This window comes from Spinacia oleracea, chromosome 5, assembly GCF_020520425.1.
Source record: "Spinacia oleracea cultivar Varoflay chromosome 5, BTI_SOV_V1, whole genome shotgun sequence".
NCBI classification, from domain to species: Eukaryota; Viridiplantae; Streptophyta; class Magnoliopsida; order Caryophyllales; family Amaranthaceae; genus Spinacia; species Spinacia oleracea.
The window spans coordinates 101,241,653-101,313,741 of NC_079491.1; the positions used below are offsets into that span (position 1 = coordinate 101,241,653).

General features: G+C 39.1%; 1 protein-coding gene and 1 long non-coding RNA gene across 3 annotated transcripts; one reads left to right on the plus strand and one right to left on the minus strand.

The window, feature by feature from the left end:
• The first annotated feature begins 31,893 nt into the window (after positions 1-31,893).
• LOC130460875 (uncharacterized) lies at positions 31,894-38,020 on the plus strand. The gene is made up of 3 exons (XR_008921060.1): positions 31,894-32,276; positions 33,554-33,643; positions 37,940-38,020. It is a non-coding gene; the product is annotated as an uncharacterized lncRNA (long non-coding RNA).
• On the minus strand, positions 34,230-37,435 carry LOC110784420 (uncharacterized). Of its 2 annotated transcripts, none has more exons than XR_002532308.2 (3): positions 37,068-37,427; positions 35,963-36,527; positions 34,230-34,771 (listed from the first exon to the last, which is right to left on the minus strand). XR_002532308.2 is itself a non-coding variant. In XM_021988880.2 (3 exons), the coding sequence occupies exons 1-3, from the start codon at positions 37,118-37,120 to the stop codon at positions 34,628-34,630; spliced, it is 369 nt and encodes a 122-aa protein (XP_021844572.2). In that variant the 5' UTR covers positions 37,121-37,435; the 3' UTR covers positions 34,230-34,627. The 2 variants fall into 2 exon arrangements, 1 of the variants encoding a protein (XP_021844572.2); XM_021988880.2 differs by having other exon boundaries at positions 36,356-36,527; positions 37,068-37,435.
• Positions 38,021-72,089: the final 34,069 nt, after the last annotated feature.

The window sequence follows — 72,089 nt, forward strand, 5'->3', positions numbered from 1 at the left end:
GTTGCGGAAAATAGATATGAGGATGGGAAGTATTCTGCGGGTCTAGGTTTGGGCTATGGAGGAATATAAAGTGATGGTGAGGATGGCATGATCTATGATGAGCAAGCTAGTGAGGTTGAGGAGGATAGTGATGATGATGTGGTAGAGATTGAAAATCCTAATCCTATAGCTCCTGAATCAACCATTGAGATATCCAGTGGATCTGAAGATGAGCTTGAAGAGAACAATGTGGTTGATAGTGAGCCACAGCAAAATGATGAGGCTATGGATGAAGACTCGGATCCGGAAGAAGACTTGGATGATCCTAATGATCAAGAATTTACTCCAGAGTAATACAAGGAAAGAAATGATCGTCGTGACGACGTTAGTCTCTAGAGAAATGTAATCCTTAGTTTTATTTTTCGTTGAATAAAGTGGCAAAGCTACTATTTATGGTTTTTAGTTTTATTATAATTGGAGAATAAATGTTATGGCATTAGTGGATGTAAGACTTATTCATTGGAGTTTTAATAAAAGAATAGAATTTCCTTTTCGTTATCTCTTAAGTTCAATTCTCAAATTCTAAGTCTTGTGGGTATCGCAAAGGGATTAATTGTTATTTTTTCAATGAAATTTTATGTGCAAGGTGGTCTAGTAGCAACCATCTAAATTTACTTGCATCGAATAGTGGGGTGAGAAGGCCCAAAAATGGCGCCAACTCTTCCCCTAGGGTGCGCCTAAACGTGTTCTTGTTGTGAGTAGGTTCGTTGTCGAACTAGTGCCTTAGTAATGTCATGTCCAACCAATATTTAAGTTAGGATTTTTATTTTATTCAGGAGAAAGGATATGGCTAACCAAGAGATTTCTGAAGTGGTTAGACAACTAGCTGAGGTAGTTCGAGACCTAGCTCAAACTAGAGCCAACCCAGTGCATGATCCGGCTGGGGAAATGTTTAAGAAAATAGCTCAAAGCAAGCCTCCACTCTATAGTGGAGAGATTGAACCCAGTGTGCTTGAGAACTGGTTGAGAGAGTTCGATAAGCTCATTGTAGCTGTGAATTGCCCCGAAAAACTTAGGGTGAACAGTGTTGTGTACTACCTGAGAGGTGAAGCTGATTTATGGTGGCAACGATGTGAGAATACCCTTAGAGATACACCTAACTTTGGATGGGAAGCATTCAAAACTGCATTAAGGAACAAGTTTTACCCACCTTATCTGAAGAAGCAAAAGGCGCAGGAGTTCATTGAACTCAAAATGGGGGGTCTGTCTGTGACGGAATACTATTCTAAGTTTATAGATTTGTCTAGGTTGCACCTGAAGTGGTGGAAACGGAAGAGCTCAGGGCTCAAATATTTGAGAATGGTTTAACCATGGACTTACAGCTGTTGTTGTCGGGAGAGACCTTTACCTCATTAGACACCCTGTACGGAAAAGCTGCTCACCTGTATGGGTTACAGCAAAGGAAGAATGGTAGTGCTGAAAAGAGAAAGGATGATGGAAGCTCGAATCAAGGGAATAACCATCAGAACATGGGAATTTTAAGAAGCACAAAGGAAATGGGAATTTCCAGTTTAGGGCTAACAATGGTGGTAATCGCAACAACCAAGGTGGTGGAAATCAGTCAGGAAGGAATGGAGTACGGACCAACGAATGTAGGCGCTGTAACATGAATCACCCTGGAAAGGATTGTGATGGAAATTTGGTGACTTGTAGATTCTGTCAAAAGTTAGGCCATAGGGAGTATGCATGCTATTCTAAGAATGGAAAGCCTAACCAAGGTAACCACCAAGGCAATAACCGGTACAATCAGAACCGGAATGGGGGAAATAGAGGTGGAAACCAAAGGAACTACCAAGGTGGTAACAATGGCAATAAAAATGGCAATCACCAGAACCATGGAAAGCCTGGAGGGAACCAACAGTAGAATGGGAACCGAAACAACAATGGGACCACCAATGGTGGCTATAACAAAGGAGTTGCCCAAGGAAAGTTGAATGTGATATCTAGGCAAGAAGCGGAGACTTCCTCTGACGTCATAGCGGGTACTTTTTCTATTAATTCCGTTTTAGTTAAAGTTCTATTTGATTCTGGTGCGACTTATTCTTTTATATCAGTAGATGCTTTGGGGAAACTAGGGTTGAAAGAGCCTGAACCAATTGAGGTACCTATAGTCATACATACTGGTAGTATAGTGAAGTGTACCAAAATTCATAGAGATGTGCCTTTGATCATAGCCAAGACCGTGTTCTTATCTAACCTAATCGAGTTTGAGTTAGGAGAGCTAGATGTAATTCTAGGAATGGATTGGTTGGCCAAGTTCAAAGCCAAAATAGATTGTGAGAAGCCGAAGGTTCACTTGAGGTCTAGCCTAGGCAAGGTAGTGTCATATCGTCATTTTGGTAAGCCTGAGAACATAGGAATCATCACGGCAATGGAACTCGTGAAGCTAGTCAGTAAAGGGAACCCAGCCTTCTTATGTAATGTGAGAAACCTAGAGCATATGATCAAGGATCAGCCTGAGGATATTGCAGTAGTTAATGAATTCCTTGATGTATTTCCAGAAGAGATCCCAGGGATGCCTACCAATCGACCTATTGACTTTACCATAGATTTAGTGCCTGGAACCGCCCCTATTTCAAAAGCACCTTATCGAATGGCTCCAGCAGAAATGAATGAGTTAAAAGGCCAACTAGAGGATCTATTGGAGAAAGGTTACATTAGGCCAAGTGTGTCGCTTGGGGAGCACCAGTTTTGTTTGTGAAGAAAAAGGATGGAAGTATGAGGCTCTGTATAGACTACAGGGAGCTCAATAAGGTCACGATCAAGAACAAGTATCCTTTACCTAGGATAGAAGACCTATTTGACCAACTGAAAGGAGCTGGAATCTTTTCAAAGATCGATTTGCGTTCGGGTTATCATCAATTGAGAATCGCTGATCACGACATACCAAAGACCGCATTCAGGACTAGATACGGACATTATGAGTTCACTGTTATGCCTTTTGGGTTAACCAATGCCCCTGCAATATTTATGGACTTAATGAACCGTGTATTCCATGCCTATTTGGACAAGTTTGTAGTGGTTTTCATAGATGACATCCTAGTGTATTCAAAGATTGAAGACGATCACGCGGAACACTTGAGATCTGTGTTGAGTACCTTGAGAGATAACCAGTTGTATGCCAAGTTCTCAAAGTGTGAGTTTTGGTTGGAAAGAGTTGCATTTTTGGGACATTTTGTATCTAAAGAAGGAGTGGCAGTTGACCCTGCTAAGATCAAAGCTGTTAGTGAATGGCCTACACCCAAGAGTGTGACTGACATTCGTAGTTGTCTGGGATTAGCTGGCTACTATAGACGATTTGTGCAAGACTTCTCTAGGATAGCCAAGCCCATGACTACCTTGATGAAGAAGGAAGCAAAGTTTGAATGGAGTGACCAGTGTGAGGAAGCATTCCAAGCCTTAAAGACGCGATTGACAACCGCGCAAGTGTTAACCTTACCAGATGAGAGTGGTGCATATGATGTGTATAGTGATGCCTCTAAGAATGGTTTAGGGTGTGTATTGATGCAGAACGGGAAGGTTATTGCGTATGCGTCAAGGTAGTTGAAGCCATATGAATCCAATTACCCTACCCATGATTTAGAGCTAGCTGCTATAGTGTTTGCATTGAAGATATGAAAACTTGAGATCGGTGTTGAGTACCTTGAGAGATAACCAGTTGTATGCCAAGTTCTCAAAGTGTGATTTTTGGTTGGAAAGAGTTGCATTTTTGGGACATGTTGTGTCAAAAGAAGGAGTGGCAGTTGACCCTGCTAAGATCAAAGCTGTTAGTGAATGGCCTACACCCAAGAGTGTGACTGACATTCGTAGTTTTCTGGGATTAGCTGGCTACTATAGGCTCTTTGTGCAAGACTTCTCTAGGATAGCCAAGCCCATGACTACCTTGATGAAGAAGGAAACCAAGTTTGAATGGAGTGACCAGTGTGAGGAAGCATTCCAAGCCTTAAAGATGCGATTGACAACCGCGCCAGTATTAACCTTACCAGATGAGAGTGGTGCATATGATGTGTATAGTGATGCCTCTAAGAATGGTTTAGGGTGTGTATTGATGCAGAACGGGAAGGTTATTGCGTATGCGTCAAGGCAATTGAAGCCATATGAATCCAATTACCCTACCCATGATTTAGAGCTGGCTACTATAGTGTTTGCATTGAAGATATGGAGACACTATCTCTACGGTGTGAAGTGTAGGATATTTACGGACCACAAAAGTTTGAAGTACATCTTCACACAGAAGGATTTGAATATGCGCCAACGAAGGTGGTTGGAGTTAATTAAGGACTATGATTTGGATATCCAATACCATGAGGGAAAAGCCAATGTAGTTGCGGATGCCTTGAGTAGGAAATCAAGTCATAGTGTTAGTGCGTTAGTCGTTGCTAACGAGCTATGTAAGGACATGCAACGTTTGAACCTTGAAATAATAGGTGGTGAAAGCCTTGTGGGAATGATGAATGCCTTAACCATCCAGCCGTCAATATTTGATGAGATTAGGGAGAATTAGGCTGGCAATGTAAAGTTGGAGCGAATCAAGGAAAAGATTTCGCAAGGTAAGGAGTTAGAATTCCGAATCCATGATGATGGAAGTTTGAGGAACAAAGGCAGGTGGTGCGTGCCTCAAAAGTGTGTAGAATTGAAGGAGAAATTGATGAAAGAAGGGCATAATACGCCATATTCTGTGCACCCAGGTGGTGACAAGTTGTATAAGGACTTGAAAAAGGTCTATTGGTGGCCAAGGATGAAGAACGAAGTGGCTGAATTTGTGGCTAGATGTCTGACTTGTCAGAAAGTTAAGATTGAGCATAGGAGACCTCAAGGGAAGGTCCAACCTTTAGAGATTCCAAGCTGGAAATGGGACTGTATTTCTATGGACTTCGTCACTTGTTTACCTAAGTCAAAGACTGGAAACGATACAATTTGGGTTGTGGTAGATAGGTTGACTAAGTCAGCAGTGTTTATACCAATGAAGGAAACCTGGAAAATGGAACAACTTGCTAAAGCCTACATTAAGAATGTTGTGAGGTTACATGGAGTTCCTAAGGATATCGTATCAGATAGGGATTCAAGGTTTCTTTCGAATTTCTGGAAAAGTGTGCAGAAGAGTTTTGGTACGACATTGAAAATGAGTACGGCCTTCCACCCAGCCACGGATGGGCAAACTGAAAGGACTATCCAAACCCTGGAGGACATGCTTCGGGCATGCGTTATTGATTTCCAAGGAAGTTGGGAAGATAGCCTAGATTTGATTGAGTTTTCCTATAACAATAGCTATCATGCTAGCATTGGAATGGCACCATTTGAGGCTTTGTATGGACGAAAGTGTAGAAGTCCACTTTGCTGGAACGATATTAGTGAAACCGTAGTGTTGGGACCTCAAATGATAGAGGACACCATGAACCAAATCCGAACCATCCAATCAAAGATTCAAGCGGCGCAGGATCGCCAAAAGAGTTATGCAGACTTGAAACGTAGGGATGAAGAGTTCAACATAGGTGATAAAGTGTTTCTCAAAGTGTCACCAATGAAAGGTGTCATGAGATTCGGAAAGAAAGGGAAGTTAAACCCTAAGTACATAGGCCCATATGAGATCTTAGAAAGAATCGGAAAGGTAGCCTATAGACTAGCCTTGCCTATAGACTTGCATAGAGTGCATAATGTGTTCCACATATCTCAGTTAAGGAAATATATCCCGGTTAAATCGCATGTGTTGCAACCGGAGACCATAGAATTAGACCAAAGTCTAACCTTTGAGGAAAGACCTGTCAAAATCCTTGATAGCAAAGTGCGTAGTGAAGGAAATAATTCCCTTGGTCCAAGTATGCATATAATGTTAAGTCTAATAAATGCGGTTCAGTATTAATTAACAAGGTAATAATTCAGTGAGATCCAGTGAGCTGAATGCCTAGCTAGAGGCCGCTTCAGTTCAAGTGGAATTAATTATATTAATCCACAGCTTACTCTTGACTGAACCCGTAGGGTCACACAAATAGTACGTAAACGGATCAAGTATTTAATGGCATTAAATACTCCATCTATGGATATTCGGAATCGACGGATCTTGGTTTCAGTGGGAGCTAAGATCGTCAAAGGCAAGCAAATGAATACTCCGGAAACGATGATATTGCCGGAAACGGAAATATGGATCGTATCGGAAATATAAATATTATCCAAGTCGTAGATGTTGCCGGAAACGGAAACATGGTACGTATCGGAAAATATTAATGGAAATGGAAATATTGCCGGAATCGGGAATATTGCCGGAAACGGAAATATTGTCAGAATCGGAAATATTATCGGAATCGGAAAATAATTCCGGAAACGGAAATATTAAATATTTGTTCGAAACGGAAATTATTTCCGGAATCGGAAATATTAAATATTGTTCGTATCGGAAATGAATTCCGGAATCAGGAATTTAATCGGAAGCGCATCGTACGAATTAGCATCGGGCGAGGCTTGCTAGACGAAGGCCCAGCACGAAGCCAGGCCCGCGCCCAGCAAACCTAGCGCCCAACACGAAGCTGCCAGAGCCTCGCCAGGCCCAGCGGCTAATTTTTGTAAGGGAAGAGGACATCTTATGTTCTTGGAGATTCTGGGGTTTTTTTTTTTAGAGAAATTTGATATTTTAATTTATGTGAATTTCATGAATTTGTGCTCTAACATATATATTCTTTCAGAGCTATTTATTTTAAATATTCACCTGAAAATTGTATTATTGTGTGAACTTATACCCTTTCTTTGGATAGATAAGTGAACCACTAAACACATGAGTAAATGTCTTTTCCTATGATATATTCTTGAGTTTATAAGTAATTGTTTATAATCATCAAATTAGCATGTTTGTTTATAAACCTCAACTTAAGTGTTGGTTGTGGTTATGTGTGGCGCTTTAATGCTTTAAGTATCAGACGTTGGACCGGGTGAATATATTTCTTTTAGTATAATGCTAACATTGTATCATTTTTGGTATACAATGGCTTAAGTTTTTCAATCATTTTAGCCTTTTATTTGGAGATTTGTTATAGGTGGTTATGACTGCTTTGTTGTGGTATTTCTGTGAACTACGGAGTACTACGTAAGAGCATTGTGTGAATTTCTCCAGTTATGACTCAACCTTGCCCAAGTTGTTATAATGGGAACACTTTTATCACACAAGGGCAAGGACAGGCGCAGCAAGGCCATGAGGCGCGCGCGGGCTGATGCTCGTGGGCTGCGAGCAGCGCCTGCTCGTGTGGGCCGTAAGGCCTGCGCGGGTTTGTGCGATGCTCGTAGTCGTGCACGCTCGTGTTCGTAACGAATCCTAATCCTATCGGAATTCGTGCATTGATTAAATCCTAATCCTAAAAGATTAAATTTATTATTTAGAGTTCTATTAGGATTCTAATTAATAAATCCATATCCTAGTAGGATTATAATTCCTTTCCATAAACTCTATAAATAAGGGCCTAGGGTCACATATTTAAGAGATGATTTTGAAGTTTTCAAAGGTAAGATTTTTAAGCAAAAATCAGCTAAACACTGGCAACCAAATAGCCGAAAATCCTAGTAACCTTAAGGGCGATTCTAGTTGGTCAAGCTTAAGGCGGATCCGGACGTGCTGTGGACTATCTACGGAGGGACGAAACTTGGAGTCCTAAAGACTTGTTTTTGTTAGGTTCGGGCGCAGCTAGGCAGGGCACGCTACAAAGTGTATGCATCTGAATTATGCTAAATGATTATGTGTAAATAATATGTTTCTTGGCTTTATGGTTTTTCCGCATGATTTATGTTTATTCATATGTATCATAACCTAACAGTGGTATCACGAGCCTCTTATTATTTTCATAATCTAAATTGCATGAACATGGTTAAATTTTAAAAATTTGCAAAGAATTAAAGGGGTGATTAATTTTCGTAATTAATTGCAAATTACGTTTATTTATTTATATGTACGCAGTTTTTCGGCAGTTTCTTCGTTACTCATCCAAATCGAGTGATTTTTGTGTCAATTCCGCATGTAAAAGGCATTCTAAAATTTTGACAAAATTAGTATTTTTCGGCCGAACATAGAATTCCCAAATTCGAAGCCTAACTATGACTTTTCGGAGGTTTTAGTTTTTCGAACGCAAAAGTTTGTAAATTTAAGATGTTAAATTAAGTATTTGCGATTCTTGTTGATAAATCTTGAGTTTTTGATTGACCTACAGTATATTTTTAACAATTATGAATGCCTAGACTTGTTAATTATACAACCTAATTTGTAATTATGATTAATTTGTTGAAATTCGAATAATTTAGAATTGATTTGTTTTTCATAATTAATTAATAATTTAATTAGGTATCCATGATTAAAATCCACCTTAAAAATTGTTAATTTATGTTAAATTTTAAATTTTTATGACCTAGATTTGAATCCATGTTAATCGGAAATTAATTAATTTCCGATTTTTAGCCCTAAAATAATGAAATTAATATGATTTATTAATTTGTCATTAATTTTAAATTAAAAATTTTAAATTTTTATGAAAACGCTCATGAATGTTGCACGCACAAAGCAATGGAAGCTATGTGTTACCCTTAAGGGGTGTTGTATATAGCGGGCACGCGACGACGAGCAAGGGAGCTCGTCGCCCGTGCGGTACGAATGCAGCGAGCAACAAATCGTAGCGCGCGCGCGAAGCAAAGGAGTTGGCTGTGTGTGCTATGCGATGGGCGTGGGCGAGGGCAAGGCAAGCAAGCAGTCGCGTGTGGGCAGCAAGCGAGCTGCGCCACAACGCGCACTGCCTCGCACATGCGAGCGAAGGCTCAAGCAGCGACCGCTGGCTCGCGTGCTGCGAGCGGTGCCTTGCGAGGGCGAGCATCAGCACACGCGACACAGCACAGAGGTTGCGCGCATCGTGGCCAGCGATGGCTGCGTGTGCGTGTGGCCTATGGCTGTGCGTTGCGTGGTGATGTGCGTGCCTTTTGTTACGATTAAATCGTTTTAAATTTTAATTTGAGATTTTCAGTTCGAATGATTTTAATTAATTTTTAAAATTAATAATTTAAATTATTTTCTTGAATTTTAATTTTGAATATTATAATTATTATAAATTTTAATTTATTTTAATTATTTTACTAAAATTAAAAATCTTGAATTAATTTAAATTCGACTGAAAATAAATTAAATAAGTGGATTCAATTATAAATTTATATGAGTTTTAAATTTTAATTAAATTTGTATGTTTTCGGTTAGACTAGAAATACATTTATTGGTTTAAGTGGGAGCAATTTTAATAAAGCATATGAATTTATTGGTTTAAGTGGGAGAAATTTTAGTCATAAACTCTTGATTAGGTCTACAAATCCTTAAAGGTTAAACAACTGGATTAGAATTAATAAGGACTGAATAATTGGTAGATTATTGGTGCCCTTGATTAATTGCTGCAAATATTTATATGATGCATAACGTGTTTTACTAACCAGCTATGTGGGCCATTCATGAGAATGAATGGGTGAATGGTTTATATTGTATATGTACTTTTTTGCAGGTTATGAAGTGACTAGTATGGCCCAAATAGGATAGAAAATATGGTCTGCGTACCATTAATTTGAATGTAATTGGTCTAAAGCACCAAATTTGTTTTTCAATTCAAATATGGTCTGCGTACCATCAAATAGTTGTAATGAGTTTAATTATAGCTTATCCTATTTGAATAAAATGGCGCCTCCCACGGAGATTTTCAAGACGGACTTTGAAGTTGAAGCCTCAAGATGAAGTCGGGCCATACTAGATCACATCTATCTTATGCATGCTTTAAGTTATTTATTGCTTTTAAATATGCATGTCTTAAATATGCATGAGATCGAAGCTTGATTATGTTGCACGATTAAGGATTTTAGTTCACTTAAAATCTAACCAACATAGTAAGAGCCTTAAGTTCCAAACTTAAAAATTGAGTTAAAAGGTGCCATGCCAAAATAACACTTACTTGGATATCCTTTTTTCATCGATCTTAGTAATAGTTTTCCGCCATAGCGAGGTGTTACTTATCGATACTAAAGGGGTAAGGTACACAAATAATTGTGAGTACATGTTATTTTTTGTGAAACTCAACGATATAAGTAAGGAGCCCTTTTATGTCGTGGAAAAATCGATAGGTTTACCTAATAAGTTCTTAGAGGTACCTATCAACCAAGAGTAGTTTCTAGACTATTAGCAAAAGGCTTTTGCTTACCTAAAAGATTTTAGAATTGAGTCTAAATACATAATGTGCTTAATTCTTCAATGGTTTTTAGGATCTTGGAATCATTTTATTCACACCTGCCGGAACAATAAAATCGAATAAAATGCTAATAACTTGTTTGAATTGCATGATTGCTTTAATTTCAAGTTATTATTCATGATAAATGTTTAGACTTTGCATGTTTCAATGTATGTTTTAATTATTGTTTATAATTAAATATCTTGCACTGCAATAAATCCTTCTAGAAAGGGAACAGTAAATTTCCTCGATTGGTAGTGATTCTAAGAACGATTCAGGAAAATGAGAGAAAGTGAGCAATTTAAAATGTACGTTTCTTTTAGCGACTTTTATGGTTGTTTTCGATTATCAACGTCTAATGCCAAACCGATTCGTGGTTGTGAATTCAAAATACAATGTAGTTTTGAGATCATAAATCATTGAGTTTAAACTCTCAGCTTTACTAATGGTTAACAACCTAATATCTTTGTCCATTTAATTCTCGAATGAGTCTAGTCCCTAGACATTCGAATAGATCGATGCTTAGAGAACTTTAGAAGCTTCTGGTAAGATCATCTAAGTTGAAACAGAATATTCAACATAAATTAAATGGTAAGAACCTTGTTGGAGTGACATTGGACATGTCTAACAAAGTATAAAAGTCAACACTAGAGAATTCAATTCTTAAGGCTATTAGAAAGGGTACAAGAAATAGGAAAAACAAGGAACAAAGGAAAGGAATTTTCAATTCCGTTTCTACCTATAAGTTTATATTTAAAGAGAAGTGACCTAGCAATCAAACTTCCTTGGTATCATATACCACTTGAGGTTCTTACTTCGGTAATAACTCAACAATGGAAGCTAGGCTACAGTAATGACCTACAAGTGGGAAATGAAGCATGGCAATGCTACATTAGTTGTAGGGTCATCTAGTTTGTTTTAAGTCCTTTCAAGGCTGGAACTTAATGGCTATTTTGTTCCATAATCAGCATACCTAAATTTCTGTTTTCAAACACAGAAAGACTCACATTCAAGAAAAACAAAAACAATGTTTGTTTGTTTATTTGAATGAAATGGTCAATTACGGGTTGAGTCAATATCCTTGATTAAAACAAACAACTCTTTAACAATAAGAACTTTACTAGGTTCAGATCAACCCCTTGATTTGAGTTCCACTAATCTTTGGCATTGTTGCTTAGACCATTTCAACAAGTTAACATTCAAAAGCTCTATTTTGATGGACTTTTGAAAGTTCATTGATTTCTAGATCAATTTAAGACAACTAGTCTTACTTGGTGAAAGTAACAAAAGATACAAACTATTGTTAGAACGCCTAGACGATAGAGTTCAAAGCTAAAGAAAGGTTTTATGACTTTATTATTTCACAAAGATTTGAGTGAATATAGGTTTATTCACTCAATGTGATATAAGTTTGAATCTGTTTGGCTAGTTCAAAGATTCAGAAGTATAAATCCCACTTGGCAAGAAATCACAAAGATCTAGGTTAGATCATGTTGATGATTACTTGAACACCAAAAATGATCATCAATGATTGTGTGTAGTAAATTCACAATCTAGCTCCATAAGATATGGCATATCTCAGTTGAATGATCGAAGTCAATTAGTACTTGATTCGATCAATGATGAATCATAAAGACTTTTCCTATAATTTCTAAAACAAAATGCTCAACTACCACCAAACTAAACCAAATTCGTCAAAGCTATTGAAAAGTAATTTCAGAATATCTTTTTATAATATATATCTAGAGAGTTGTTAAACTCAGTGGGAGATTAGTGTTTGTTGTTCAACAAACTAAGGCCCAAGTATAGATATATGTTTCATTATGATTTATTCAAATGCGACACAAGGGTATTGTTTCAACCACGAATTTTTGAGAACATAATGTTTGTTTGCTCGAAATAATGTCCTTTTGGAGATTCGTTTCCAAAATGACAAGTGGGAGAAAATAGACCTCGAAAGTCTTCGAGGCGAACAACAAACATAAACGGATATTCAGGAGGCTTTTAGAAGTTCTTTAGAAAATCCGAACATGTATTCTTTAAGGACGTTCGAAGTGGATTTAAAGAATAGACATCTCTTAGAAGACTTTACAAGTGCTTCAAGGAGAACAGAATATTCAAAGGACTTTCAAGTGGCTATTGATATTCTATTGTTTGATGTTCTATACCCAAGTAGAGTTCAGGTCACTGAAACTATGAGATTCTTCTATTAGATAGTAAAGAAACATGGAGTTCAGGCCAATGAAGCTATGCGATTCTTCTAATTAGATAGTGAAGAAACCTACAACTTGCAGTCAAACTATTATCATGTAGATTAATGAGTTTGTGACCTGTAAGAAAGCTATGATGAAACCTAGATTCCCTAAAATGGTTAGAGGCCATATATAGACTCAATGTTTTAGACGGTTAAAGGCCATAAAACATACTTAATTTTTTGATGACAAAATTGAAATTTTGTTGATGTGCAAGAATAGATTAAACACCTATTGATTGCAAATTGGTTTTAAGGATAAAAACCATCAAACATTGAATTGTGTTAACACACAAAGCTAGATTAGTTACTAAAGGTTACAAGCAAATTCATGACATGGATTGTGTTGAAACCTCATGCATAATCGTAATGCTCAAGTCTATAAATCAAGCAATGATTGCATATTGGTACATCTGGCAATTGGATGACAAAACGTATTCCTCAATCAAATGTTGGAAGAAACTATGTACATGGTATGTCATAGGATTTGTGGATCCAAATAAATACTTGAAAAGGAAAGCTAGCTTATGAAATCTAAGTACAGATTTAAGCAAGCAATTGGGAATTAGAATTGTATTTTAGTGAAGCTAACTGGGTATTAAGATTTATTTACAAAGATCTTATAATATTGATTTGGATTAAGTAATGGCATTCACTAAATCAAACACGAAAGTCTCCATTGGAGACATTTGACCCATATGAATAAATCTAAGTATAAGCATTTACTAAGTTAAACATCAAAGAATCCAAGTAAGATTCTTAACCTATATTACATGTCAAAGAATTTAGCTGGATTCAGTATCTACTGAAATTGAATGAGCTAAAGTTACATGAATAGAATTCAATTAGGAATTATTCGATCTGCAAAAGAATTTATCATGTATGATATAATATGAGGATCGCCAAAAACGTATCGTATGACTTTAGGCATGACGAACATATACCAATCTCTATTGATCTAAGTGAAGATCAACTAGATTGAGATCAAGAATACTTATGGTACTTGAAAAGGTACATAGGAATAATTCTTGATTCAAGGAAATAAAGATATGCTTAATATTGATGCTACACGCATAAACACTGGCAAAGGATCAAGCAAGATCCTTTGGAGTTAACCATTGATAAGGACGAGCTATAGAGCATCGTGTTTTGAAATGGCAACATGGATTGGAGACCATGAGTTGTTGCGTGGGAAATTAAAATATTAATTTCTATGTCCTAAGATACAGCTGGAAAGTATTCCACATATCTATGAACTGCTTGGATAAGTAAATCCAAACAAAGCGTCACTAGAAACCTAAACAGTTGAAGTAAAAGTACTTATTGCCTAAGAAGCAATAAAACATAGTTGTTTATATTAATGAGTTCTTCATTGAACTTGGGAAGATCACATGTTTGTTGACTTAATGGTTCTTCATTGCAAAATGCGTAGAACCACTATTGTTGCAAGAAAGACTAGATCACAAAATAAACATACTCAAAAGATCTTATCATCTATCTCGAAGAACATTCGATGAAAAGAATATTAATATTGGCAAAGCATGATAACTAAACCTATGCAACAAGTGAGAAACAACACTCACATTGTGGCACTGGAAATCAAGCATAGCTTTGAATTCCATGAACTGTTTTAAAGATGGGTTTGAGGCCCATGGTTGTAAAACATTGGGGTTGAACATTTATCATATATGAAATGCATTTTCATATTCCATTTAATCTTGGTTTAGTATTAAATGATGAGTCCCTTCAATTTGACGAAATATTCAAGATAGACTGTCAGGACCAGTCCTGTGACTAAGAAATGTCTATCAAGTGAACTTGAATGTCAAATGTTGAAAATGGTCCCTGGTCGGAGTTTTCTATAAAAATGGATGCATAGAAAACGTTAGACGACTAGAATGCAAGATGAGTAGTAGTTCTGTTTCTTGAACTATGTGGACATGGCAATGTCGTAATCATTTGCATAGATACTTACTTTGGGAAGACTAGTATCGGACAGACCTATGAAACTTTACTGTAAGAGATGAAAATCTGTCATAAGTAAATTTCATTAAAGTTATTAGACACTAAATCCTCAATACCTGAGTGATTTGAGATTACTTGTTTGAGAACTGGTTACTTTGACGTTGACCAACCGTCGCACCGTAAAAAGAGGCTATAAAGGCAACGCTCAGGTAATCCCCTATCAAACGAAGTCTAATCTCAAGATCGCAAGATTGGGATTGTCCTCCCATAAATCGGGATGAGAGTCTTAAAAGTTGTACAAGGCCACTCGGAGAGCTAGAAACTGTAAAATGCATGGCCGTGCTCGGATGGATCATAGTCTAATAAATGCGGTTCAGTATTAATTAACAGGTTAATAATTCAGTGAGATCAAGTCAGCTGAATGCCTAGCTAGAGGCCGCTTCAGTTCAAGTGGAATTAATTATATTAATCCACAGCTTACTCTTGACTGAACCCGTAGGGTCACACAAATAGTACATAAACGGATCAAGTATTTAATGGCATTAAATACTCCATCAATGGATATTCGGAATCGACGGATCTTGGTTTCAGTGGGAGCTAAGATCGTCAAAGGCAAGCAAATGAATACTCCGGAAACGATGATATTGCCGGAAACAGAAATATGGATCGTATCGAAAATATAAATATTATCCAAGTCGTAGATGTTGCCGGAAACGGAAACATGGTACGTATCGGAAAATATTAACGGAAATGGAAATATTGCCGGAATCGGAAATATTGCCGGAAACGGAAATATTGTCAGAATCGGAAATATTATCGGAAACGGAAATATTAAATATTTGTTCGAAACGGAAATTAATTCTGGAATCGGAAATATTAAATTTTGTTCGTATCGAAATTGAAATCCGGAATCAGGAATTTAATCGGAAGCGCATCGTACGAATTAGCATCGGACGAGGCTTGCTAGACGAAGGCCCAGCACGAAGCCAGGCCCGCGCCCAGCAAGCCAAGCGCCCAACACGAAGCTGCCAGAGCCTCGCTAGGCCCAGCGCAAGGACAGGCCCAACAAGGCCATGAGGCGCGCGCGGGCTGATGCTCGTGGGCTGCGAGCAGCGCCTGCTCGTGTGGGCCGTAAGGCCTGCGCGGGTTTGTGCGATGCTCGTAGTTGTGCACGCTCGTGTTTGTAACGAATCCTAATCCTATCGGAATTCGTGCATTTATTAAATCCTAATCCTAAAAGATTAAATTTATTATTTAGAGTTCTATTAGGATTCTAATTAATAAATCCATATCCTAGTAGGATTATAATTCCTTTTCATAAAGTCTATAAATAAGGGCCTAGGGTCACATATTTAAGAGATGATTTTGAAGTATTCAAAGGTAAGATTTTTAAGCAAAAATCAGCCAAACACTTGCAACCCAAATAGCCGAAAATCCTAGTAACCTTAAGGGCGATTCTAGTTGGTCAAGCTTAAGGCGGATCCGGACGTGCTGTGGACTATCTACGGAGGGACGACACTTGGAGTCCTAAAGACTTGTTCTTGTTCGGTTCAGGCGCAGCTAGGGAGGGCACGCATCTGAATTATGCTAAATGATTATGTGTAAATAATATATTTCCTGGCTGATTTATGTTTATTCATATGTATCATAACCTAACACTTAGTACGCGTATTAAAGATTTGAAAATTGTCAAAGTGTTGTGGTCTAATCAAGAATCTGAGGAAGCCACTTGGGAAGCGGAGGACGAAATGAGAAAGAAATATCCCGAGCTTTCTCCCGAGGTTAGTTGAGTTACGGGGTCGTAACTCGTGTCTTTTAAGGGGGGTAGAGTGCTGTAGAATTTCGCGCTTTTTACCTTGTTTTCCCCTATTTTATGCTCAATTTAGTGCTTTCTATTAAATTTGCACTTATTATTGTCCTGTTTAATCATGTAAAGAGTACAACAACTTAAATTTTTTGTAAATGAACGTATTGAAAGTCTCAGAAAGTCTCAAGTTTGAGTTGAATTTTGAATTCCGAACCCAAGTTTCGGGACGAAACGTCTTTTAAGGAGGGTAGACTGTAATAACTCGTATTTTTATAATATTTATAAGTATATTTTATTATATTTATAAAGCATTTTACGATATATTAACATTTAAATAATATTTAAATGCATTTTATTTAATGTATTTTAATTAATTAGAATATTTATTATTTTAATTAATTACGAAACGAATTTAATTCTTGAGTCGGGAAATTAAATGAGTTGCAAATGATTTTTAAAGCTTCGGGTTTAAAATAAAAAGTCCAATTCGTTTTATTAAACGAGCCCAATCAAAAGAGTTTAATTTAAATCCTAAGCTAGCCCACATCATTTATTTCCTAAGCCTAACTCAAATCTCCTAAGGCTAGCCCATCAAGGGATTAGGGAGCCTATAAATAGGACTTCCCCATCATTAAATGAGCCCCTAAAAATTCATAAACCCTATTTTTGCTTTGCTTGCCCAACACTCCTCTTCCCCTCTCCTGTTTTTGCTCGGCTCGTCCGCACGCACGCAACCCCGTGCTCGCGCTACTGTGCTCTCGTGCTGCTCGGCCTCACGCCCAGCGCTGCACTCCCTCGCTCCCTCGCTCTCTCGCTCGTGCCCTCGCGCACAGCGCCCAACACCTCCGTTCAATGCCGGCGTAATGCCAACTTTTCAACTCAATCTTTCAAACTTCAAGACCAAATTCCTAAGTTCAATCTTTCAAACTTCAAGGCCTATAATCAAAATTTCAAATTCCAAATCCATGCTGGCATACTGCCGACTTTTCAATTCAATATTTCAAACCTCAAGTTCGAAGTACTAAGTTCAATCTTGCAAGTCTCAAGTCCCCTATTCAAAACTTTTCAATTCCAAAATCCATGATGGCGTAATGCCGGATTTTCCTCATTCAATCTCAAATTCAAAATTCCATGATTAAACACTTCAAAATTCCAAGTCCACGGCGGCATGATGCCGGACTTTCAAAATTCCAAATTCAATGTCTCAAATCCATGGCGGCATAATGCCGGGATTTTCAAAACTCAAAACCGCATACTCTATACAAAAAAATGCTTCTCTTTCCAAGTTCAAACTCAGAGTCAAATTCAAATTCATCTTCAAGCTACAAAAAAAAAAATCCTTGTCTTCCATTGCTTCCAAATACAAAATTCGAAAATACTTCCAATGGGTTGAAAATCCCTTGAAATAGTAAAAATTCAAATTCTACATTCTATTTATCACGGGTTGAAATCCCCTTGAAATATACCAAATCCAATTCAAACGGGTTGAAAATCCCCTGAAATAGTACAAATTCAATTTCCGCATTCTATAATGGGTTGAAAATCCCTTGAAACAATACAAATCCAAATTCGAAAACACTTCCAATGTGTTGAAAATCCCCTGAAATAGTACAAGTCCATTTGTCCAACGGGTTGAAAATCCCCTAAATTAATACAAATTCAAATTCCAAATTCTATCTACGGGTTGAAACTCCCCTAAAATATTCCAAGATCCAATGGGTTAAAATTCCCCTAAAATATTGACGGGTTGAAATTCCCTTGAAATAATACAAAATCAATTCCCTTTCAATCGGGTTGAAATTCCCCTGAAAGACTTCGAAATCCAATGGGTTGAAATTCCCCTAAAATATTGACGGGTTGAAACTCCCCTGAAATACTACAATATCCAATCTCCTAAAATATTTCCAATGGGTTGAAAATCCCTTGAAATAATACGAGTCAAATTTCAAATAGGTTGAAATCCCCCTAAAATAGTCCGAGTTCAATATTCCAAGTTCTGGTACAAGGAGGAAGCCTCCACAAAAGGATGAAGCTCCTTTCAAATATTTCCAAAGGGTTGCAAATCTCGAATACAAATACAAAATCCTAAATCCTAAATCTTCGGAGTGGCACTTAGAGTCAAGTCTAGGTCTCATTCATTGCATGCATGTCATATCTTGTGTCGGGAAGTCCAAGTTCTAAAGTTCAAAATCATGTTGTAACTAGGTGCTCGGACTCATTCTCTCAGAATCCTATTCAAGATGACTTCACTAGCAGCGGCCATAGCAGTGCTCTATGAACGTGTTGAGGAAGCTGAGGCTCGCATAAGGGCTCTCGAGGACAATCAAGAAACTCTCTTCCATGATGTGGGTCCTTTCGGGGTAGAGGAAATCTTTCATAACCAAAGGCCTGCGCCTCAGCTTGTACAACCAAGTGAAGGGTCGGAGTCCGGGATTGTTACCAGATTACCTCAAGAAGACATTTGTGGGATATGGGCCAGCGATGACGAAGACACACATCAGGACCCTCCTATTGAGAACATCTCTGACGATGAATGCCGAGAAATTGGGAGCGTCGACTGGTACCTGGACCCTAAGGCAGAAAACAGTGTTCAGGTCATGACCAGATTCGGCCGAATTCAATAGCCAGTCAACAGAACGACACCGACAACTAACATCCCTCTACCCACCGAGGAGAACCCTTCGATCAAGAAATTGAAGCGCACTAAGGCAGAGGTTAATATTTGGCAACTCATGGCTTCCTCCGTGGAACATCGCACTGCTCTAATCAATGATGTTGTCAAGTTGAATGTCACCCCAGAAGTCACTCCTGACGAGTTGGTCGGGTTACTTACAAATCTGGATGAAGGAATCACCTTTACAAATGAAGACCTCCCACCTGAGGGGGAAAGCTGTTAGGTTATGATACATATGAGCAACATAAATCATGCGGAAAAACCTTAATGCCAGGAATCATATTAATTGCACATAATCATATAATTAGTATAGGATGCATACACTTTGTAGCGTGCCCTCCCTAGCTGCGGCCAAACCGAACAAGAACAAATCTTTAGGACTCCAAGTGTCGTCCCTCCGTAGAAAGTCCACAGGACGTCCGGATCCTCCTTAAGATTGACCAACTAGAATCGCCCTTAAGGCACTTAGAATTTTCGGCTAATAGGGCAACAATATGACTGAAATTTTGCTCTCAAAATGTCACACTGAATACTTGAAAAACTCGTCTATAAATTGTGAACCTAGGCACATATTTATAGGGGTATGGAAAGGGAATTAAAATCCTATTAGGATACTAATTAGCTTAATTAGAGTTTTATTAAAACTCTTTTAAACTATCTCTATCTATTAGGATTAGGAATTGAACGAATCCCATTAGATTTAGGATTTGTATCGAACACAAACGCACACGAGTACGAGCATGCCGCACATCCCACGCAAGCCTTGCGGACCACGCGAGCAGCGCAGCTCGCAGCCCACCTGTGCGCGCGCCTTTGCCTGCTGGGCCTGGCCTTGCGGCGGGCCTGGCGTGGCCTTGGCAGCGTTGTGTTGGGCGCTTGGCTTGCTGGACGCGGGCCTGGCTTCGTGCTGGGTGTAGACACGTACTTTTGTCCCCATTCCCGAAAGGGAAGGTTCGATGATGAAAACGTAAATCTCCACTTGACAACGCATCTCCTATAAAATAACGAATCTCAATTCTCCTTTTCACTTCACCCGAAACCTGCTATTCATAGAAACCTGCTATTTATGGAAACCTGCTAAAAATAGTAACCGCCGTAATGGGTAGTTGTTAAAAGTGGCAAGTCATAAAAGGTAGAAACCTGTCATAATTAGGTGTTGCACTCCAACATAAATCCTAAATGAGATAGAAATTGCGAGAGAATCCTATTCCTAATATGATTCGAAATAAGAGTCACGTATTAATTAAAATCCTAACGAACCTAGAGTTCGTAACGGGCCCAGACGCATCCCGTCACAAGGTTAATACGCACTAAAAGAATCAATTAAATCTCAAATACTCCGGATTCTAGGAATCCGAATCTAACTAAGAAAAGCAGCCCAGATCCTATTTTCAACGCCTGGCTCTCTTCGGCGCCCAGGCCTGGGCGTTGAAAATACCTGGTACGTGTTTTTTCCTAATTCCTCGTGGATTAGAGTTCTGCAATTCTATCTTTCCACGAACTCTTTTCTATAAATAGGGCCTTAAGTTCGACGTGAAAAGGACACAACACACAATTATTATTCTGAGTATTGACTCTAAACCCCTAAGCCTAAGCCTCACGCTGCAAAACTGATCACGCGTTCTGTCGCAACCGATCCATAAATCGAACAGAACGTATCCTGTCCCATAATTTGAGATTCGTTAAATAAAAGGAGAAATAGCAAATTCAAAGTGGTTAGTTTTCTGAGAACCGTGACGCACCTCTCAAGGGTGCGTCGTAATGTGTCCCTTTTCCATGGTTTAATTGCTTTCCCCGCCCTTTTATGAACTGTTAAACTAACTAAAATCTGATTGTTCGATCACGCTTAATAAATATGATATTTTTGGGAAATTGGATTATCATGCTAGGTCCCTTAAAGCAATCTAAATCATATAATCGCGTTCGATCTAGTACTATATGTTGCATATTATTAAAATCAACTCAGATTAGTTTAATAGTTAACGCATGTCCCTTCAATTATTTATGCTGAGCTAGTAAGGATATCCTGCCTCTGGAGTTATCGAAGAGCGAGTACTCCTCTTGGTAGTTACAGTCCCCCGAACCCTCAATCTCTACCCTGCGGGTGTACGTTGAGCGATCCCCACCACCAGGGATCACAAGGGAACCTACGGTCGTCGTGGTCAAACATAATTGCACTCCCTTTATGTCACGATAACCGGGTTTTGTCAGTTTTTCTCATTGTTGTTAAAACTGAATGGCGACTCCTATATTACTAGTCAATTTGGTGTAAACTCACAGGAAATCCAATTACACTTGATTTGACAAAAAGAAGCGTCACACCCACGAGGGACGAGGTCACGCATTAGCCTCGTGCTTTTTCGACCCCCTCACACTGGGCCTTCGTCTAGCAAGTCTCGTCCGATGCTAATTCGTACTATGCGCTTCCGATTAATTTTCCCGATTCCGGAATTCATTTCCTATACGAACAATATTTAACATTTCCGATTCCGGAATTAATTTCGTTTCGAACAAATATTTAATATTTCCGTTTCCGGAATTATTTTCCGATTCCAATAATATTTTCGATTCCGACAATATTTCCGTTTCCGGCAATATTTCAAATTCCGGCAATATTTCCATTTCCGATAATATTTTCCGATACGTACCATGTTTCCGTTTCCGGCAACATCTACGACTTGGATAATATTTATATTTCCGATACGATCCATATTTCCGTTTCCGGCAATATCATCGTTTCCGGAGTATTCATTTGTTTGCCTTTGACGATCTTAGCTCTCACTGAAACCAAGATCCGTCGATTCCTAATATCCATAGATGGAGTATTTAATGCCATTAAATACTTGATCCATTTACGTACTATTTGTGTGACTATACGGGTTCAGTCAAGAGTAAGCTGTGGATTAATATCATTAATTCCACTTGAACTGAAGCGGCCTCTAGCTAGGCATTCAGCTCACTTGATCTACACTGAATTATTAACTTGTTAATTAATACTGAACCGCATTTATTTGACTTAACAATAAATGCATACTTGGACCAAGGGCATTATTTCCTTCAGTCTCCCACTTGTCCTTAGGGACAAGTCTGCATTTCCTAATTCCTTTGTCGCTCGATGCTTGCTCTTGAACATAAGGTAAGATTTGTCATCCTTATTATGTCTAGAGGCGTTCCTCGGTTTCAGAGTTCAACTGATCAAATAAACAGATAATCATATCCTATGATTCATCTGAGCACGGCCATGCATTTTACAATTTCTAGCTCTCCGAGTGGCCTTGTACAACTTTTAGCATCTCATCCCGATTTATGGGAGGATAATCCCAATCTTGCGATCTTGAGATTAGACTTCGTTTGATAGGTGATTACCTAAGCGTTGCCTTTATAGCCTCCTTTTACGGTGCGACGGTTGACAACGTCAAAGTAAGCAGTTCTCAAGCAAGTAATCTCAAATCACTCAGGTATTGAGGATTAGTGTCTAATAATTTTAATGAAATTTAGTTATGACAGATTTTCATCTCTTACAGTAAAGTTTCATAGGTCTGTCCGATACTAGTTTTCCCAAAGTAAGTATCTATGCAAATGATTACGACATTGCCATGTCCACATAGTTCAAGAAACAGAACTACTAGTCATCTTGCATTCTAGTCGTTTAACGTTTTCTATGCGTCCATCTTTATAGAAAACTCCGACCAGGGACCATTTTCAACTTTTGACATTCAAGTGCACTTGATAGACATTTCTTAGTCACAGGACTGGTCCTGATAGTCTATCTTGAATATATCGTCAAATTGGAGGGACTCATCATTTAATACTAAACCAAGATTAAATGGAATATGAAAACATATTTCATATATGATAAATGTTCAACCTCAATGTCCTACAACCATGGGCCTCGAACCCATCTTTAAAACAGTTCATGGAATTCAAAGCTATGCTTGATTTCCAGTGCTACAATGTGAGTGTTGCTTCTCACTTGTTGCATAGGTTTAGTTATCATGCTTTGCCAATCTTAATATTCTTTTCTTCGAATGTTCTTCGAGATATGATGATAAGATCTTTTGAGTATGTTTATTTGTGATCTAGTCTTTCTTTGCTACATTAGTGGTTCTACGCATTTTGCAATGAAGAACCATTAAGTCAACAGACATGTGATCTACCCAAGTTCAGCGAAGAACTCTTTAACATAAACAACCCTGTGTTATTGCTTCTTAGGCAATAAGTACTTTTACTTCAACTGTATAGGTTGCTAGTGATGCTTTGGTTTGTATTTACTTATCCAAGCAGTTCACGGATATGTGGAAGACTTTCCAGCTGTATCTTAGAACATAGAAATTATTATTTGAATTTCCCACGCAACAACTCATGGTCTCCAATCCATGTTGCCATTTCGAAACACAATGCTCTTTAGCTCGTCCTTGTCAATGGTTAACTCCAAAGGAATCTTGCTTGATCCTTTGCCAGTGTTTATGTGTGTAGCATCAATATTTAGCATATATTTATTTCCTTGAATCAAAAACTATTCCTATGTCCTTTTTCAAGTACCATAAGTTTTTCTTGATCTCAATCTAGTTTATCTTCACTTAGATCAATAAAGATTGGTATATGTTCGTCATGCCTAAAGCCATACGATACATTTTTGGCAATCCTCATATTATATCATACATGATAAATTCTTTGCAGAATACTTCCCAATTGAATTCTATTCATGTAACTTTAGCTCATTCAATTTCAGTAGATACTAAATCCAGCTAAATTCTTTGACATATAATATAGGTTAAGAATTTATTCAGATCCTTTGATGTTTAACTTAGTAAATGCTTATAAATAGTTCAAACATTCTTTACTTAGATTTATTCACATGGGTCGAATATCTCCAATGGAGTATTTCTTGTTTGATTTAGTAAATGCCATTACTTAATCCAAAACAATATTATAAGATCTTTGTAAATAGATCTTAATACCCAATATGTACTAAGTTTCGCCATGGTCCATCATTGATGAAGAGTTTCAAATCTAAGTCATTAGCATTCGAATGTTATTTTACAATAGAGAGATATGTGTGTGATACACATATGACCAATTATGTTTTACGTACTCCCACTAAACTTCTTATATATCTATAAGAATCATGTACATTTTATGAAACTAAAATACTTATTAGCTTTAGGGATGTCAGTGGGGCGGGTTTTATAGGAGACCCGCCCCGCATCCACCCCAAGTAGGCGGGGATGGAGGAAGGTTTGGCGGGTGATGGGGCGGGGATGGGTATAAAAATCATACCCGCCATGGGTGATGGGGCGGATGTGGATTTTGTGTTGGACCCGCCCCATCCCCGCCCGCCCCGCCCCATCCCCACCCGCCCCGCTTGATACTCGTCAACCCTATCCGAATATCATTCCCTACGTGAATTGAAAATTTTAAAGAACATAAAAAGTTGAACAATTTTTTTTTATGCGTTTGGATTGGCTTGTAGTATGTGATATTATGAATTAAGGTAAGACTTTTAATTTTATGTGTTTGAATTTTTTTGTTATGGAAGTTACTTTTTTCCATAATGTTGGCAAAATAAGAAAAACAAGGTGGGTATTGACGCGGATATGGGGCGGGGATGAGATGGGGATGGATACCCAGATGGGTGGTGGGGCGGGGATGGATTTTAGTTTGTACCCGTTGGGGTGGGGATGGAGATGAATTTTGTACCCGCCATGGGTGATGGGGCGGGGATGGGGATCGAAATTTTAGGTGGGGATGGGGATGGAGGGACATACATCCGCATCCGACCCGCCCCATTGACATCCCTAATTAGCTTCACTAAAATACAATTCTAATTCCCAATTGCTTGCTTAAATCTGTACTTAGATTTCATAAGTTAGCTTTCCTTTTCAAGTATTTATTTGGATCCACAAATCCTATGACATTCCATGTACATAGTTTCTTCCAACATTTGATTGAGGAAGATGTTTTGTCATCCAATTGCCATATGTACCAATATGAAATCATTGCTTGAATTATAGACTTGAGCATTACGATTATGCTTGAGGTTTCAACACAATCCATGCCATGAATTTTCTTGTAACCTTTAGCAACTAACCTAGCTTTGTTTCCATGTTTGATGGTTTTATCCTTAAAACCAATTTGCAACCAATAGATGTAAATCATTCTTGCAAATCAACAAAATTTCAATTTTGTCATCTGAACATTGAGTATGTTTTTATGGGCTTTAACCAATTAAACATTAAGTCTATATATGGCCTCTAACCATTTTAGGGAATCTAGGTTTCGTCATAGCTTTCTTACAAGTCCACAAACTCATTAATCTACATGATAATAGTTTGACTTTAAGTTGTAGGTTTCTTCACTATCTATTAGAAGAATCTCATAGCTTCAGTGAACTGAACACCATGTTTCTTCACTATCTAATAGAAGAATCTCATAGTTTCAGTGACTTGAACTCTATGCCTACTTGGGTATAGAACATCAAACAATATAATATCAATAGATACTTCAAAGTCTTTTGAATATTCTGTTCTCCTTGAAGCACTTGTAAAGTCTTCTAAGAGATGTCTATTCTTTAAAGCCACTTCTAAAGTCCTTAAAGAACACGTGTTCGGATTTTCTAAAGAACTTCAAAAAGCCTCCGGAATGTCCGTTTAAGTTTGTTGTTCGCCTCGAAGACTTTCGAGGTCTATTTTCTCCCACTTGTCATTTTGGAAATGAATCTCCAAAAGGACATTATTTCGAGCAAACAAACGTTATGTTCTCAAAAATTCGTGGTAGAAACAATACCCTTGTGTCTCATTTGAATAAATCACAATGAAACATATATCTACTCTTGGGCCTTAGTTTGTTGAATAACAAACTCTTAGCTCCCACTGAGTTTAGCAATTCTTTAGATATATATTATTGAAAAGATATTCTGAAATTACTTTTCAATAGCTTTGACCTATTTGGTTTAGTTTGGTGGTAGTTGAGCATTTTGTTTTAGAAATTATAGGAAAAGTCTTTATGATTCATGATTGATCGAATCAAATACTAATTGACTTCAATCATTCCAACTTAGATATGCCATATCTTATGGAGCTAGATCGTGAAATTACAACACAATCATTGATGATCATTTTTTGTCTCAATTAATCATCAACATGATCTATCCTAGATCTTTATGATTTCTTGCCATGTGGATTTTATACTTCTGAATCTTTGAACTAGCCAAACAGATTCAAACTTATATCACTTTGAGTAAATAAACCAATATTCACTCAAATTTAGGTGAAATAATAAAGTCATAAAATCTTTCTTTAGCTTTGAACTCTATCGTCTAGGCGTTCTAACAATAGTTCATATCTTTTGTTACTTTCAACAAGTAAGACTAGCTTGTCTGGAATTGATCTAGAAGTCAATCAACTTTCAAAAGTCCATAAAATAGAGCTTTTGAATGTTAACTTGTTGACATGGTCTAAGCAACAATGCCAAAGATTAGTGCAACTCAATTCAAGGGGTTGATTTGAACTTAGTAAAGTTCTTTATTGTTAAAGATTTGTTTGCTTTAATCAAGCATATTGACTCAACCCGTAAATGACCATTTCATTCAAATAAACAAACATTTCTTGATTGCGAGTCTTTCTGTGTTTGAAGCAGAAATTTAGGTATGCTGATTATGGAACAAAATAGCCATTAAGTTCCAGCCTTGAAAGGACTTAAAACAAACTAGATGACCCTACAACTAATGTAGCATTTCCATGCTTCATTTCCCACTTGTAGATCATTAGTGTATCCTAGCTAGCTTCCATTGTTTGAGTTATTACCGAAGTAAGAACCTCAAGCGGTATATGATACCAAGGAAGTTTGATTGCTAGGTCACTTCTCTTTAAACATAAACTTATAGGTAGAAACGGAATTGTAAATTCCTTTCATTTGTTCCTTTATTTTCCTATTTCTTGTACCTTTTCTAATAGCCTTAAGAATTGAATTTTCTAGTGTTGACTTTTATACTTTGTTTAGACATGTCCAATGTCATTCCAACAAAGTTCTTACCATTTATGTTGAATATTTTTGTTTCAACTAGATGATCTTACCAGAAGCTTCTAACGTTCTCTAAGCATCGATCTATTCGAATGTCTAGGGTCTAGACTCATTCGAGAATTAAATGGAAAAAGATTTTAGGTTGTTCACCATTGGTAAAGCTGAGCGTTTAAACTCAATGCTTTATGATCTCAAAACTACATTGTATTTTGAATTCACAAGCACCAATCGGTTTGCCATTCGACTTTGATATGATACTCGAAAACAACCATAAAAGTCGCTAAAAGAAACGTACATTTTATATTGCTCAATTTCTCTCATTTCCGTGAATCGTTCTTGGAGTCACTACCAATCGAGGAAATTTACTGTTACCTTTCTAAAAGGATTTACTGCGGTGCAAGATATATAATTATAAAACAATAATTAAAACATACATTGAAGCATGCAAAGTCTAAACATTTATCATGAGTAATAACTTGAAAATTAAAGCAATCATGCAATTTAAAGAAGTCATTGGCATTTTATTCGAATTTATTGTTCCGGCAGGTGTGAATAAAATGATTCCCCAAGATCCTTAAATCATTGAAGAATTAAGCACATTATGTATTTTGACTCAATTCTAAAATATTTTAGGTAAGCAAAAGCCTTTTGCTAATAGTCTAGAAGCTACTCTTGGTTGATAGGTACGTCTAAGAACTTATTAGGTAAACCTATCGAATTTTCCACGACATAAAAGGACTCCTTACTTATATGGTTGAGTTTCACCAAAACTAACATGTACTCACAATTATTTGTGTACCTTACCCCTTTAGAATCAATAAGTAACACCTAGCTATGGCAGAAAACTATTACTAAGATTGATGTAAAGGTTATCCAAGTAAGTGTTATTTTGGCATGGCACCTTTTAACTCAATTTTTAAGTTTGGAACTTAAGGCTCTTACTTTGTTGGTTAGATTTTAAGTGAACTAAAATCCTTAATCATGCAACATAATCAAGCCATAATCTCATGCATAATGAAGACATATTTAAAAGCAATAAATAACTTAAACATGCATAAGATATAAATGTGATCTAGTATGGCCCGACTTCATCTTGAAGCTTCAACTTCAAAGTCCGTCTTGAAAATGGATTGGAAACTCCGTCTTGAATTTCACCATGGGAGGCGCCATTTTCTTCAAATAGGATAAGCTATAATTAAACTAATTACAACTATTTGATGGTAAGCAAACCATATTTAAAAGCAATAAAATTTGGTACTTTAGACCAATATTTCATTCAAATTAATGGTACGCATACCATATTTTCTATCCTATTTGGGCCATACTAGTCACTTTCAATAACCTGCAAAACAATACATATACAATATATACCATTCACCCATTCATTATCATGAATGACCCACATTGTAATACCTCGTATTTTTATAATATTTATAAGTATATTTTATTATATTTATAAAGCATTTTACGATTAATTAGCATTTAAATAATATTTAAATGTATTTTAATTAATTAGAATATTTATTATTTTAATTAATTACGAAACGAATTTAATTTTTGAGTCGGGAAATTAAATGGGTTGCAAATGATTTTTAAAGGCTTCGGGTTTTAAATAAAAAGTCCAATTCGTTTTATTAAACGAGCCCAATCAAAAGAATTTAATTGAAGTCATAAGCTAGCCCAATCATTTATTTCCCTAAGCCTACCCCATTGAAAATAAGGAGCCTATAAATAGGACTCCTCATCATTAATTGAGCCCCTAAAATCTCATAAACCCTATCTTTTGCTTTGCTTGGCCATCACTCTTCCTCTCTCCTCTTTTGCTCGGCTCGTCCGCACGCCCGCACAGCCCCGTGCTCGTGCCTTCGTGTTGCTGTTGCGTCGTGCTGCTCGGCCTCACGCCCCAGCGCGCGCTGCACTCCCTCCCTCGCTCTCTCTCGGGCGCCAGCGCCCAGCACCCCCTCTCGCTCTCTCGCCCTCTCTCGCGCGCCAGTGCCCAGCACCCCCTCTCGCTCTCTCGTCTCTCTCTCGCGCACAGCGCCCAACACCTCGCGCCCTCGCCCATCCATCCCGCGCGCCCAGCGCGCTGCTGCTGCTGCCTCTCCCCTTCATCGACGCGCGCACCCGTACACAAGTTGTGCGTGTGTGTGTGTGTGGTGTTGTTCGTGTTTTGTTCGTTCTTGTTCACTCTTTTCGCCCAATCACATTAATTCGTGGTTGTTCCGTGCTATAGGCCGGATTGGTATAATTCTCTTCTTCCTTGCCTATTCTATTTCAATTCCGTATTTTAAATTATAATATTAATATTGTTTTGAGTAGTTAAAATGCTGGGAACCGATTATGAATAACGTGGTTTGAGGATTTGCGTGTTGTGATTCATTAGGCTTGTTTTAATTATTAAAGGACGAATTTTCAGATTTGTTTATTGAATAAAGAATTGATTTTTATGATAATAAATTAGTTTTATTGGGATTTTCAAGTTAGGGGTTTAACCTAGCCCTAATGAGTCAATTAATTAGCATAATTATGTGATGATTTTAATTATGATAATCAATTATATTTTCAGATTTGAATAAAGGCTTAAAGTGTTGATTTTTATTGATTTTAAAGGGGAAAAAGTATGTTTTCGTACAAGGGTTTGATTTTGCAAATTGAGACGATTATATTATTGAAAAACGATTGAATTCTAAAGTTTAAAATGAGGTTTTAGATTTTATAAAGTTGCTGGAAATTTAATGAACATGGAAATAATTTAAGTTTCATTATTTTAATTGATGATAGGAGGTGATTTCTAGTTGAGTGCTCGTTATTGCAAAGTGGCCCCTACGCTTAGGTATTCAAGGTACGTACAAGTCTAGGGCGACCACACCATTTTGTCAATGACATTACATGATTGTTGATGATGTGAATTATATTATGTGGATTCATATATGCTTTGGTGAACGATCATGTGGATTAATGTTATTGGAATTATTGAATTGTTGGTTGAACAAGCATGTTGAGTTTATTATGAGTATGGATTTCATTGTCAATCATGTTGTTCAATATTTATGCATGTATGGTTTGTTTCACATGCAAGGGATGGATTATTTATTTGTATGCTATTGTACGGGATGTCTAGCATACTTTGAGCCAATTATTCGTACCTCGTTGTACTATTTATTTTACCACATGTGAAGGGTTAGCTCGTGTAAACCACCGCACATGTAGGGTTCAGTTGGGAATTATATGTATGAAATGAATTAGGATTTGTCGTGCAAGGGCACAACCCTCATGTTAATGTGCATGATGTGGAGTCTCACTTTGGTTAGGAGGAACATGGTAGTAATTTCACAAGAGTCTTGCTTGGTTGATCACAAGTCCTAACACATTAAAATAAGATTGTTTTGGTTGTTGTTTATTAATTGTATGAATGTACATTGTTGAGTCTTGAGTTCACCTTTAATAAAATATTAATAAACGTAAAGTGCAACCAGAACAAGCTTCAAAACTCTTGGAACGTATATACCTTGAGTATGAACAATGGGGAGAGTCTTGCCGGAAAGCTCGTACTCCTACTAATGATACAGGACGTTGTTTCATTTATAATATGCGCAGGAATTCCGTCGGTATGGCCCGACACTCGGTATGGCCCGAATTTATTATTTATTATTTGGTGTATGGTTGGCTTCCATCACCTTTTTCCTTTATGGAACTCTCTTTGGCACGTTCGAAGCTTATTCTATTAAATTGTGAGTAAAGCGTCGAGTCAAGAGTCGAGTCTTGTATTCATGATTGGTTGTTATTTATTATATGGCTTTTGCATGTTGATTAGTACTTAGTGAGTGATGCATGTTTTAGTTTCATTCACTCTATTCTTGTGAGTACTCAGCTTTTGCTGACTACGTGCTTTGTGTGTTTTGGTCATGGCCTTTGTCTTAATGACCCTATGATGATCTATCATTTGCACTTGCATTGATGGGGAGTAGAATAAAATAGCAGGTTGGTAGATGGGAATCATGTGGCTTGGGATGATCGAGAAACTTGCATGTTTTCGTATTTTGAATCATGTGGCTTGCCTTAAGGAATGTTTTCGCATGTTTTCGGAATTATGTTTTCGTATTTAAACTATTTATACTTTGGTTTTTGGGCCATTATGGTTCCAAATTGTAGGAGGCCTCAATATTTCATTAATTATGGTTTTAAAAGTTAGTTAACATTAAATTCCGTTGCGTAATTCTGGTAATTGCATTAACCGTATCACGGTGGCGGTAATGCTTTTGTAATTCTTTTATTTTAAGTTGGAAAATGATTTTATAAAAGCAAAGAATTATTAGGGTGTTACAAAGTGGTATACTAGAGCTTAGTTTCATTCCTTCTTTGTAGTAATCAATACTACAAAGTGGTAATCGGAGACTAATGCGGAACTTTAGGATTTTTAAATATTATTTTCCTAAAGTCAAAACGTATTATTTTGAGTACTCAATATTTTAAGGGTCAAATATTAATTATTATGGGTCGTTTGAAATAAGTTGAAAAGTAGGATTATTATTTAATTTAATCAGTTTTTCCGAATTTTTTTTTTATTTCGAAATTTTCGAATTAAATTCGAATTTATTTTATTAATTTCGGAAATTCTTTTATTTAATTATCCGAATTATTTTAATTATTTATTTATTTATTTATTCGAGTATTTTTCGAATTTATTTTATTTTATTTTAATTTTCGGATTTTTCTTTTATTCTTATCCGAAATTTATTTATTTATTTATTTATTTAATTAACCAATAATTCTTATTAATTTTCGATTTTAATCTCTATTATATAAAGGAACAGCTGCGCGTAATATAGTAACTAAACTTTTGGTGTACCCTTTTGAAATGACTAAACTACCCTCTGCACTTTCACAATTCTATTCAACCCTAAATTTAATTATTCTTTGTTCGGCATTATTCTCCCCGTTCTGTTTGGTATCCCGCTCCTCTCTCGCTCTTACTCCATAATATTCTCCGCCTCTCCGTTTCTTTATTCACCTGTCATTGATTTGCTAATGGGGTGAGTGATTGTCGTTCCAACCATTTCTCCTCACTCTATGAGCCATCTCCGCAATCACCATTGTTTGAACTGACTAGAATCATCTCTCCCTCGATATCTCTTTCAACGTTTACACAAAATAAACAATGCTCAACTTCCCGCCGGCGATAGCTTTGTTCGTGTAGATCCCATCGCCACCGTGGAGGTCGCTCTAGAAGTCTGGATCTGTTTCCTTTGACGCACACTCTTAGCAGTTCGTTTGAATTTAGTGATATGGAGTTTGGTAATTATCCAACTTCAATCTGGGTAGTTTTTTTTTTTTTTTCTGGGTTACCTGTAAATTTTGATTTTCTCCCAATTTTTTTATGGGGTTGCTTTAAAATGTAAGAAACTATTGAGTTTTCTGGGGTTTTTGTTCGGGGACCCATTTCAGAAATGAGGTGAAAATTCCAATCTTTTTAATTTGCTTTGCCTGATTTCTTGAAAGGGGTTTTTTGTCCAATTGAAGAAAAGGTGATATAGTTTAGTGAAATTTGTTGTTAAATTCATATTTTTTGCCGTTAATTGGTGTAGTTTTGAGAAATATTTTTTGGGTTTGGTTACAGTATGCCATTTTATCTTATTCTTAATTTTGTGTTACTGTTTGTTCAATTGAGAAATTTAATTGCATTGTTTATCTGGTGATGTCGATTGAGCATATATTGGCTCCTTTTGTTTTAGTGGTCATTGGTTAATTTGGTTGTGTTTACGGACTCTGAATTCGTTCATTGTTTTGATGGAAAGGGCATGGAATGGGTAGAAAAAAGCTTAACCTCCTTCACATGTCCTTTACTTTAGCGATCTGTTTTGGTATGAGGATTTAGCTTGGGGTGTTGGTTAATTGATTTTGTGTGTGATTTGACATGAATTACGCCACAGGCATCTCCATTTACAAACATTTGTTTTTCTTCATTAGTTTTCATTATATGCGTAACTATCTTATGCCAAATTACTCTTAAAAGTTCATTACAAGCCCCTCAATTAGTATTTTCAACTCAAACCGGACATGGTTCAAGAATAGTTAATGATTGAGGATCTACATATCTAATCTGAAGTCTTGCGGTTAATTCCATTTTCCTCCCCCTCAACATTTGCTTTCCTTATCATATTATAAGTTTGTCAATTATGGAGCTGATATAAAAGCTGATATCATAAGATAGCATTTATCTTTGCGTTCTTCAAGGGGTTATCATTAGGTGCAAGATGTTATTCATCTCCACCCCCGATATTATTCTGATTGGTGTCTTAGATTATTACAAAAAAAAGGTACAAACTACAAATGAAATTCTTAGATTTGATTGTAAGATATTTGAGATCAATGAAATTGTTCCGTTACTCCATGCATTAACTACTTGATTATGTGCAATTGCTCCTGTTTATCATGCAAAAGTTGAGGTTTTGGACGTCAGTGCCCCACTGTTATTAGAATCAATTGATTAGGATATATAATTAGCATTTATTTTAATTATTATGAACATACTTGCCATTTTACAATGGCATTTTATTTTTTTTATTTTGTAGGCGGGTCCTTATGAGTGGCTTAGTTATAAAGAGGTGTATGATTCAACGCTTCAAATCGGCTCAGCTATTAGGAAATGTGGAGTTAATCCCGTGAGTTCAATTTTACTCTACAATTTCACTTCATTATTGTTTCTTCCTTTTTTTAATAGTCCCATTGATAATGTAATTTAGAAGTTACAATCCGAATTTTATTAGTCACTAATCTGAACTGGAAATGTGACAACAGTTTACAATTATATGGATTTGAAGCTGAAATCACTACTACAAAAAGGGTATAGAGTACTGTTGAAATACACTTTATAGGACGCCTTAGAGGCGTTCTTCAACTTAGCGCGCTATAAAGTTTATAAAACGGTTAAACGAAGCGTATTATATACCTAGTCATAAAGTACAGTTATAAGAGATAAACGTCCTCTATTCCCTTCCTAAAATCAGAAAATGAGGAAGGAATATAGAACGGTTACCGTACATAACCGTCTCCTATACTCTATAATAAAGTGCGCCTTCCGTACATAATCATCCTCTATTCTTCCTGTTAAATATTGAGATACAGAACATCTTACGTACATAGGCGTACTATATACTTCCTGTTTAAATTATGATAGAAAGCAATTTTCTTAGACAACCGTTCTATATTCTACCTTTTTTTAGGGATATTACGATTCTAGGTCCTATATGTAAACCAGATTTAAATAGATAAAATAAAAATGATATCCACACGATCTTTCCAAAAATACTTTCATTCAATAACAACATAATAGTGTTCATTCAATAACAAAATCTTATTATTCATTGATAAAATATAAACGATCTACACTAAGGTACGGTAAAAACAAAATCCAATATAAATAAAAAAAATAAAAATTCAGGAGCTGAAGCTTCTGTAGCAGCAGCAACGTACTGGGGATTGCAGCAGCAACTAGGGATGGTGTAGCAAAAACAATGGCAGCTTCTGCAGCAAGAACAAGGACCATATTGGTGGAATTGTCTACTGGTGGTATACTTGGCAGTTCATCTGCAGGACTGAACTGAGGTTCATCTGCAGGACTGAACTGAGGTAACCATCTCCCTGAGCTAGCTTAAGTACACTAGATTATCGTCATCATAATCTTCATCTTCATCGTTATTTGATTGGTGATATTCGATAACGTATGAGATCCACCTCTCCCTTAGCTCGTCAATCGTAGTTTGAAAATACGTGGGAGCTTTGTTAAAATACTACAATACAAGTTTAAATGTAAGAGTAATAAATGAACATGATAGCAAGAAGAAATAGTATTTAACAAAGAACATGCGGCAAGCAATACAAAAACAGCAACAGGATTGCAGGGAGGTGCAGACAGAAGTCCAGACAAACAACAGCACGGGTTATCACTTAAGGATTTAAGTCTCAAATTGCCAGTATTTTTTCGTGTTAAGACTGTTGACTATACGATTAAACCTAGCTATCATGATTGCTGAAATAGTGACATGAATTAGTATCAAGCAGGCTGCTTATGGAACAAGTACAGGGATTTGATGTCTCAAACCTGTCAGATTTATCAGAAAAAACTAAGAGGTGATAGCAAAGCTAGCCCACATCACAACTTTATAATACCCATCAAACTATCAAAGAAAATGTAAATTACATCACATTGCTTTACCTTTCAATTTTCAATCAACTATCTGTTTCAGATCAATTTCCAAACATTGCTTTCATTTTCAAGACTTTTTTTAAGGAGAAGACAAGAAAATATAAGTAGGTTTTAATAAAAATCTCTTAGATCAAAGTATTACATAGTCATCATAATCCAACCTGAAGAACTAACACTAAGTAAAAGTTTAGAGAGATGTGAGTCTAAATCATACTCACTAACAATTAGATGAAATAAGACTTCAAGACGGAAAGAAAGGAGAAACAATCTTCCCTGGTTTAGATGAGACAGAAAATGACAGTGAGTGGGATAGAGTTATTGGTTTGCAGCTTGACCGAATTGCAATATGAACAAAAGATAGATGCATCATGTTTTCAAATCCATGTTTTCAAATCCATGTTTTCTTTTCTCTCTTCAAACTCTACTTAATGTTAGTTATCATCTCTGAAAGGAAGAATGAAACCCACAAAATCAATTTCCAAACAATCATACTCCCTTTACTTCATAATGACCATCCTACTATCTGTTTTGGTTTGTCTAACATTAACATGCACATCCATTTTCGCTCAGTAGTTAAGCATATATAGTTCACTGAACTCTCAACTGTTAGCCTAATTAAATATATCTTTTGCTATCATGCTTGTTTTCCTCGAACAGGAAGTAAAAAACAATGCAGTAAATGTCATTCCCCATAAAATTGCAGAATTTTTTTAAGGGGCTTAAGTTGTACAAGCAAAATTTTCCAATGGAACTATAGAAGTAGCAGAGGACTCACCATCGACATCATCCCTGCCTCGCAATTGTTGAAGAACCCTTTTGGCCTCATTCATTTTTCCTTTACTAACAAGCCAACGAGGAGACTCGGGCAAGAAGAATACAGTTAATATATAATGAATACTGGATGAAACTAAAATAACCCCAAGTATCAATCTCCAACTAGGTTTTCCTATTAGTGACATTCCAAAAACCATACAGTTCGCGGCAAACATTCCACCAGAACCAGTGAACTGAGGAAGTGTGTCCAATGAAACCCTTATTTCAGTTGGAGCTGTCTCTGGTATATAAAGAGGAACAAGAGTGACTACTACCAATTTCCTCAACCATCCAATAGAAGGTGCAAGAGTATAACATAATTATTAGGAGACCACAAAATTATTTAGGAACTAACAAAGTAACAGAGAGATGAGATAATCATCATAGGGCGACGACCAACACGATCTGAAATCGGTCCGCAACATGTTGTGATCAGAGTTGCTCCAACTAGTGCCATAGTCACAATTAAGCCTTCCAAAGTTGGTGCACTCTGCAAGTTGAATTCTTTCTTGATATATAAAACAGCCCTAAAGGAAACAAACCCACAAAAGTCTTCAGTAAACTAATTAATCAAGTTTAAACACAAATTGCAGAGAACAATTGGAAACTAAGAAGTACTCGTCACTTTTTACAAAATCAAATAACCTTGGACGAAATTATGGTTTCATAACATAGAAATCACAAAATGAAAATTAACTTAAATGACTTACCTACCTTAAATTTACAATTTCAGATATACAAGTAGCGAATAACCCATAGAAAAAATCCCAATGGAACCACAAACTTGCGTAATTTATATCAAACCTAGATGATTTCCAACAAAAAAAAAACATAATTAAATAAACAACAATCTGTCAACCAAATTTTTTTTGAGGGAACGAAAACCTAATTCTCACACTGCACCATTGTTGAAATTCAAGTGGCACAAAAATTCAAAGCGTTCGAAATTTTTAATTCTACAATCATCCAATATTCAAATTCAATTCCAAAGAGAAGGTAATTGAACAAAAAATGACCTTTACAAATCGAATATAGTAAGGAAAAACAGAAGAGACCGGTGAACATACAAAGGAGAGAGAAGGAGAGGGGATCCAAAGAACAAAGATCTAGCTCCTGCCATTCGACGCAGTGTGATTCAATTTTTACGCAAAACCCTAAAAGTCGCCGGAAAGCGCTAGACGAATTGGGGATTTTGAGTAGAGGGAGAGGGAGAGGGGGGCCAACGAACAATAATGCGGTACAGTAGTGCGGCGGTGATCTGGTGGTGCAGCGGTGATCTGGTCTAAGTTTTCCAGGAGATTGGATTCTGGGGTTTTGTTAGAAAGGATAGAGTAGAATGTTAAGGTTTTGGTTTTGCACTTTTGCTTGAGATTTTGGTTTGCGGGAGGTTTTTGATTTTACGGTTTGATTTATTTAGTCTGCTGCTGCATTAGTTTTTTTTTTTTTTTTTTTTTTTTAAATGAGAATATAGTACGCCTGTATCAAAGATTTAAAACACAGCTCTATATGTTTTTGATTTTTACTCATACTACACATGTATATATTAAATAAAATTATTTTTTATTATGGTAAAAAATATGAAACGGTTAAGTGTCGTAACCGTTCTCTATTCTTTCTCCCCATAGAACTGTTATTAGAGAAAACCGTACTCTATTATCTTATGAAACGCTTAACACACTTAACCGTACTCTATTTAGCGTTACTTATTCCAACTTTTGTAGTTGTGAATATGTGTCTGGATATGATTACATATTTTCATTTGAGCTGTTTTTCTTAATGAAGATTGTTCTGGCACAAATTTTTGATTGTAGGGGACTTAATGTGGAATATATGGGTCCAACTGCCCCAATTGGATCATTGCTATGCAGCTATATTTTCCTGATATTTGGATACTTAGATTAGTTGGTGCTTCATTTTCTTTTCCTGTTTTTTTTTGCAGGCTTCTCGATCTTTCTCCTCTACTTTCGGCTTCGTAAGTATGAAAGGATTTTTCCAAAGAAGAAGCCACTAATTTCGAAGGCAAGAATTCATTACTCTTTGTCTCATACTAACAATAAATGGTTAGATGATAATTCGTTTCTGCGTTGAATTCTATAGAACATTTTACAACAATTGCATCCTTTTGCAGGACAATGAACATGCATTTTTTTATTGTGCTTATTGGGCATCGGGAAAGGTACATGAATTGAATCCCTTTCAGTCTTGCACACTGCCAATAGTTTTCATCAATTGATTTTAGTGGTCTTTATTTAGGGCTGATCATCTAATCTTTTTCATCCGTCTCTCTATATTCTTATTGTCATACAAATAGAAAGGAGGCCAGAAACCCAAAGGACCACTCGAGGCACTCCGCCCAAAGTTGCAGGTACACCTTGATAAATATGCTTTTGATTTCTTGATGCTTCAACTTCCAGTTTTCTATCTGAAGAAAACAAAAAGAAGTATTTATTACTGGAGTTTCTAATATTTATAAACCAAGGGATATATATGATGTTTTAGTAGGCTGAGGCAGTTTTTGCATAGAAGATTTTTGTAGGAATTCAAAAGGTAATCCGAAGCCAACACCCCCTCACAGGAGTTCTGCAGAAATAGGGCATTAGGGTCGGATTCTTTTTTCATTGTTGAACTATTTATCTGGGCTTTAATCTTTCAAAATATATATATATTTTTTTTTGAAAGTTCAGAATATTTATTTGCTTTCTCTTGAATGGTGTTATATATCTGTAAAATGGTTGTATTTATATGTTCAATACTACTAAAAATCCACATAGATTATGTATGACTTTGATAATACAATTTAGATTTATTTTTGTGATGTAAGGGCACGCTTATTACATTTTTGCATTATTTAGATGTTGTTTTAATAAAGATTATGTCAAATTTTTCTTTAGATAAATGTTGTGAACAAATTTCCTTGCTTATTACTCCCTCCGTCCCAATTTCATTTTCACGTTACCTTTTATGTTATGGAGCCAATAAAGTTTATTACATCTTTTTCCAACTATCAAAAGTTAGGGTCTCATTTTCTCCAATATCTCTCATTCTTATAAAATATAGACTAGCAAATAATAACTTATTGTAGAAAACTCCGTGAAAATCATATTGCGACAATTAAATTAGGATGGAGCGAGTATGTGCGGTCATTTGATGTAATAACGCACTTTTTTAATGCTCCCGCACGCATAGCGTGCATATAAGACTAGTTTAAATAATTTCAACTAAGTTAGGAGTTATTTCTTAATTAATTTCGAAAATTAATATTATTTTCAAGTGAGAAATGGGTAGACTAAGAAGGGTATATTAGTTTAAGTATGCATTTTATGTGATTATGTGGATTATTAATTGCGATGTATATGTTCTAACCATGTTTTATCTTGCTTTATGTGATTAATTGCATCATATTTCATGTTGAGCGTATATTTGTGCATTGAAAATTGTATGGCTCCACGAACTATTTATTGTATCCTTTTGGGGTTGGAATTTCTATGGAAACGCGTTAGTAAGACTTTTTAGTTGTGAATTTTCAGGAATTAAGGATGCTACCTTCTAAGTTCACCAGTCTAGGATACTTAAAGAAGATGGATAATGAGATTCCTCGCATGTATGTTCAGAAGATCGTGTTTGCTTGTGACTATTTGTCTTCGACCAAGGATATGCCCCACCTTAGGCACAAAGATATGATGGCTAGTATGGCTATACATTGTTTGCCCGATAAGAACCCTTACATAGACCTCAAGAACAAGTTCAGTGACATGCATTTTGGTGATGGCCCCTAATTGGTACAAATATGGGACTAGTGATGGTAGGTGGAAGTATGATTCTGAGGTTCTTGCTACTATCTTAGAGGTTGCGGAAAATAGATATGAGGATGGGAAGTATTCTGCGGGTCTAGGTTTGGGCTATGGAGGAATATAAAGTGATGGTGAGGATGGCATGATCCATGATGAGCAAGCTAGTGAGGTTGAGGAGGATAGTGATGATGATGTGGTAGAGATTGAAAATCCTAATGCTATAGTTCCTGAATCAACCATTGAGATATCCAGTGGATCTGAAGATGAGCTTGAAGAGAACAATGTGGTTGATAGCGAGCCACAGCAAAATGATGAGGCTATGGATGAAGACTCGGATCCGGAAGATGACTTGGATGATCCTAATGATCAAGACTTTACTACCTGAGAGGTGAAGCTGATTTATGGTGGCAACGATGTGAGAATACCCTTAGAGCCACACCTAACTTTGGGTGGGAAGCATTCAAAACTGCACTAAGGAACAAGTTTTACCCACCTTATCTGAAGAAGCAAAAGGCGCAGGAGTTCATTGAACTCAAAATGGGGGGTCTGTCTGTGACGGAATACTATTCTAAGTTTATAGATTTGTCTAGGTTTGCACCTGAAGTGGTGGCAACGGAAGAGCTCAGGGCTCAAATATTTGAGAATGGTTTAACCATGGACTTACAGCTGTTGTTGTCGGGAGAGACCTTTACCTCATTAGACACCCTGTACGGAAAAGCTGCTCACCTGTATGGGTTACAAAAAAAGAAGAATGGTAGTGCTGAAAAGAGAAAGGATGGCAGAAGCTCGAATCAAGGGAATAGCCATCAGAATTAGGGGAATTTTAAGAAGCACAAAGGAAATGGGAATTTCCAGTTTAGGGCTAACAATGGTGGTAATCGCAACAACTAAGGTGGTGGAAATCAGTCTGGAAGGAATGGAGTACGGACCTACGACTGTAGGCGCTGTAACATGAATCACCCTGGAAAGGATTGTGATGGAAACTTAGTGACTTGTAGATTCTGCCAAAAGTTAGGCCATAGGGAGTATGAATGCTATTCTAAGAATGGGAAGCCTAACCAAGGTAACCACCAAGGCAATAATCGGAACAGTCAGAACCAAAATGGGGGAAATGGAGGTGGAAACCAAAGGAATCACCAAGGTGGTACCAATGGCAACAACAATGGCAATCACCAGGACCATGGAAAGCCTGGAGGAAACCTACAGCAGAATGGGAACCGAAACAACAATGGGAACACCAATGGAGGTGGCTATAACAAAGGAGTTGCCCAAGGAAAGTTGAATGTGATATCTAGGCAAGAAGCGGAAACTTCCTCTGACGTCATAGAGGGTACTTTTTCTATTAATTCCGTTTTAGTTAAAGTTCTATTTGATTCTGGTGCGACTTATTCTTTTATATCAGTAGATGGTTTGGGGAAACTAGGGTTGAAAGAGCCTGAAACAATTGAAGTACCTATAGTCATACCTACTTGTAGTATAGTGAAGTGTACCAAAATTCATAGCTATGTGCCTTTGACCATAGCCAAGACCGTGTTCTTGTCCAACCTAATCGAGTTTGAGTTAGGAGAGCTAGATGTAATTCTAGGAATGGATTGGTTAGCCATGTTCAAAGCCAAAATAGATTGTGAGAAGCAGAAGGTTCACTTAAGGTCTAGCCTAGGCAAAGTAGTGTCATATCGTCATTTTGGTAAGCCTAAGAACATAGGAATCATCACGGCAATGGAACTCGTGAAGCTAGTCATTAAAGGGAACCCAACCTTCTTATGTAATGTGAGGAACCTAGAGCATGTGATCAAGGATCAGCCTGAAGATATTGCAGTAGTGAATGAATTTCTTGATGTATTTCCAGAAGAGATCCCGGGGATGCCTCCCGATCGACCTATTGACTTTACCATAGATTTAGTGCCTGCAACCGCCTCTATTTCAAAAGCACCTTATCGAATGGCTCCAGCAGAAATGAATGAGTTAAAAGGCCAACAAGAGGATCTATTGGAGAAAGGTTACATTAGGCCAAGTGTGTCGCTTGGGGAGCACCAGTTTTGTTTGTGAAGAAAAAGGATGGAAGTATGAGGCTCTGTATAGACTACAGGGAGCTCAATAAGGTCACGATCAAGAACAAGTATCCTTTACCTAGGATAGAAGACCTATTTGACCAACTGAAAGGAGCTGGAATCTTTTCAAAGATCGATTTGCGTTCGGGTTATCATCAATTGAGAATCGCTGATCACGACATACCAAAGACCGCATTCAGGACTAGATACGGACATTATGAGTTCACTGTTATGCCTTTTGGGTTAACCAATGCCCCTGCAATATTTATGGACTTAATGAACCGTGTATTCCATGCCTATTTGGACAAGTTTGTAGTGGTTTTCATAGATGACATCCTAGTGTATTCAAAGATTGAAGACGATCACGCGGAACACTTGAGATCTGTGTTGAGTACCTTGAGAGATAACCAGTTGTATGCCAAGTTCTCAAAGTGTGAGTTTTGGTTGGAAAGAGTTGCATTTTTGGGACATTTTGTATCTAAAGAAGGAGTGGCAGTTGACCCTGCTAAGATCAAAGCTGTTAGTGAATGGCCTACACCCAAGAGTGTGACTGACATTCGTAGTTGTCTGGGATTAGCTGGCTACTATAGACGATTTGTGCAAGACTTCTCTAGGATAGCCAAGCCCATGACTACCTTGATGAAGAAGGAAGCAAAGTTTGAATGGAGTGACCAGTGTGAGGAAGCATTCCAAGCCTTAAAGACGCGATTGACAACCGCGCAAGTGTTAACCTTACCAGATGAGAGTGGTGCATATGATGTGTATAGTGATGCCTCTAAGAATGGTTTAGGGTGTGTATTGATGCAGAACGGGAAGGTTATTGCGTATGCGTCAAGGTAGTTGAAGCCATATGAATCCAATTACCCTACCCATGATTTAGAGCTAGCTGCTATAGTGTTTGCATTGAAGATATGGAGACACTATCTGTATGGTGTGAAGTGTAGGATATTTACGGATCACAAGAGTTTAAAGTACATCTTCACACAGAAGGACCTGAATATGCACCAACGAAGGTGGTTGGAGTTGATTAAGGACTATGATTTGGATATCCAGTACCATGAAGGAAAAGCCAATGTAGTTGCTTTGAGTAGGAAATGAAGTCATAGTGTTAATGCGTTAGTAGTTGCTAACGAGCTGTGTAAGGACATGCAACGTTTGAACCAGGAAATAGTGAGTGGTGAAAGCCTTGAGGGAACGATGAATGCCTTAACCATCCTGCCGTGAATAATTGATGAGATTAGGGAGAATCAAGCTGGTGATGTAAAGTTGGAGCGAATCAAGGAAAAGATTTTGCAAGGTAAGGAGTTAGAATTCCGAATCCATGATGATGGAAGTTTGAGATACAAAGGCAGGTGGTGCGTGCCTCAAAGGTGTGGAGAATTGAAAGAGAGATTGATGAAAGAAGGGCATAATACGCCATATTCTGTGCACCCAGGTGGTGACAATTTGTATAAGGACTTGAAAAAGGTCTATTGGTGGCCAAGGATGAAGAACGAAGTGGCTGAATTTGTGGCTAGATGTCTGACTTGTCAGAAGGTTAAAATAGAGCACAGGAGACCTCAAGGGAAGGTCCAACCTTTAAAGATTTCAGGGAATGATACAATTTGGGTTGTGGTAGATAGGTTGACTAAGTCAGCAGTGTTTATACCAATGAAGGAAACTTGGAAAATAGAACAACTTGCTAAAGCTTACATTAAGAATGTTGTGAGGTTACATGGAGTTCCTAAGGATATCGTGTCGGATAGGGATTCAAGGTTTCTTTCAAATTTCTGGAAAAGTGTGCAGAAGAGCTTTGGTACGACATTGAAAATGAGTACAGCCTTCCACCCAGCCACGGATGGACAAACTTAAAGGACTATCCAAACCCTGGAGGACATGCTTCGGGCATGCGTTATTGATTTCCAAGGAAGTTGGGAAGATAGCCTAGATTTGATTGAGTTTTCCTATAACAATAGCTATCATGCTAGCATTGGAATGACACCATTTGAGGCTTTGTATGGACGAAAGTGTAACACCCTAATAATTCCTTGCTTTTATAAAACCATTTTCCAACTTAAAATAAAGGAATTACTAAAGCATTACCGCCAGCGTAATAACGGTTAAGGCTATTACCAGAATTACGCAGCGGAATTGAATGTCAACTAACTTTTAAAAACCATAATTAATGAAATATTGAGGCCTCCTACAATTTGGAACCATAATGGCCCAAAACCCAAAGTATAAATAATTCAAACATTTCAAACATGATTAAAATATTAAATAAAATAGTTTCAAAGAACGAAAGCATGCAACTCTCTCAATCATCCCAAGCCACATGATTTCGATCGTACTTGATCTACCAACCTGCTATATTAATCTACTCCCCAACAATGCAAGTGCAAATGATGGATCATCATAGGGTCATTAAGGCAAAGGCCATGACCAGAAACACACAAAGCACGTAGTCAGCAAAAGCTGAGTACTTACAAGCATAGAGTAAATGAAACTAAAACATGCATCACTCACTAAGTACTAATCAACATGCAAAAGCCATATAATACTTAACAAGCAATCATGAGACACAAGACTCGACTCTTGACTCACAATTTAATTAGAATAAGCTTCGAACGGGCCAAAAGAATAATCCACAAAGGGAAAAAAGGTGATGGGAGCCAACCATACACCAAATATAATAATAATAAAATCGGGCCATACCGAGTGTCGGACCATACCGACGGAATTCCTGCGCATAATATAAATGAAACAACGTCTTGTATCATTAGTAGGAGTACGAGCTTTCCGGCAAGACTCCCCCCATTGTTCATACTCAAGGTATATACGTTCCAAGAGTTTTGAATCTTGTTCCGGTTGCACTTTACGTTTATTAATATTTTAATAAAGGCGAACTCAAGAATCGACAACATGCATACATACAATTAATAAACAACAACCAAAACAATCTTATTTTAATGCTTTAAGACTTGTGATCAACCAAGCAAGACACTTGTGATATTACTACCATGTTCCTCCTCACCAAAGTGAGACTCCACATCATGCATATTAACATGAGGGTTGTGCCCTTGCACGAAAAATCCTAATTCCTTTCATACATAACATTCCCAACTGAACCCTACATGTGCGGTGGCTTACGTGAGCTAACCCTTCACATGTGGTAAAATAAATAGTACAACGAGGTACAAATAAATGGCTCAAAGTATGCTAGACATCCCGTACAATAGCATACAAATAATTAATCCATCCCTTGCATGTGAATTGAACCATACATGCATAAATATTTACATGATTGACAATGAAATCCATACTCATAATAATTTCAACATGCTTGTTCAACAATTAATTCAATAAATCCAACATCACAAATAACATGCTCGTTCACCAAAATAAACATGATTCCACATAATGTAATTCACATCATCAACAATCATGTAATGTCATTGACAAAAAGGTGTGGTCGCCCTAGACTTGTACGTACCTTGAATACCTAAGCGTAGGGGCCACTTTGCAATAACGAGCACTCAACTAGAAATCACCTCCTATCATCAAAACAATGAAACTTAAATTATTTCCATGTTCATTAAATTTCCAACAACTTTATAAAAATTAAAACTTCCTTTAGACTTTAGAATTCAATCGTTTTTCAATAATAAAGTCGTCTCAATTTGCAAAATCAATCCCTAATACGAAAACATGCTTTTTCCGCCTTTAAAATCAATAAAAATCGAAACTTTAAACCTTTATTCAAATCTGAAAATATAATTGATTATCATAATTAAAATCATCACCTAATTATGCTAATCAATTGACTCATTAGGTCTAGGTTAAAACCCTAACTTGAAAATCCCAATAACACTAGTTTAACATCATAAAAATCAATGCTTTATTAAATAAACAAATCTGAAAATTCATCCTTTAATAATTAAAACAACCCTAATGAATCACAACACAGAAATCCTCAAACCACGGTATTCATAACCGGTTCCCAGCATTTTAATTACTCAAAACATTATTAACATAATAATTTAAAATACGGAATTTAAATAGAATAGGTAAGGAAGAAGAGAATTATACCAATCCGGCCCATAGCACGGAACAACCACGGATTAATGTGATTGGGCGAAAAAGAAATCGAATACGAACACACACACACACACACACACACAAACGTGTGTGTGCGCAGCAAGGGCGACGAGCGCGAGCGAGGAGAGGGGGGGCGCGCGCGCTGGGCGCGAAGGAGAGCGAGAGGGCGAGCGGGCAGCGCTGTGCGCGAGGGCACGAGCGAGAGAGGAGAGGGCGAGCGGTGCAGCGCTGTGCGAGAGGGCACGAGCGAGAGAGAGGCAGCAGGTGCAGCGTTGTGCCCGAGGGCACGGGCGAGAGAGGGGCAGCAGGTGTGCACGAGTGCACGAGCGAGAGAGGAAAGGCGAGGGCGAGTGCTGTGGGCGTGTGGGTGCCGAGCAAAAGAGAGAGGAGAGATGTAGTGAGGGGCAAGCAAAGCAAAGAGGGGCTTTAGGAAATTTTAGGGGTTCATTTAATGAAATTTTAGGGGTCTATTTATAGGCTCCCTAATCCATTGATGGGCTAGGCTTAGGATATTTGAGTTGGGATTAGGAATTAAATGAATTGGGCTAGCTTAGGATTTAAATTAAACTGTTTGGATTGGGCTTGATTATTAAACGAACTGGACTTTTTATTCAAAACCCGAAGCTTTAAAAATCATTTGCAACTCATTTAATTTCCCGACTCAAGAATTAAATTTGTTTCGTAATTAATTAAAATAATAAATATTCTAATTAAATTAAAATACATTAAATAAAATGCATTTAAATATTATTTAAATGATACTAAATCGTAAAATGATTTATAAATAAAATATATTTATAAATATTATAAAAATACGAGGTATTACAGAAAGTGTAGAAGTCCACTTTGCTGGAACGACATTAGTGAAACCGTAGTGTTGGGACCTCAAATGATAGAGGACACCATGAACCAAATCCGAACCATCCAATCGAAGATTCAAGCGGCGCAAGATCGCCAAAAGAGTTATGCAGACTTGAAACGTAGGGATGAAGAGTTCAATATAGGTGAAAAAGTGTTACTCAAAGTGTCACCAATTAAAGGTGTCATGAGATTTGGAAAGAAAGGGAAGTTAAGCCCTAAGTACATAGGCCCATATGAAATCATAGAAAGAATCGGAAAGGTAGCTTATAGACTAGCCTTGCCTATGGACTTGCATAGAGTGCATAATGTGTTCCACATATCTCAGTTAAGGAAATATATCTCGGACAAATCGCATGTGTTGCAACCGGAGACCATAGAATTAGACCAAAGTCTAACCTTTGAGGAAAGACCTGTCAAAATCCTTGATAGCAAAGTGCGTAGTACACGTACTAAGGATGTGAAAATTGTCAAAGTGTTGTGGTCTAATCAAGAATCTAAGGAACCTACTTGGGAAGCGGAGGACGAAATGAGAAAGAAATATCCCGAGCTTTTTCCCGAGGTTAGTTGAGTTATGGGGTCGTAACTCGTGTCTTTTATGGGGGGTAGAGTGCGGTAGAATTTCGCGCTTTTTACCTTGTTTTCCCCTATTTTATGCTCAATTTAGTGCGTTCTGTTGAATTTGCACTTATTATTGTCCTGTTTATCATGTAAAGAGTACAACAACTTAAAATTTTTGCAAATGAACGCATCGAAAGTCTCATAAAGTCTCAAGTTTTGAGTTGAATTTTGATTTCCGAACCCAAGTTTCGGGACGAAACTTCTTTTAAGGAGGGTAGACTGTAATACCTCGTATTTTTATAATATTTATAAGTATATTTTTTTATATTTATAAAGCATTTTACGATTAATTAGCATTTAAATAATATTTAAATGTATTTTATTTAAATGTATTTTAATTAATTAGAATATTTATTATTTTTAATAATTACGAAACGAATTTAATTCTTGAGTCGGGAAATTAAATGGGTTGCAAATGATTTTTAAAGGCTTCGAGATTTAAATAAAAAGTCCAATTCGTTTTATTAAACATTTATGAGCGTTTTTCATAAAAATTTAAAAATTTTAATTTAAAATTAGTGACAAATTAATAAATCATATTAATTTCATAATTTTAGGGCGAAAAATCAAAAATTTATCAATCAATTAATTTCCGATTAACATGGATTCAAATCTAGGTCAAAAAAATTTAAAATTTATCACAAATTAACAATTTTTATGGTGGTTTTAATCATGGATACCTAATTAAATCGTCAATTAATTATCAAAATCAAATCAAATTCTAAATTATTCGAATTTCACCAAATTAATTACAATTACAAATTAGGTTGTATAATTAACAAGCTTAGGCATTCAAATTTGTTAAACATATACAGTAGGTCAATCAAAAATTCAAGATTTAACAACAAGAATCGCAAATATTCAATTTAACATCTTAAAATTACAAACTTTTGCGTTCGAAAAACTAAAACTTTCGAAAAGTCATAGTTAGGCTTCGAATTTGGGAATTCTGGGTTCGGCCGAAAAATACTAGTTTTGTCAAAATTTTAAAATGCCTTTTACATACAGAATTGACACAAAAATCACTCCATTTGGTTGAGTAACGAAGAAACTGCCGAAAAACTACGTACATATAATTAAATAAACGCAATTTGCAATTAATTAACAATTTTGAAAATTAATCGCCCCTCTTAATTCTTTGCAAATTTGTAAAATTTAACCATGTTAAGCAATTAATAGATCATGCAATTAATAAGAGGCTCGTGATACCACTGTTAGGTTATGATACATATGAACAACATAAATCATGCGGAAAAACCTTAATGTCAGGAATCATATTAATTGCACATAATCATATAATTAGTCTAGGATGCATACACTTTGTAGCGTGTCATCCCTAGCTGCGCCCGAACCGAACAAGAACAAGTCTTTAGGATTCCAAGTGTCGTCCCTCCGTACAAAGTCCACAGCACGTCCGGATCCGCCTTAAGATTGACCAACTAGAATAGCCCTTAAGGTACTTAGAATTTTCGGCTAATAGGGCAACAATATGACTGAAATTTTGCCCTCAAAATGTCACACTGAATACTTGAAAAACTCGTCTATAAATTGTGAACCTAGGCACATATTTATAGGGGTATGGAAAGGGAATTGGAATCCTATTAGGATACTAATTAGCTTAATTAGAATTTTATTAAAACTCTTTTAAACTAATTCTATCTATTAGGATTAGGAATTAATCATTGAACGAATCCCATTAGATTTAGGATTTGTATCGAACACAAACGCACACGAGTACGAGCATGCCGCACAGCCCACGCAAGCCTTGCGGCCCACGCGAGCAGCGCAGCTCGCAACCCACCTGTGCGCGCGCCTTGGCCTGCTGGGCCTGGCGTGGCCTTGGCAGCGTTGTGTTGGGCGCTTGGCTTGCTGGACGCGGGCCTGGGTTCGTGTTGGGCCTTCATCTAGCAAGTCTCGTTCGATGCTAATTTGTACTATGCGCTTCCGATTAATTTTCCCGATTCCGGAATTCATTTCCGATATGAACAATACTTAACATTTCCGATTCCGGAATTAATTTCCGTTTCGAACAAATATTTAATATTTCCGTTTCCGGAATTATTTTCTGATTCCAATAAAATTTCCGATTCCGACAATATTTCTGTTTCCGGCAATATTTCAGATTCCGGCAATATTTCCATTTCCGATAATATTTTCCGATACGTACCATGTTTCCGTTTCCGGCAACATCTACGACTTGGATAATATTTATATTTCCGATACGATCCATATTTCCGTTTCCGGCAATATCATCGTTTCCGGAGTATTCATTTGTTTGCCTTTGACGATCTTAGCTCTCACTGAAACCAAGATCCGTTGATTCCGAATATCCATAGATGGAGTATTTAATGCCATTAAATACTTGATCCGTTTACGTACTATTTTTGTGAGCCTACGGGTTCAGTCAAGAGTAAGCTGTGGATTAATATCATTATTCCACTTGAACTAAAGCGACCTCTAGCTAGGCATTCAGCTCACTTGATCTCACTGAATTATTAACTTGTTAATTAATACTGAACCGCATTTATTAGACTTAACATTAAATGCATAATTGGACCAAGGGCATTATTTCCTTCAAAAGCCATCACAAGGCTCTCTATCTAACTGTTGAATAAAAAGACAAAATCATCCCCATGACTCTAGTGGACAATGGGTCAGCCGTCAATGTGTGTCCTCTTTGCACTGTTGAGAATTTGGGTTTTACCCCTGGCGACTTTTCTAGTTCCTCCCAAGGTGTTCGCGCCTATGACAACACTCGTCGGGAAGCAATGCGGACTCTCACTCTTCTAATTCGAACAGGCCCAATCGAGCGCAAAGTGAGCTTTCAAGTGCTCAACATCAAAGCAAGTTTCAATCTCCTTTTGGGGAGACCTTGGATCCATGACCTCAAAGTTGTGCCATCCTCACTCCATCAGAAAGTCCGAATGGAGGTCCAAGTAAATGTCATTACTCTAAATGCATCCCATCCAAGGACCAAGATAGCCGACAAGGCTCTGATATTAATAGAACATGATGACAATGATGAAGACCTTTGGGGCATGATGATCCCAAAATGAATCCCATGGCAAGGCGCATGATGATCAAGCGTGGGCGCTTCTTGGGCACTACTTTGCCACCGCCTACCGAGTCTGCTTTTAAGTCTCATGGACAGACTGACTGTTGTGGTCTAGGATACAAGCCGACTAAGTTCGATAACAAGCAGCAAAAGGCTAAGCTAAGAGCCCGTCGAGCTGGCAATGATCAATTCAACATACTTCCCCATCAACGTATAGTCAATGGTCAATTTACAAAAGAAGGAGAGGATGACTTGTACTTTGACTTTCTGGAGCCTTTCTCCGACACTTCAAGAGGGATTCTGTACCCTGGATTCGAGATCTTTCAAGAGTGTCACTTCCTCGAGGATGCTCCTCCCATACAAGACAAGGCCACCCTTGAATGCCTTGATTCATCAGCTTTTGGTCTCTTGTTTGGCCAAGAAGTAACACCAATCATTTCCGAAGATACTATGGTTCAAATGATCACTCAAATAGAAGATTTCGACCCATCCAAGCTGATTACTCCTAGTGCGAAGATGGTCAATGGCTGGAGAAAGTCCCTCAAGATATCTGCTCCAAATGGCAAAATATTCAAGATTACTGTGGGCGAAGGATCTATGATGAGCGAGTCCGAGTCAGAGGATGAGTCTGGATCTGAGTCTAGTGATGAGTCTAAGAGTCTAGGGCTAGAGTCTTGCATCAATCAAGAGCCTCTAAAGGCCGAACTTCAAGTCAAAAATGTCGATGTAATGATTGCCAATTTCAATAACACTTCAATTTCCTCTTACTCTTCGAGTCCAAACTCAAAACACACTTCTAATCCAAACAACTTTGCTTCACAAGAAACTGACCTCGAAATACTAAAAGCTATTGAAAATCATGAAAACAGGACGCCTATGATTGAGGAAACAGAAAAAGTTAACCTTTCTAACAACAGTGATTCAAAACTAGTTCAGATTGGTCTAACTCTATCTCAAGCAGAGCGGGATGATCTTATCAAGCTACTTTCATAGTACATAGACGTCTTCGCATGGTCCTATCATGATATGCCAGGGGTTGATCCAAGCATTGGTCAACATACAATTCCCCTCATTCCAAGTTCAAAACCCCTCAAGCAGAAACTCCGTCGCATGAAATCGGATGTTTCCCTCAAAATTCAAGAAGAAGTCTCTAAGCAGCTAGAGGCCGGGTTTATTCGAGAAGCCAAATATCCATAATGGATTGCAAATGTTGTCCCAGTCCCAAAGAAAGACGGCAAAGTACGAATGTGTGTGGACAACAGAGATCTTAACAGGGCCAGCCCTAAAGACGGTTTTCCATTACCTCACATCGACATCTTGGTCGACAACATCGCAAATCATGGACGGGTATGCAGGCTACAATCAGATTCCCATGGCAGAGGAGGACATGGAGAAAACAACCTTCATCACTCAGTGGGGTACATATTGCTATACAGTTATGCCGTTCAGACTGAAGAACGCAGGGGCTACGTATCAAAGAACAGCCACAACCATCATGAGCGATATGATTCACAGGGAAATTGAGGTATATGTTGATGACATAGTTGTCAAGTCCAAAGAGCGACATAAGCATACCTCGGTACTCCGAAAATTCTTCGACAGGCTCAGGCAGTACAATATGAGGCTCAATCCTCAAAAATGCGCATTCGGGGTAACCTCAGGCAAGTTACTCGGATATGTTATCAGCTCTCGGGGCATCGAGGCTGATCCTTCGAAAATCAAAGCAATTCTAGAGATGAAGCCACCAATGAATGAAAAGGAAATTCGGGGGTTTCTCGGCAAACTGCAATACATCAGTAGGTTCATTTCGAAGCTCACTATGATCTGTGAACCGGTATTTCGAAATCTCCGCAAAAGTGAGCCCAAAGTCTGGGATGAGGATTGTCAACATGCGTTCGAAATTATCAAAAGTTACCTCTCCAATCCGCCAGTTCTAAAGCTAGCCATGCCAGGGATTCTCCTAAGGCTCTACCTTACAACAACAGATTCAGCAGTAGGGGCCATGCTCGCCCAGGAGATTGAAGGCAAGGAGAATGCCTTATACTATATAAGCAAAAAGTTAATCGGGTACGAGACCAGATACACTCAGCTCGAGAAACTCAGCATCGCCTTGGTTTGGGCCACAATGAAACTACATGCTCTCCCATACAGTGCACGTAATCAGCAAAGCAGATCCTCTCAAGTACTTATTTAAAAAATCAGCTCTCAACGGACGGTTGTCCAGATGGTTGGTCATGCTAGCAGAATTCAATCTCAAATACATGCCTCAAAAGTATATCAAGGGTTCAGCAGTCGCAGACTTCCTAGCCGACTGTCCCATCGAGGCAGAAGGGGAGGATAACGACTTACCCGACGAGAAAATCTTAATGACAAGTGATGAAAGTTGGTCGATGCACTTTGACGGTGCTTAAAATCAGAACGGATGTGGTGTTGGAGTAATTCTAGTTTCCCTAGACGGCACCCACATTCCCATATCAGCAAAACTGCAATTCAACGTCACAAACAATGCGGCAGAATATGAAGTATGCATTATGGGCCTGGATGCCGCCTTAGCATTGGGTGTCCAGAAACTTCGAGTCTACGGGGATTCCTCCCTAATCATCAAACAAATTTCCGGCAAATGGAAAGTAAGGAGCGAGAAATTGGCCCCATACCAGTCCTATCTTGAGAAGCTATCTGAGCAGGTAGAAGAGCTTCATTTGACATACCTCCCGAGAGAGGAGAATCAATTTGCCGATGCACTACCGAAGCTGGCCTCAATGATCAACATTCCAAATGGCAAGGCTGAAATGCCACTTACAATTGAAACACGTCAAGAAGCAGCATACGTCCATGCTATTGACGACATCGAGCCAGACAGAGACGAGCCCTGGTTCACAGACATTCAAAGGTACCTACAATATTCTGAATATCCTCCACACTTTTCAAGCAAGAACCAGAGGGATTTACGACTGCAATCAGCCAATTTCGTCATAGAAGGCGGCGTTCTATACAAAAGGACCCCTAACGGCCTCAATCTTCTATGTGTTGACAAGCACGAAGCTTAAAGAGTCATGGACACCGTACATTCCGGAGTCTGTGGAACCCACATGAATGGGAAGATGTTGCCCTCAAGATCATCAGGGCCCGAAACTATTGGACTACCCTAGAACGGGATTGCTACTTCTTTGTCAAGAAATGTCCTACCTACCAAAAGTGCGCGAATCTAAAGGACATTCCCCCATCATTGCTATATTCTCAGTCATCACCATGGCCATTCTCAGCTTGGGGTATCGACGTCATCGGCAAAGTCACTCCAACAGGCACCGGGGGTCATGAGTTCATACTGGTTGCCATCGACTATTTCACCAAATGGGTCGAAGCCAGGTCATTCAAAGTGTTGGGTTCCAAGCAAGTGGCCCAGTTCATACAAGGATACATCATGTGCAGATACGGAGTTCCTCACGAGTTCATTAGCGACCAGGGAACCCATTTTCAAGGAGAGTGTGAAGACCTATTCACCGAGTACAGAATCCAACATCCTCGTTCTTCGCCTTATCGCCCACGAACTAATGGGGCAGTCGAAGCAGCCAACAAGAATGTCAAAACCATCATCATGAAAATGACAACCAATTACAAAGACCGGCCCCAGAAGCTGCACTTCGCATTGTGGGGGTATCGAACTTCAATTCGCACTTCAACTGGTGCAAACTCATTCTCATTAGTCTATCTAATGGAGGCAGTACAACCTATCGAGCTGGAGAAACCTTCTCTAAGAATAGTCCTCGAAAGAAAAATCCCAGAAGCTGCATGGGTACAAGCAAGGTATGATGAGCTAATCATGCTTGATGAGCATCGGCCTCTGGCCGCTCACCACGTACAAGTCTATCAGCGCCGAGTGGCCAGACATTTCAACAAGAGGGTCAGAACCCGAAACATCAAGGATGGCGAGCTTGTCCTGAAAGCCCTTCGCAAAAGCGTCATGGACCCAAGGGGGAAATTCAAACCCAACTGGGCAGGACCATACATTGTGAAGAAAATCCTCTCCGGGGGAGCAGTCGAATTAACAGGTGTCGACGGAACAGAATTCCGATCTCTGACGAACCTCGATCAACTCAAAAAGTTCTATGTCTAAGTTCAATGTTCAAATTAAAAAATCCAATTCAAAAGTCCTTCAAAAGTCCGGCCTGATTCCTTAACGGGACATGTAGGCAACCTCATTCCGAGGCCCGGCCACTTTAATAAAAAAAAAATCAAAATTTCCTCAATTAAGGGCATCCTAAAAAATCAAATTCAAAACTCAATGGTTGTTGTCTTTATTCCAAATGTGCCAATTCAAAGCAAAGCATGTTCAAGCGGAATTTAACACAATAACTATTTATTTGGCTCTAAGGCCTTCAAAGCTAATTTAAAAACAAGGTTGGAATCACGTGAAGCAAAGTTCAAAGCCTTTTTACTTCCACTAAACACACTTCCTAAACACATTTTCTAAACACATTCTTAAACACAATTCCTTCTAATACAACTTAAACACAATTAGCCTACAAAGATCTAGGGTCGGACGACTATGCTCTTGAGTCTTGGCACCTTGAGTATTATCCCCTGGCTCTTCCCGTAATCAATCATCAATCTTCCCTTTGCCCAAGCGGCGAGAGAAGGAACTTTCTAGTCTTCCAAGACGGGAGGATGACGAACCTCCTTTAGACTCAGATCGGTCAAGCACCGGATGGGCCACACTCCCGTCACCTTCTTCATAGTCAGTTGATGCAGGGCGTCTAGCTCTAGAACCTCAGACTCTAGCTGGTCCAGAGAAAGAAATGCCCCTCTAGCTTGGGCCATTCATCCATACAAAATAACCCGCAGGCAGAGTAACTGGCTCAGGTGGGTATTGAACACTCAAGAGTGGTTTGACGACCCAAACTTCATGTCGATTTGCATTCGCTGCAACAGGTTCAGATTCTCTTCAACACAGTCCCTGATTTGCTGTTTCAAGCCATACTGTCTCATCACTCTAGCAGGCGAGTAGAAGACCAACGTTGTGAGGCTTGGCACCCTCAAAGCAGTAGAACCTGGGGCATGTCTCATAGCAGCAATTCCCCACCAAGGAACTACCCACCTCATACAAGATTCCACACCAGAGAGTGCGCAACGCCACTCATCCAATGAAAGTCGGCCATACACCATGCGCCGCACAGTGAACCCCTTTTTATTATAGCTTTCCATGTTCTCCGGTGGTGCCACCAGCATGAGCCTCTCCATAAGCCAGACCTTTGGGAGTATACAAAAAAGAACTTCAAAATTCAAACATTCAAAATGCAAGTACAATTTCAATATACAAGAAAGCTCCAGATCCTTACTTGGAGTAGTACCGGACTTCCCGACGGCAAAGAAGAGGGGTCCGACTTCAACATATCAAGGCCCAACAATGTTTCGCCAATCAAGAACGACATTGGGTCCCGACCACTAGCAAACTGCTCTACAATCTCTAGTAGGGAGGCATCACCATTGCCAAACCCCTATTTCGAAAAGAGGAAGCGAGCAAAGATACAAAAACTCAAGGCCCTCAAGCGGAAAGCCTTGGGGACATCAAGCCTAGCAAAATAGGTGACAAGGAGGGACAAATCCACCCCTCTACCATATACAACGGCACTCAAAAGTGGGGGCTTCAAGCCCAAATATCTTTCAAAGCCCAAGAAAAAGTGTTCTTCAACACTAGGCATGCATGCCTCTGGCATAATGGGCCACCCCAATATGGCACTAAACTCTTCAGGGAGGAGACATACCTCATTATTTCCAAAGCGGAAGACGTGATGATTCGGATCCCAAGCCTCCAAAGCAGCAAGAATGAAGTGCACATCAAGCTTTACAAACCGGAAGGAGGCGAGCACTCCAAGATGCATTCCATGGAGCTCCCTTTTCTCCATCTTGCCTAACGAACCAAGTACCAGCACCGGACCCCTGTCCAAGATCCAAGCTTGGCTCTTCCAGCTCTCTCGAAATCGCCACTTGGGGCTCCCTCTCAACAGAACCTCTGCGACCTCGACGGCGCACCAATACAAAAGTACAAAATTCAAGAATCAGACATCCAAGTTCGAATTTAAAGAGTACAAAATTTCCCAGTCAATGAATGCACCTCTCTGTCCAGGCCAGAAAGCTTATGGGTCAGCTTGGCACAATGCCTATTCAAAGAATCAATTAGAAGCATCCAGCGAAGCAATCTCACCCGAGGCCCCTGCATACAAAATTCAAGATCAATTTCCAGATACAAGATTACAATCAGTTTCAAGCAAATACAACAGTACTCACCGCTGCATAATGCTCAGGTACAACATCACACGACCTTCGGTGCGCAGGAGAAGCTATAGGGACGGCCACCTCCACCTGCTCCCCATCCGAGTTCTCATAGCGGATGACCCTATCAGCATAGGGAATGTCCTCGGGGTCGACCTCCTCCTCCTACAAGCATTCATACAATGATTCAATTATACAAGAGTACAACAATACAAGAATACAAGAATACAAGATACAAAATTCAAAAGGTCACCGGCGGTACGAAGCGTACAGGTGTAGCAAGCCTCCTCAAAAGGTCATCATCTGGCGCTAACATGGACTCCTGTGGGTCCTTAGGGACAAGCCTACCCCCCGCACTGTGCTGAAGGGACACTCGCTCCCCCAAGTACCACATATGGTGATACTCCCCCGGGAGCAACACCCGCCGCCCAGACAAGAAAAGGGCACGAGTAGCCGAAACAGGTATTGACGCACTAGCAAAGGGACGCCATACCACCTACAAAGCAGATAACTTAGGCAAATATGCAAGTACAAATACAAAAGGACAAAACAATACAAGAGTTTACCTCATCAACGGGTAAAACCCGCAAAGCTCCGCGAGAGGCCGCCAGAGGCACCCTCCTACGCACCGCTCCTATCCAAGAGGCAGCATACGGGTAAGCCGCCTGCCTAGTACGAACCGGCGCCAAAGTCGGGAAGTGCTCGTACATCTAAATCTTTCAAAAGCATACAAAGCATCAATCAAGTTCAAGATACAAACATACAAGTACAAAATACAAAGTACAAGGAGTCTCGAATACCTCCAACACACTTCACAAGGCAGCAATACTGGGCTCGCTCTCCGGCGCAGTCCGAGAGACCCGCTTCATCTCATACAAAAGGTGGTTGTATTCCAGACCAACCCAGTTGAGGCTCGAAACATCCCTCAAATCCTGCAAAGCGGTCAGGAAGCCGTTGTGCACCCGACTGTTCCTGCTCGGGGCCATCACTCTACTCACCAGAGCCAAGAGGAAGAGCCGAACCCTCTGCTCCGCAGAAATGTTGCAGCCATGACCACCGTCACAAAAGCCTGGGTATCATCATCTTCTAAGTCAACAACAGGGCCAAGCAAGCCCCTGACACTGCTCGAGCGCCACGGCAGCTCAGAATCAAAAATCACGTTCCTCTCAGAGAAGGAAGACCCGTGATCATAACAAACTCAAGAGGGATGACAGTGATCTCCCCCCATGACATATGAAAGGTGTTGGTGGTATCCCACCACCGCTCCAGCAAGGCTTGTACCGGGGTTTGATCCCTGTTCTCCTCCGGGTATTTCCCATGGAACGCCATAAATCAACCAGGCTCGTCTGCAACCAGATCTCCATGGCCTCCTCGTTAGCACAGACGGCCGAAAAAATATCATGAAGGTCCTTCAAGGACCAAAAAGTGCGCAACGGATCTCCATCAGCCTATAGATGAGACGATCAGTTCAAAACCTATACAAGTTCAAAAAAGACAATTAAAGCACAGTACAAGACTTACCAAACCAGCGCGAGGCCGCTGAGGCAAATGAAACTCCGGTCGGAACACTAGATCGGAAGGACTCCAGCCAGTGCCAACGAAGGCAGGTACTCTCCGGGGAACCATGCCCCCCTCCGGCACGTTTGTTGCAGCTGCTTCATTATCCGAAGCATCCTCCATGGAAGCCCGAACCACCGAACGCTCGACAAGCTTTCTCCGAGTGTGACGAGGCATACTAAATCATGCAAAATACGAAATATCAAGATTATAAATTGGGGGCTATCCTATACTAGCCCGTACAAAATTCAAAAGTCAAAATTCAAAAAAATCCCCAGTGGCAGTACAGACTCAGCCAGGGACTTCTATACCAACGCCTAGGCTATTCATGCCGAAGCAGGAATACAAGTTCTACACCAACGCCTAGGCTATCCATGTCGAAGCAGGAATACAAGCTCTACATCAACGCCTAGGCTATCCATGCCGAAGCAGGAATACGAGTCCTACACCAACGCCTAGGCTATCTATGCCAAAGCAGGTATACAAGTTCAAGAAAAATGTAAAAATTCAAAAATTCAAATCTACAAGTTCCAACAGTTCATGTTCAAGTGGCTATCAAACCATTTTCTACAAGATTCAAGAAGCCTAATATCATGCAATCATCATTTCAATGTGCAAAACTCAAAGCTACAAGCAATCCTAGAGATTATTTCATAAGAAAAACATGAAATATTTACATGGACAAGGCAAGAACAAGATCAAAGGAAGAGTGCTCGACCTTTGAGAGAAAAGAAAGCAAGAGAAGAAGTGATTGCTCTTCAAAATGGCACGGCAAGGGGTGCTTTTATAGCACAACCCCGCGCCGAACGCGGAGCTCAGCGCCCAGCGCTGACCTGCTGCATGCTCAGTAATCTTCAGCGCACGGTCCTCCTTGCTGATTGCACGCCCTTTACTGCTACGGTTTTCTGCACCAGGCATCAAACGTGAAATCATCCTATCATCCGAAAATACGGGTATATACCTGTATTTCCAAATACAAACAGATGAGCATTTCAAGAATACAAAGTCCGAAAAATATAAAAATTTAGGCGTTCGACTCCCAACGGACCCAAGCTCTAGGAAAGTCAGCCGAAATTTCAAAATCTTAAGGGCCAATAAAAATCTCTTATCCCCAGTGAAGCGCATCCCCAACGGATCAATTCCGGGTATTCAAAAGTCAAAATTCAAGATTCAAAAGTTCAAGATTCAAATTTTCGATAAGCTTCGTCCAAAACCAAAGGCGGAAGTGAAGTATAAGTCAGAGTCGTCATAACCGAGCGGAGGTAGACTCTATCCTTTTTTCTAACGCCTGTTTTGTGCAGGTATCGGCGTACAAAGAGTGGTATGGATTGCAGAACATCTTGACCGTTCTCCGTCTCGAGTCGAAAACTTTGACTTGCGCTTTCCTAACCGAACGCTCCGTCAAAGTGGGGGCTTCTGTAGACACCTAATTTGTGTCTCCCCTTTGGGATGATGACGATACCATTATCCTTATTAGGCGGTTGGAGCAACTACGTGCGGAAATCCCAATTGCTAAGAGCATGTACAAAATCCAAGAATCAAAATCCAATCCCCGAGGCCGTTCCCATTCCGGAACTCGGTACAAAATACAAATTCCAAAAATTAATTTCAAAATCCAAGTACAATATCACCTAACGGACTATCCCATTGGTTTTACAAGGCCTTTTCCAGTCAAAATGACATTAAGCAATCCAAATTCGGGAGCCGACCCACAAAACCGAGCTAGCCGGGCCTCGTCCCGTAAAACCCAATTCAAAAACCCGGAAATGGCTAGGTTTTAGTCGCAAACTTCCTTAATCATCAAGCAAACACTACGTGCCAACTTCATACAATTCGTACGAAGGTACACCAATACAAGCCAAAACACGAACGGCATCTTTCGTCCTTTTTGGCAGCTTCTGCGCCACGTCAGCTGCTCCTGGCGCTGGCAGTTGCGCTGGATGCTGGCGTGAGCTGGCGTTTAGCAGCAATTTCTCCTATTTAAACCCCTAATTCTGAGCATTATGGGGAGGCAAAATCAAAACACAACGTCGTAATACACTATCAAACTGCTCTACAATCTCTAGTAGGGAGGCATCACCATTGCCAAACCCCTATTTCGAAAAGAGGAAGCGAGCAAAGATACAAAAACTCAAGGCCCTCAAGCGGAAAGCCTTGGGGACATCAAGCCTAGAAAAATAGGTGACAAGGAGGGACAAATCCACCCCTCTACCATGTACAACGGCACTCAAAAGTGGGGGCTTCAAGCCCAAATATCTTTCAAAGCCCAAGAAAAAGTGTTCAACACTAGGCATGCATGCCTCTGGCATAATGGGCCACCCCAATATGGCACTAAACTCTTCAGGGAGGGGACATACCTCATTATTTCCAAAGCGGAAGACGTGATGATTCGGATCCTAAGCCTCCAAAGCAGCAAGAATGAAGTGAACATCAAGCTTTACAAATCGGAAGGAGGCGAGCACTCCAAGATGCATGCCATCGAGCTCCCTTTTCTCTATCTTGCCTAACGAACCAAGCCAAGAGTTCAAGGCATTTTCAAAAGACATGGCCATTTTCTTTCTTTTCGTGAGGAAGCGGTATATAAAGAAAAGCAGGGACGGATTGATCAAAAATATGGTCCGAAAAGCTCCCTATTTATACAAAAAACCGGCACTTATGGTAGTACCCTGGCGCCAGGCGCCGAGACCTGCGCCAAGCGCAGGTGCCTGCAATAGAGGACGAGGCCACCGTCCCCTTTATGACTCCAAGTACGCACTCTTTAGTATTTCGGACAATAGAGTACAACCTCAATTATTCAAGATTCCAAAGCCGCAAACCGCGCAATTTCAAGCAGTCCGAGTCAGCGCCTCGGGCCGATTTCAAGTCAATCTGTCCAAAGTTCAAACATTCTAGTCCTAGGTCGGCGTCCTAAGTCGAGTATGCATATGCATTAGCAAAAGTTGAATATACTTTGACTTGCGCTTTTTCTAACCAAAAAACCTTAGTCAAAGTGGGGGCTTATAGTGCGTATGTACACCCAAAAATGGGCAAATTTTTTCAATTTCCCATACATACATATAGCTACAAATTTCAAAAGCACACACAACACATACAAAAAACAGTTTTCAAACATACAAAAACCAATATTCAGCCATACAAGATCCAAAAATTCCAAACCTTGCAAAATTCAAAGCCATACAAAATTCAAATTTCAAATCCATACAAATACATTCTATACAAAAACCCAACCAAGGCAAGCTGGAACTCGCTACCATGCAGGGTCTGTCTGAGTCATCAATAGTTGTAATGTCAACCACAGGCTCCTTGACCCTGTGTCGGCTCCGGTAACGCTCCAAATCCCGATCCAGCTCTGCCCCAGGGATACCAGGCTCCTGCTCTGAAATACGAAGAGTACCGGGAGAAGGATAAACTCCCCGCTGAGAGGAAGGGTATTGATAAGGCGGCGGCATTGCCATGAACTGGCACGGTGCCCCAAACATCTGGGCCTAACGCATCCTCTCCATCTCCTGCCAGTAAGTCCAAGCATCTGCACCCCAAGGCTGAGAGCCGCTTCCTCCGAAGTAATAGCCAGGAGGAGGTACAAAAGGCCTCAAACTGCTCGCACCCCCAAAAGAATGCCTGGTAGGATCGGCATATACAAAGGGGACAGCTCCCCTATCAGCATTAGAATGCCTCTGATAAGAACCAGCACCGGACCCCTGTCCAAGATCCAAGCTCGGCTCTTCCAGCTCTCTCAAAATCTCCACCTGGGGCTCCCTCTCAACAGAACCTCTGCGACCTCGACGACGCTCCTATACAAAAGTACAAAATTCAAGAATCAGACATCCAAGTTCGAATTGCAAGAGTACAAAATTTCCCAGTCAATGAATGCACCTCTCTGTCCAGGCCATAAAGCTTCTAGGTCAGCTTGGCACAATGCCTATTCAAAGAATCAATCAGAAGCATCCAGCGAAGCACTCTCACCCGAGACCCCTGCATACAAAATTCAATATCAATTTCCAGATACAAGATTACAATCAGTTTCAAGCAAATACAACAGTACTCACAGCTGCATAATGCTCAGGTACAGCATGATACGGCCTCCGGTGCGGAGGAGAAGCTATAGGGACGGTCACATCCACCTGCTCCCCATCTGAGTTCTCATAGCGGATGACCCTATCAGCATAGGGAATGTCCTCGGGGTCGACCTCCTTCTCCTACAAGCATTCATACAATGATTCAATTATACAAGAGTACAAGAATACAAGAATACAAGAATACAAGATACAAAATTGAAAAGCTCACCGGCGGTACGAAGCGTACAGGTGGAGCAAGCCTCCTCATAATGGCCCCTCCTATATACAAAGCGCTCCCAAGGGAGACAAACAGCATCGCCCCTAGCATTCAAATAGAGCTGGGCGAGTTCATCATCTGGCACTAACATGGACTTCTATGGGTCCTTAGGGACAAGCCTACCCCCCGCACTGTGCTGAAGGGACACTCGTGTTAGGTTATGATTCATATGACAAAACATAAATCATGCGGAAAAACCATAAAGCCAGGAAAGCATATTATTTACACATAATCATTTAGCATAGTTTAGATGCATACACTTTGTTGCGTGCCCTCCCTAGCTGCGCCCGAACAGAACAAGAGCAAGTCTTTAGGACTCCAAGTGTCGTCCCTCCGTAGATAGTCCACAGTACGTCCGGATCCGCCTCAAGATTGACCAACTAGAATCGCCCTTAAGGTGCTAGGATTTTCGGCTAGGTTAGTGCAAGTGTATGGATGAATTTTCTTTCAAAAACTTACCCTTTGAATACTTCAATCGTATCTATAAATTATGACCCTAGGCTATTATTTATAGAGGTATAAAAAGGGAATTGGAATCCTACTAGGATACGAATTAATTAAACTAGAATCCTATAAGAACTCTAATTAATTAATTTATCCTTTTAGGATTAGGAATTTAATCATATACCAAATCCTAATAGCTTTAGGAATCGTGCATGAACACAAACACACACACGCACGGCAGCCCAAGAGGGGCGCCTATGCGCGCGCGCGCTCAGCCCACGCCACGAGGCCCGCAACGCAGCCAAGGCCTTGGCGCGCGCTGGGCCTCCCTTGCGGTGGGCCTGGGCGCTGCCTTGGCTTGGCGTGTGGCGCGCGTTTGGCTTGCTGGGCCTTCGTCCGGCAGGCCTCGTCCGATGCTTATTCGTACGATACGCTTCCGATTAAATTCCCGGTTCCGGAATTCATTTCCGATACCAACAATATTTAATATTTCCGATTCCGGAATTAATTTCCGTTTCGAACAAATATTTAATATTTCCGTTTCCGGAATTATTTTCCGATTCCGATAATATTTCCGATTCTGACAATATTTCCGTTTCCGGCAATATTTTCGATTGCGGCAATATTTCCATTTCCGTTAATATTTTCCGATACGTACCATGTTTCTGTTTCCGGCAACATCTGCGACTTGGATGATATTTATATTTTCGATACGATCCATATTTCCGTTTCCGGCAATATCATCGTTTCCGGAGTATTCATTTCTTGCTTGTGACCATCTCAGCTCCCACTGAAACCAAGATCCGTCGATTCCGAATATCCATAGATGGAGTATTTAATGCCATTAAATACTTGATCCGTTTACGTATTATTTGTGTGACCCTACGGGTTCAGTCAAGAGTAAGCTGTGGATTAATATCATTAATTCCACTTGAACTGAAGCGGCCTCTAGCTAGGCATTCAGCTCACTTGATCTCACTGAATTATTAACTTGTTAATTAATACTGAACCGCATTTATTAGACTTAACATTGAATGCATACTTAGACCAAGGGCACTATTTCCTTCAGTCTCCCACTTGTCCTTAGGGACAAGTGTGCATTTACCTAATTCCTTTGTCGCTTGATGCTTGCTCTTGAACATAAGGTAAGAGTTGTCATCCTTATTATGTCCAGAGGTGTTTCTCGGTTTCAGAGTTCAACTGATCAAATAAACAGATAATCATAGCCTATGATTCATCCGAGCACGGCCATGCATTTCACAGTTTCTAGCTCTCCGAGTGGCCTTGTACAACTTTTAAGCATCTCATCCCGATTTATGGGAGGACAATCCCAATCTTGCGATCTTGAGATTAAACTTCGTTTGATAGGTGATTACCTGAGCGTTGCCTTTATAGCCTCCTTTTACGGTGCGACGGTTGGTCAACGTCAAAGCAACCAGTTCTCAAACAAGTAATCTCAAATCACTCAGGTATTGAGGATTTAGTGTCTAATAATTTTAATGAAATTTACTTATGACAGATTTTCATCTCTTACAGTAAAGTTTCATAGGTCTTGTCCGATACTAATCTTCCCAAAGTAAGTATCTATGTAAATGATTATGACATTGCCATGTCCACATAGTTCAAGAAACAGAACTACTAGTCATCTTGCATTCTAATCGTCTAACGTTTTCTATGCGTCCAATTTTATAGAAAACTCCGACTAGGGACCATTTTCAACCTTTGACATTCAAGTTCATTTGATAGACATTTCTTAGTCACAGGACTGGTCCTGACAGTCTATCTTGATTCCCATAGTTGCAGTGTGCGAGTTGTGCTTCCCCTGCGGCAGAGGTTTAGTCAATGGATCTGATATGTTGTCATCAGTTCCAATCTTGCTTATTTCGACTTCTTTTCTTTCAACGAACTCTCGTAGAAGGTGAAATCTACGAAGTACATGCTTGACTCTTTGGTGGTGTCTAGGCTCCTTTGCCTGTGCAATAGCTCCATTATTATCACAATACAGGGCTATTGGTCCTTTAATGGAGGGGACTACACCAAGTTCACCTATGAACTTCCTTAGCCATATAGCTTCCTTTGCTGCTTCATGTGCAGCATTGTACTCCGCTTCAGTTGTAGAATCCGCAATGGTGGTTTGCTTAGCACTTTTCCAGCTTACTGCACCTCCGTTGAGGCAGAAGACAAACCCAGACTGTAATCTGAAATCATCTTTTTCGGTTTGGAAACTTGCGTCCGTATAGCCTTTAACAATTAATTCATCATCTCCACCATAGACTAGGAAGTCATCTTTGTGCCTTTTCAGGTACTTCAGAATGTTCTTGGCAGCAGTCCAATGTGCCTCTCCTGGGTCTGACTGGTATCTGCTCGTAGCACTGAGTACGTACGCAACATCCGGGCGTGTACATATCATAACATACATTATTGAACCAATCAATGATGCATATGGAATCCCATTCATTCGTCTACGCTCATCAAGTGTTTTGGGGCACTGATTCTTGCTTAGAGTTATTCCATGAGACATGAGTAGGTAGCCTCGCTTGGAGTCTGCCATCTTGAACCTATCAAGCACCTTATTGATATAAGTGCTTTGACTAAGTCCAATCATCCTTTTAGATCTATCTCTGTAAATCTTGATGCCCAATATGTACTGTGCTTCTCCTAGATCCTTCATCGAAAAACATTTCCCAAGCCAAATCTTGACAGAGTTCAACATAGGAATGTCATTTCCGATAAGTAATATGTCGTCGACATATAATACTAGGAAAGCAATTTTGGTCCCACTGACCTTCTTGTATACACAAGATTCGTTTGCGTTCTTGATGAAACCAAAGTCACTGACTGCTTCATCAAAACGTATATTCCAGCTCCTTGATGCCTGCTTCAATCCGTAGATTGATTTCTTTAGCTTGCATACCTTTTTAGCATTCTTTGGATCCTCAAAACCTTCAGGCTGTGTCATAAACACAGTTTCTGTTAAAATGCCGTTTAAGAAAGCGGTTTTGACATCCATCTGCCATATTTCGTAATCGTAATATGCAGCGATTGCTAACATTATCCCAATAGACTTTAGCATTGCAACTGGTGAAAAGGTTTCATCGTAATCCACACCGTGGACTTGCCTGTAAGCTTTTGCAACCAATCTAGATTTGAAAACTTCAAGTTTCCCATCCTTGTCCTTTTTCAGTTTGAAAACCCATTTGCTTCCAATGGCTTGGTAGCCATCTGGCAAATCGACCAAATCCTATACTTGGTTTTCTGACATGGAGTCTAATTCAGATTGCATGGCTTCTTGCAATTGCTTGGAGCTAGGGCTCGTCATAGCTTGTTTGTAAGTCGCAGGTTCATCACTTTCAAGTAATAGAACATCATAGCTCTCGTTCGTCAAAATACCTAAGTACCTTTCCGGTTGAGATCTATATCTCTGCGATCTACACGGGGTTACATCTCTAGATTGACCATGATCCTCACCAGATACTTCTAAAGATCTCTGAGTTTCATCTTGAATGTCTTCTTGAGCATTCTCTAGAGTTTGTTGTTCGACTCGAATTTCTTCGAGGTCTACTTTTCTCCCACTTGTCATTTTGGAAATGTGATCCTTCTCCAAAAAGACACCATCTCGAGCAACAAACACCTTGTTCTCAGATGTATTGTAGAAGTAATACCCCTTTGTTTCCTTTGGATAGCCCACAAGGATACATTTGTCAGATTTTGGATGAAGTTTGTCTGAAATTAATCGTTTGACGTATACTTCACATCCCCAAATCTTAAGAAAAGACACTTTTGGAGGCTTTCTAAACCATAACTCATATGGAGTCTTTTCAACAGCTTTAGACGAAGCTCTATTTATAGTGAGTGCAGCTGTATTTAGTGCATGTCCCCAAAATTCTATTGAAAGTTCGGCCTGACCCATCATTGACCTAACCATGTCTAGCAAGGTTCTGTTCCTCCGTTCCGACACACCGTTCCATTGTGGTGTTCCAGGAGGGGTCAATTCTGATAGAATTCCACATTCTTTCAGATGGTCATCAAATTCATAGCTCAGATATTCACCGCCTCTATCAGACCGCAGTGCCTTAATATTCTTGCCTAATAGATTCTCTACTTCACTTTGAAATTCCTTGAATTTATCAAAGGATTCAGACTTATGCTTCATTAGGTAGACATAACCATATCTACTGAAGTCATCAGTGAAAGTGATAAAGTAGCTGAAACCACCTCTAGCATTTGTACTCATTGGTCCACATACATATGTATGGATTAAACCCAATAGTTCAGTTGCTCTTTCTCCAACTTTAGAGAAAGGTTGCTTTGTCATTTTGCCAAGTAAACATGATTCGCACTTACCATAATCCTCTAAGTCAAATGGTTCTAGAATTCCTTCCTTTTAAAGTCTTTCCATGCGTTTCAAGTTAATATGGCCTAATCGACAATGCCACAGATAGGTGAGATCTGAATCATCCTTTTGGCCTTTTTGGTATTTATGTTATAAACTTGTTTGTCGTGATCTAATAAATAAAGTCCATTGACTAATCTAGCAGATCCATAAAACATCTCTTTAAAATAAAACGAACAACTATTGTCTTTTATTAAAAAGGAAAATCCCTTAGCATCTAAGCAAGAAACTGAAATGATATTTTTAGTAAGACTTTGAACATGGAAACACTCTTCCAGTTCCAAAACTAGCCCAGAGGGCAACGACAAATAATAAGTTCCTACAGCTAATGCAGCTAATATTTTCCGATACGTACCATGTTTCCGTTTCCGGCAACATCTACGACTTGGATGATATTTATATTTCCGTTACGATCCATATTTTCGTTTCCGGCAATATCATCGTTTCCGGAGTATTCATTTCTTGCTTGTGACGATCTCAGCTCCCACTGAAACCAAGATCCCTCGATTCCGAATATCCATAGATGGAGTATTTAATTCCATTAAATACTTGATCCGTTTACGTACTATTTGTGTGACCCTACGGGTTCAGTCAAGAGTAAGCTGTGGATTAATATCATTAATTCCACTTGAACTGAAGCGGCCTCTAGCTAGGCATTCAGCTCACTTGATCTCACTGAATTATTAACTTGTTAATTAATACTGAACCGCATTTATTAGACTTAACATTGAATGCATACTTGGACCAAGGGCACTATTTACTTCAACTCGCTCCCCCAAGTACCACATATGGCGTTACACCCCCAGGAGCAAGACCCGCCGCCCAGACAAGAAAAGGGCACGAGTATCCGAAACATGTACTGGCGCAACAGCAAAGGGACGCCATACCACCTACAAAGCAGACAACTTAGGAAAATATCCATGTACAAATACAAAGGGACAAAACAATACAAGAGTTTACCTCATCAACGGGTAAAACCCGCAAAGCTCTGCGGGAGGCCGCCAGAGGCACCCTCCTGCGCACCGCTCCTATCCAAGAGGCAGCGTACGGGTAAGCCGCATGCCTAGTACGTAAACGGATCAAGTATTTAATGGCATTGAATACTCTATCTAATCAATATTCGGAATCGACAGATCTTGGTTTCAGTGGGAGCTAAGATAGTCAAAGGCAAGTAAATGAATACTCCGGAAACGATGATATTGTCGGAAACGGAAATATGGATCGTATCGGAAATATAAAAATTATCCAAGTCGTAGATGTTGCTGGAAACGGAAACATGGTACGTATCGGAAAATATTATCGGAAATGGAAATATTGCCGGAATCGGAAATATTGCCGGAAACGAAAATATTGTCAGAATCGGAAATATTATCGAAATCGGAAAATTATTCCGGAAACGGAAATATTAAATATTTGTTCGAAACGGAAATTAATTCTGGAATCGGAAATATTAAATATTGTTCGTATCGGAAATGAATTCCGGAATCGGGAATTTAATCAGAATCGTATCGTACGAATTAACATCGGACGAGGCTTGCTAGACGAAGGCCCAACACGAAGCTAGGCCGTCGCCCAGCAAGCCAAGCGCAATAAACCACACGCCAAGCCTCGAGCAGGCCCAACCCAAGGCCAGGCCCAGCCAAGGCTTGGGCGCGCGCACGGATCAGGCAGACTGCGAGCAGAGGGCCTCAGCACTGTGCGCTCGGCGTGGGCCGCAAGGCTTGCGCGCGGGCGTGCGGTGCTTGTGCGCTGCTCTTGTGCGTGTTACAAGAATCCTAAAGCTATCGGGATTCGTCATATGATTAAATCCTAATCCTAATAGATAAAGTTTATTTAATAGAGTCCTAGCAGGATTCTAATTAAACTAAATTAGTATTCTAATAGGATTATAAGTCCTTTTCCATAACTCTATAAATAGGTTCCTAGGGTCACAAATTTATACACAACATTGAAGTATTCAAAGGTAAGATTTTGAAGCAAAAATCAGCCAAACACTTGCAACCATTTTAGCCGAAAATTCCTAGGAACCTTAAGGGCGATTCTAGTTGGTCAAGCTTAAGGCGGATCCGGACGTGCTGTGGACTATCTACGGAGGGACGACACTTGGAGTCCTAAAGACTTGTTCTTGTTCGGTTCGGGCGCAGCTAGGGAAGGCACGCTACAAACTGTATGCATCTAAATTATGCTATATGATTATGTGTAAATAATATGTTTCCTGGCATTACGGTTTTCCGCATGATTTATGTTTTGTCATATGTATCATAACCTAACAGTGGTATGAGAGCCTCTTATTATTTACATAATCTAAATTGCATGACATGGTTAAATTTTACAAATTTGCAAAGAATTAAAAGGGGTGATTAATTTTCGTAATTGTTAATTAATTGCAAATTGCGTTTATTTAATTATATGTACGTAGTTTTTCGGCAGTTTATTCGTTGCTCATGGTACGAATGCAGCGAGCAACCAAGCATGGCGCGCGCGCGAGGCAAAGCTGCCTGGGCGTGTGTGCTTTGTACATGGGCGATGGGGCGTGGCACAAGTCGAGGCGCGCGCGCGGTAGGGCGCAAGCTGGGTCGCCCAGCGAGCACTGCTCCGCGCACCACGAGCGCAGCCTCGCCAATGGTCGATTGCTTGCGCCTAGCGGGTGATGCATCCCTTCGGTAGCTACTGCGAAGCGAGCGAGCAAGCTGCGCGCAAGCGTGGCTTAGCTTGCTGCGTTTGCGCGTAGCTGCTGCTGCATTGTGCCATGGCCATGCGATCAGTCGTGCACTCGATGGGGCTTGGGCGCAAGCCCAAGTGCCTCGTCGTGTTACGATTGAGTCGTTTTGAATTTTAATTTGAGATTTTCAGTTCGGAAATAATTTTAATTAATTTTAAAATTAATAATTTAAATTTTTTTCTCGGATTTTAATTTTGAATATTATAATTATTATAAATTTTAATTTATACTAATTATTTTACTAAAATTAAACCTTGAATTAATTTAAATTCGTTTACTTCAACTGCAAATAAATTAAATAAATGGATTCGATTATAATTTTATATGAGCTTTAAATTTTAATTAAACTTGTATGTTTCCGGTTAGACTAGAAATACATTTTTATGTTTAAAATTAGTAAACCATATAAAGTTATTGGTGTGAGTGGGAGCATTTTTAGTCATAAACTCTTGATTAGTTCTACAAATCCTTTAAGGTTAAACAACTTGATTAGAATTAATAAGGACTGAATAATTGGTAGATTATTGGTGAAGTAAATATGTCCTTCACCCAAGGTGCATTAAGTCTAATACCAAGGTTCATATTAATTGCGAACAATTAATTCAGTGAGATCAAGTGATCGGAACAGCTAGCTGGAGCAATGCTTCCGATCAGTGAGTTCTAATGGATATTGAACTCACAACTTACTCTTGACTGAACCTACAAGGTCACACCAATGACACGTAACAGATCACCGGATTAAATGAATCGGAAATTCATTTAATAGCTTTTCGGGATTTAAGTTGGAAACGTATTATACGATACGACCTTGCGTCGGAATCGTATATCGTATCGCGAATATTCGTAAGCTAGGCGAGACGAATAAATCGTATCGTACGACGGTGATTCGTCGTATACGAAACGATAAATAATATATCGGAAATATATTTAATCGCGAATACGAGGAGAGGCCCACGAGCCGAGTGCACGAAGCACTCGAGGACCATGGGCGCGCATACGACTAGGCGAGCAAGCAAAGCAGTGCAGCAGTAGCGAGGCCCTTGTGGCGCGGAGCTGTGCGCGTGCATGCGGGCCGAGACCACGACACAGCAGCAGCGCGGCCCACGGCCCACTGGCTGTGCGTGTCCGTGTGTTTTGGCTTGCGGGCTTGCTAGCCGGCCTTGCCTCTTGGCTTGGTTGGTTAGTAAGGTTATGTAAATAACCTTACAACCTATTTTCCAACTTAGTACAATCATAACACAATACACACAACCCTAGGAGAAAACAGAGAACCCTAATTCTCTCTGTGCCTCCATAATGTGTTCATCCCAAAAGGCAAAGTATCTTGATCAATTGTCTAAGCTACGATAATCAAGACGGATCTGATCGTGTCGGTGAACCAAGTAGAGGAACGACAAGTGGAGTTCTTTGTTCGTGTTCGTTGACAGATTATTGTGGAAAACACGCTTCGAATGTAAGTTTGCTTAATCTGTGCTTTATACATGTTTCCTGGCTTTGGGGATTGTTCCGCACATGTTATTGTGTTTAACTGTATTCCCCAACAGTGGTATCATGAGCCTTATGTATTCAAAGCATGAATTAGCATGATTATTATTGTTTTTGCATCTGTCGAAAATTTGGATTTTTTGTTGATTTTTCGGAATTTTTACGAATTATTGGATGAATTGCATAATAATCAGGTCCGAAATCAAAAATGTTCGTTTTTTCGAGTTTTAAAACCCTAATTTGATTGAAAAACATTTTCTAAGATCAACTCATGAGAACGGAATTGCAAAAACAGGCCTCGAAGTATCGTTTTTTGGGCGTTTTTGTTAATTTTTCATTAAAAATTAAAAGTGTCGGACAGTAATTCAATTAAAAGGTCGACCTATACTACTCGGAATTGCTTGAAATTTTGACACAGTGTTTCTAGGTACAT

What these genes read in the sequence shown, in the direction of transcription:
- LOC110784420 (XM_021988880.2), bottom strand. Translation starts at nt 37,120, where the DNA reads ATGGCAGGAGCTAGATCTTTGTTCTTTGGATCCCCTCTCCTTCTCTCT. An exon ending in CCTCTCCTTCTCTCTCCTTT is followed by an intron (nt 36,528 to 37,067) that starts GTATGTTCACCG and finishes TGTTTCCTTTAG; the next exon opens with GGCTGTTTTATATATCAAGA. An exon ending in TCTCATCTCTCTGTTACTTT is followed by an intron (nt 34,772 to 36,355) that starts GTTAGTTCCTAA and finishes CTTGTATTGTAG; the next exon opens with TATTTTAACAAAGCTCCCAC.